The 60,948-nt window shown below is 41.6% G+C and overlaps 3 protein-coding genes and 1 gene segment (V, D, J or C); 1 reads left to right on the top strand and 3 right to left on the bottom strand.

The window, feature by feature from the left end:
• Positions 1-223: 223 nt before the first annotated feature.
• Positions 224-13,170, bottom strand: LOC146686863 (uncharacterized). 2 transcript variants are annotated; one of them, XM_085440250.1, is made up of 3 exons: positions 12,364-13,170; positions 3,181-3,861; positions 2,781-3,050 (listed from the first exon to the last, which is right to left on the bottom strand). In XM_085440250.1, exons 1-3 carry the CDS (start codon positions 12,533-12,535, stop codon positions 2,857-2,859), a joined length of 1,047 nt encoding a protein of 348 aa, XP_085296376.1. In that variant the 5' UTR covers positions 12,536-13,170; the 3' UTR covers positions 2,781-2,856. The 2 variants fall into 2 exon arrangements, with proteins under 2 accessions (XP_085296375.1, XP_085296376.1); XM_085440249.1 differs by having other exon boundaries at positions 224-3,861.
• A 13,475-nt stretch (positions 13,171-26,645) lies between these two features.
• Positions 26,646-39,292, bottom strand: LOC146686862 (uncharacterized). Its single transcript, XM_085440213.1, has 4 exons — positions 38,831-39,292; positions 35,936-36,304; positions 29,376-29,783; positions 26,646-27,586 (listed from the first exon to the last, which is right to left on the bottom strand). Exons 1-4 carry the CDS (start codon positions 39,000-39,002, stop codon positions 26,703-26,705), a joined length of 1,833 nt encoding a protein of 610 aa, XP_085296339.1. The 5' UTR covers positions 39,003-39,292; the 3' UTR covers positions 26,646-26,702.
• A 6,116-nt stretch (positions 39,293-45,408) lies between these two features.
• Positions 45,409-49,753, bottom strand: LOC146686861 (uncharacterized). 2 transcript variants are annotated; one of them, XM_085440240.1, is made up of 4 exons: positions 49,470-49,753; positions 47,924-48,331; positions 47,358-47,443; positions 46,666-46,730 (listed from the first exon to the last, which is right to left on the bottom strand). In XM_085440240.1, the coding sequence occupies exons 1-3, from the start codon at positions 49,639-49,641 to the stop codon at positions 47,403-47,405; spliced, it is 621 nt and encodes a 206-aa protein (XP_085296366.1). In that variant the 5' UTR covers positions 49,642-49,753; the 3' UTR covers positions 46,666-46,730; positions 47,358-47,402. The 2 variants fall into 2 exon arrangements, with proteins under 2 accessions (XP_085296365.1, XP_085296366.1); XM_085440239.1 differs by lacking the exon at positions 47,358-47,443 and having other exon boundaries at positions 45,409-46,730.
• Positions 49,754-58,475: 8,722 nt separating this feature from the next.
• Positions 58,476-58,884, top strand: LOC146686860 (T cell receptor alpha variable 19-like). The segment is given in 2 exon segments: positions 58,476-58,521; positions 58,607-58,884. Coding segments are annotated over 2 exon segments (324 nt in total).
• The last annotated feature ends 2,064 nt before the right edge of the window (positions 58,885-60,948 follow it).

Below are 60,948 nucleotides of genomic sequence, written 5' to 3'. Positions count from 1 at the left end.
GCGGGAGTTGAAAGTCCGTGTTGCTCGGCGACAGCCCCAAAACATCACTGCTCTCGAGAAGATCTGCATGGAGGAATGGGCCAAAATACCAGCTACTGTGTGTGCAAACCTGGTAAAGACCTATAGTAAACGTTTGACCTCTGTTATTGCCAACAAAGGTTATGTTACAAATAGGGCTGAACGATTATGGAAAATAATCTAATTGCGATTTTTTGCCCCAATATTGCGATTGCGATGCGATTATTTTTTAAGGTCTTTGTCTTCTGTATTATTAAACAAAGACAAGCAATACATCATATAGTATGGCCAATACTATATTACATTAATTTTAAACTGTTCTTTCCTGGAAGACAGACCTCTGTTATGATGACATGAGGTGATGCATGAATTGATGACTGACATTTTTATTTAACTTCTTCAATCACAACAGTATATTTGAACATACACAATAGTTTATTTTTAGCTTACAAACATCTGAGCATAAAGTGCTGACAAGGAACCCTGGTGTAAACATTAAAATGAAAGTCAGTACAATGTGCAGATTGCAGAAATATACATAAAAAAAATCAGTGGCTTTACCACACTCAGTTTTTCCACATCTGTGAACTACTAGACAGTCATTCAATTAAAAAATAATATTAAATAAATAAAACTAATAAATAAAAAATACACACATCTTACTGATCTCTGCAGTCAGTAACATTACACATAAAGTGCAAACATAATAGCAATTGTATAAACACACACACAAACACGCCTTTAAAGTTTAAAGGCGTGAAATTGGACGGTCTAGTTCTGATTAGCGTCACCGCTGTCTCGGTGGAGTTTAATAAACTCGGCCGTCTGCTTCTTGCTATCTAAAATATAACCAGACACTGGAGTAAATTCTCGACTGTCTCATACTTCTGTTTAATAAGTTTTCTGTTTGACGTTTAGTCAGCTGTGTGAAAACCAAGGAGGAACCCACCCGGGGGATTAATAAAGTTTTATTTTATCTAATCTAATAACTTTAATCTCAGCCAAACCGATTTACTCACGAACAAACAAAACACTGAAAAAAGCCCAACAATAACATTTTTAGGTTGTCTAAGTGACTTATATATTACGTTTAACCCGAGCAGCGAAACTCCGCGGTGATCTGAAAATGATGTGCCGGGAGTTGTGCCGCTCTCGGCCGCATCAGTAACCCTCGAGCTCCCGGCTAGCTGTCGAGCTGGTGGGTAGCAGACGCCTCTGAAAACGTCGAAGCACTTTTGCAAATATGGGATATCTTGATAAACCGAGCAGATATTTGATGTTTACACAACTACTTTCTCGCCTGAAAATATTTTAAAAGTTTATTTTGTGACCCAGAAAGATTAGTATGAGTAATTTTAAAACTTAGTAGCAGCCGCCATTGTTGGAAACTGGAGTTTGGCTGGGCCGCGCTATGAATTCTGGGATATGGTAGTAATTTGGACAGCCTTCGGCGCGTCGCTGTGACGTAATCGGTCTACAAATGCGGCCTCAGAAGGATGCAGCCCATGAATTTGGACATGTCCAGAGTATAATCGCAGCCTTTGCGGTTAGAAAATTGCACTTGATCATGTCGCGATATTATCGCAAATGCGATATATCGTTCAGCCCTAGTTACAAAGTATTGAGTTGTATTTTTGTTATTGACCAAATACTTATTTTCCACCCTGATTTACGAATAAATTCTTTACAAATCCTACCATGTGGATTCATGGATTTTTTTTTTCACATTCTGTCTCTCACAGTTGAAGTGTACCTCTGGTGCAAATTACTGACCTCTCATCATTTTAAGTGGGGGAACTTGCACAATCGGTGGCTGACTAAATACTTTTTTGCCCCACTGTATGTTGTCTGCCAACACTGCACTCAACACTGACGAAGAATGCAGTGGAACAGCAAAACAGCATCATCTGTAAACTTTGGAAACTTGTTATTTTGGACTGGAAAACAAAATCTTTTTTTATTTACTTTAAAGCTGAATTTTTGGTTCAAATACTACTAGAATTTAATTCATATTACTTAATATTTGTATTTATTTCATTTTTATTTGGACAGTCTTATTGAGTAAAATAGGACTAAATATTTAAGTATTGATGTTAAAAATACATTATTTTCAAATTCATGTCTCCTGGGTCATTGTTTTAATTTTCTGTGGGACGAGACGAGAGGGTGATACTCACAGGTGGGCAGACCTGAGCAGGTGAGGTACTAAAGCCTAGAACAGGAAGTCTTCCCACAGGAAGCGGAGACAAGATTTATTGAAATAATCGTTGACTAATCAAAGACAAATTGAAATCTCTGGAGCATCAGAAAATCAAAAACACAACAAAGAGCCGGGGGACTGCTGAGCCTCTAGAATCCTCTATCAAACCTTTTTTGAGACCTGGTGCTGCCATCAATTTCAAAAAAAAGATTTATCATATTTTCCCTGACGAATGAAAAAGCTTCAACATGATAGGTATCATCAGATTTAGTTCACACATTGCGACATGTAATACAGTCAAACGATCATTGTCTGAATAGGTTTTCAAGCCAAAAGCAAAAACATTTGAACCAGCATGAATTTGTACATTTGTGTCAAACTTGGCTCCAAATATTTGACCTTTTCTAAAAACATGTTAAGACTACAGCTTCTCACCTGTGTGAGCTCTCAGCAGGAGGAAACAGCTGATGTTCAACATTTACGTGGCCAGTCAAATGAGGATTTCAACTTTCCCCACGCTTTGCAGGAATGCAGCTATTTACCTGAATGAATTTCTGTGTGTTTTTTAAGTGATGTTGAATTTGAAAACTTTTTACTGGAGGTGTTACCAACATGTGACCTCTCAACTGTGTGAGTTCTTATGTGGAAAGACAAACTTTTATTGTGATAAAAACCTTTCCCGCATGTTTTGCAAGAGTACGGCTTCTCACCTGAGTGAAGTCGTGCGTGTTGTTTAAGTGACGATGACCTGGGAAACCTTTTACCGCATGTTTGACAAGAGTACGGCTTCTCACCTGTGTGCAGCCGTACATGGTCTTTAAATGACGATGACCTGGAAAACAATTTACCGCATGTTTGACAAGAGTACGGCTTCTCACCTGTGTGAAGCCTTGCGTGTTCTTTAAGTGACGATGACGCAGAAAACTGTTTACTACATGTTTGACAAGAGTACGGTTTCTCACCTGTGTGATATCTCATGTGGACGGTCAAATGACAAGTTCGACGAAACTTTTTCCCACATGTTTTACAGGAATATGGCTTCTCACCTGTGTGGATCTGTGTATGCCTTCTAAGTACTGATGGCCTAGAAAACATTTTACCACAAGTCTTACAGAGATTTTTGCACGAACGAGAGCTTTCTGCATTTTTACTGTTTGGATTTCTCGATGATCCTGGATCTGCACTCCTGCTTCTTCCCTGATCTTGGCTCTCAGCAAGAGGGGCGTTATTAGTGATGAGACGATCATTATCTGGTTCACTGTGCTCTCCTTCCTCAGCAGCAGTCACCATGAAGGTATCCGTCTCCTCCTTCAGTCCTTCAGAGCTTTCTGCATTTTTACTGTTTGGATTTCTCGATGATCCTGGATCTGCACTCCTGCTTCTTCCCTGATCTTGGCTCTCAGCAAGAGGGGCGTTATTAGTGATGAGACGATCATTATCTGGTTCACTGTGCTCTCCTTCCTCAGCAGCAGTCACCATGAAGGTATCCGTCTCCTCCTTCAGTCCCAGCTGCTCTCCCTCCTGACTGCTGCACAGTTCCTCCTGCTCCTCTTTAATCTGTGGAGCTTCTGGTTCCTCCTGGTCACAGAGCTGCAGCTCAAGGAGAACCTCCTCCTCCTTACAGACAGGCTGCTGTGGGACGTCTGGAGGGGAAAAAAAGACAACTAATGAGATTATGAGAGACAGAGAGACAGAGAGAGACAGAGAGAGTACATACAATACAAACATCACATTGGGGATGGTCAGGCTAGGTAGTGAGGAAAAAAAAAAAAAAACAAAAAACAAAAAAACAACAGTGAAATGTGTAACACAAAAGGATAATACAGGAATATCAGCACACCATAACACAATAAAACACAGACAAGCAACATGGGAGAGTATTCCAGTGTGTACAGCTGATCTGGGACAATCTTCGCCTGCGCCTCCAGCTGATCCGTCCACATTGGATGGGAGGCGTTGGATTCAGGGGAAGGAGGGTGATAGTGAGGGCGCATCAGTATCAGTGTACATGTTTCGTGCGTGTGCATGTGTATCCCGTGTTCAGCTGAGAGAAAGTGTCACCACGCCCGGTTAAGCAAAGGTCAACAGTCTCCAGTGGACGCAGGTGGCCTTGAAGGAGGGACAAAGAGTTCTGACAACAATCCTGTAATCATGGGAACAATTTGTTGTTCCAGTCAGCTTCGACCTTGGCGCCAGTGGGATAGCTGCATGAGTGAAGATGGTGAATGTTTGGGTTTAGTGCGAACAACTGCATCCAATTTTTACAGTTGGTCTAATGTCCGTCACTGGTCACCAATTATCTCAATTCCCGTTGTTCTTCTCCAAGATCTTATCAAAACACAGTCTGAGTACTCACAGCCCTGCCCATCGTCTATCATGTCAGCCAGCCTTATGGGATTTTGAACAGCAGTAGCAATAAAAAATAAAAAAATAAAAAAAAATAAAAAAAAATGCGGCCTGAACCTGAATTGGGATACAGCCATTGAGATGAGATGAGATAGCCTTTATTTGTCAGTTGCAGGTCTTTTGGCCACAACCGAGATGACAGACCTTGCCGACCGTACATACAATACAAACATCACATTGGGGAGACAGGTCAGGCCAGGTAGCGAGGAAAAAAAACATTGAAATGTGCAACACAAAAGGATAATACAGGAATGCACAGATATCAACACACCACTGCACAATAAACACAGACAAGCAACATGGGAAAGAGTTCCAGTGTGGACATCTGATCTGGAACCGCTACAATCTTTCGACTGCGCCTCCAGCTGACCCGATGTCCACATCATGGGGGAGGTAAGCGTTGGAGGTGGCGTTGGATCCGGGGTAGGGAGGGTGATGCGTCAGTGAGTGCTTATCAGTATCAGTACAGGGAGTGCAGAATTATTAGGCAAATGAGTATTTTGTCCACATCATCCTCTTCATGCATGTTGTCTTACTCCAAGCTGTATAGGCTCGAAAGCCTACTACCAATTAAGCATATTAGGTGATGTGCATCTCTGTAATGAGAAGGGGTGTGGTCTAATGACATCAACACATATATCAGGTGTGCATAATTATTAGGTAACGTCCTTTCCTTTGGCAAAATGGGTCAAAAGAAGGACTTGACAGGCTCAGAAAAGTCAAAAATAGTGAGATATCTTGCAGAGGGATGCAGCAGTCTCAAAATTGCAAAGCTTCTGAAGCGTGATCATCGAACAATCAAGCGTTTCATTCAAAATAGTCAACAGGGTCGCAAGAAGCGTGTGGAAAAACCAAGGCGCAAAATAACTGCCCATGAACTGAGAAAAGTCAAGCGTGCAGCTGCCAAGATGCCACTTGCCACCAGTTTGGCCATATTTCAGAGCTGCAACATCACTGGAGTGCCCAAAAGCACAAGGTGTGCAATACTCAGAGACATGGCCAAGGTAAGAAAGGCTGAAAGACGACCACCACTGAACAAGACACACAAGCTGAAACGTCAAGACTGGGCCAAGAAATATCTCAAGACTGGTTTTTCTAAGGTTTTATGGACTGATGAAATGAGAGTGAGTCTTGATGGGCCAGATGGATGGGCCCGTGGCTGGATTGGTAAAGGGCAGAGAGCTCCAGTCCCACTCAGACGCCAGCAAGGTGGAGGTGGAGTACTGGTTTGGGCTGGTATCATCAAAGATGGAGTCAAGCTCAACTCCCAGTCCTACTGCCAGTTTCTGGAAGACACCTTCTTCAAGCAGTGGTACAGGAAGAAGTCTGCATCCTTCAAGAAAAACATGATTTTCATGCAGGACAATGCTCCATCACACGCGTCCAAGTACTCCACAGCGTGGCTGGCAAGAAAGGGTATAAAAGAAGAAAACTAATGACATGGCCTCCTTGTTCACCTGATCTGAACCCCATTGAGAACCTGTGGTCCATCATCAAATGTGAGATTTACAAGGAGGGAAAACAGTACACCTCTCTGAACAGTGTCTGGGAGGCTGTGGTTGCTGCTGCACGCAATGTTGATGGTGAACAGATCAAAACACTGACAGAATCCATGGATGGCAGGCTTTTGAGTGTCCTTGCAAAGAAAGGTGGCTATATTGGTCGCTGATTTGTTTTTGTTTTTGAATGTCAGAAATGTATATTTGTGAATGTGGAGATGTTATATTGGTTTCACTGGTAAAAATAAATCATTGAAATGGGTATATATTTGTTTTTTGTTAAGTTGCCTAATAATTCTGCACAGTAATAGTCACCTGCACACACAGATATCCCCCTAAAATAGCTAAAACTAAAAACAAACTAAAAACTACTTCCAAAAACATTCAGCTTTGATATTAATGAGTTTTTTGGGTTCATTGAGAACATGGTTGTTGTTCAATAATAACATTATTCCTCAAAAATACAACTTGCCTAATAATTCTGCACTCCCTGTATATGTATGTGTGTGCGTGTCTATAGTTCAGCTGAGACAGTGTCCTTCGCCCTGCCAGGCTAAGTAAACAGTCTTCCAGCCAACCCAGGTGGCCTTGTAGGGAATGGGAAGGAACAGACTCAACACAGTCGTTATCAGGGAGTTGTTGTTCGGCTCCAGCCTTGAGCTGGCGCCGAAGGGGTAGCCAGGTTATGATGGTAATTGAGAATTTCAAGCTGTTTTTTAACACTCCGACACTGGTCTCTCAGTCTCCCGTTAATAGCTGCGAGCTTCTCCGTGATGTTATTAGCCGTCGATTCTGTGGTCTTGTCACTCTTTTTGCTCACAGAGCAGATTCTGAGACCTCACGACCGCAGCCAACTGATCCGAGGTGTAATCCAGCTCCACCCAGAGATGTTGTTCTGAGTTGATTCTTTCCTGATATAATCCAACATACATACGCTCAAAGGTGTTATTCTGAGCATTCACTGCAGCCGTTAGCGCCTCCAAGCTCTTAACCATGCTGCCTTCAGTGAGCCCTTTCTGAGAAGTCGCACCTGTCGTTCCAATCCCAGCGGGCAGCCTTGGTGGGGTTTGAACAGCCGGTTCCGCTCTCTTAATTCTCCGATAAGTCAGGGCCAAGCCAGCTCCGATCAGCAAGAACCCTGTTATCGTGGTTCCGAATAGGTAGATATCTTCAGCGTCCTCGATCGACAGTCCCGCCAGGCACACGATCCTCTGCCACCCGTCCATCGTGTATCCGGCAGGGAAAGTCCCTCCAGGGCACTCGGGTTCTCCCGAGCCCAGACTTCACGTTAAAGGGTGTCAATAGCATTCAGAGACCAGTTGATCAAATCCATAATTCTCTTTTAGGTTTTAGACACAGACTGTGAGAGAGTGTTCCAGGGAAAGTAATACAAAAAAAGACACGAGACTAGACAAGGACATAAGAACTAGCAGGAAAGATAAGGGAGAGGAGAAAAGTGCGTCCGCCTCCTCCGAGAGCCAAAGAAAGTGTGTGTCTGTTTTATACTGATGCACGAAGGCCCTGACACTGAGAGGGTGGATCTACCTGTATGTGACCAGGCTGCATCCTCAGTGCTCAAACATCTGAAGATGAAAACCTGTTTTATGTTTCCTACATCTAATCAAGCGCACGACACAAACACTCAGCAAGTACTGGTCTCTGTTTATGGATGGGATAAAGAAAGGCAAGGGAGTTGATGCCTTGTAACTAAGCAACAACCTATATGATGCACTTAGCAACGCTAAGTCACACTGAGTCTGAACTTTTACAAACCAAGCCACTGAGAACTGAGGACACAATCAGCAGAATGTCTGTGATGAAAATGACCATGAGCTGCCTGAAATGACACTGATGCGTTCATATTATTGGAGACCCACAGGAGGACTTCTATCGCTGTATCTGCATCTGCATCTTAATGCATTCATACATGAGGGTATTTTACATTACACTTTCTTTTAAAGCGATACTTTCACAGTTCTAACTTTATGCTGTTACTTGCATAAAGAAAACTCAAATCCAGGCTGATTTCAGCGCCTGCTGTTTGAATGGAGCACAGTGCAGTCCTGTCAGTGAAGTTGCCCCCCACCTTCTTCAAATCCAACAAAAGTGGTATCAAACGTTTGTGCTGCAAATTTTTTGTTTGTGCCGCTTTCATTTTAAAGATATTTATAAAATTCCATCCATCCATCCATTCGCTTCCACTTATCCTTTTAAGGGTCGCGGGGGCGCTGGAGCCTATCTGAAGAAATTTAAAGGGGCATGCCCGTAGGTGCGTATCAGTTTATAATTAGATATGGTGTTTTGAGCCAATAAGCTGGTTGTGGATCACTGACTACCATGTTTCTTAACATTACCTTACTCCATCTAGTGTGCTACCAGCAGGGTATATGCTAAAATGCTAATGGTTGTTAAAACATTAACCTAATAATATGTGAACTGTAGCTTTTAATTCAAATGCTAATATTAACAAAAGTGCTGTCATTTGTATGTGGGCTGTCATGAGCAAGTTGTATAAAATTAACGTGCACTTCAGTGATTCAGCAAATCTGAGCTCAACGGCTCCAAACAGCCTGCAGAACTGTGAATCTCAGGTAACTGTCAATGTTACCTGAAAGAGCCAAACTTCTGTAGCCATGGTCCCAAAGGGCTATTAAACACGTGTGGCATTGACACACATTTATCTCAGAGCCTGGATTTATCTACAAGGATTTTGATGATGAGCTATGAACATTGACTAAATTCATTTTTATGCCGATCAAATGAATTTTGAACTAGATCTTGTTAAGGATAAACTGGTACAACTCTGCCAAAAAAGCAAACATAGCGACCTGTGTTCGGTTTGTGATCACCAGGGGGCGCTATCACACACATTCTACTTCTGAGAAAAAAAAACAAGAGTTGAAGAAAACATGTGCTAGCTCTCTCATTTGCATTTTTAAGCTAGCTTCCATGAGCAACAGCAATCATCAACACTTCAATTCACTACGTCAAAACAGTGTATCAAAGTAAGTAATTTTATGTCCACTTAAAGATGTAGAACTAAAGTTATAACCAAATTATGGCAGTAATATATCACATTTGTCATTTTTGCTTGACAGATGCCAAAGAAATCAGTGGTGGACAAAACTGCAGTATTTGAAGTCCTTCGTGCTTCTAAAGAAGCAGTCATAAAAAAATGGAAGTTTCAACTCCAAGTGACATATAGAAAAATCTATGCAAACAACTTGGCGAAAAGATGACACCAAAAGCTCTTTACACTTTTGTTAAATTAAACAGACAATGTATGGGCTGCTCTGGATTACAGTGACGAATAGAGACTGACACAGACAGCAGTGACAATGATAATGACTTTGAACAAAGCAGCTCTCCTTTTCAAAACAAAGACTGCAAGACTGTGGAGCTCCCATTTGAACAGTGGATACATATGATTCCACATAAAGTCACATACAAAAAGAATACTTTCAAGAAAAGGGAAGCTGGCCAGCTGTACATTACATGTGAAAAGGAACCTGAAAATCACTGCCCAATGGTGCTGAAGTGTGTAATGGCAAACACGGATGAATCCATGCACACTGGCTTTTCTAAGAGAGCCATGCCCGGAAGTCTGAGGGCACAAGTAACAAAAGAACTTGGTGAAGGCAGACTGCAGCCCCATGTGTGGAGAGCATCAGAGGCAGCAAAGCTGATGGACTTTGGTGATCCAGAGCCAAGCCATCTACCAAATTTGACAACTCTGCGCAAAGACAAACACGAACAAAATCAACTAGAAGTTGCTCATAAAAACCCAATACTGTCTCTCCACTCATTAAAATACAGTTCCCCTCCCAGTGGAAGCATTTGGGACATTGGATTAGACAAGTTCTTCTGTCACTACTGGAGTCAAACTCAAATGCTGTACAAGACTGCAAAGCACCCATAGTCGCCTTTGATGCGACTGGCTCAGCTGTAAAAAAGCTTCTCAGGCCTAATGGTTTGTCTGGAAACATCTTCCTGTATCAAGGTGTGTTAACAGGAAGGGACAACTCTCACGTCCCAGTGGTGCAAATGTTGTCAGAGAGACATGATGTCCAGGCAATCACAAGATGGTTATCGGAATGGATTCGTGCTGGAGCACCAATCCCAAAGGAGGCCATCTGTGATTTCTCCTTAGCTTTACTTGGTGCTTTAGTTAAGGCTTTAACACATCATTCAGATTTGAAGCTACATTAATGAATGCTTTGGTGTCTTGCTTCGGAAAAAACTCCCCCTTATGTCAGAAGTGTCCAAAGCAAATCTGAAAAGAAAGATTGCAGATGAGACTATGTCTGTTTCTGATGACAAGGAAGAAGAAGACATTAGATAACTTCAGCTAATGTTGAAGCAGAGTTCAAGAACATTAAACATGGTCTGTTCAAGCATGAAAATCTCCCTATAAGGATAGATAAATTCACTGCACGACATCTTGGTTTCATTGAAGGAAACATGCAGATCTGTTCTGCAACACAAATACGAAAAGAAGCAGAGGTTGCCAGACAGGATGGTACAGTGAAGCGTCAGGATCCACACAAAGCCTTTGTGGAGCAGGAAGTGGATGATAACCCCTCTCAGGAGCCCAAAATTGACACAGACATGGACATTGAAGAAACAGCAGCTTTGGAAAACTGGAGAGGCCTTGCAGTTCCACCAAACCATACCTCTCCCCTTGTCCTGAATGGCTCCACTCAGATCCAGCTGTGAAAAAGAAAAAAGTAAAGCTATGGCTGTTAAAAAATGGAAATAATCAACAGCCAGTCAAACTTGGCAAAGGACAATACTGTGTCATGAACACCTGTGCCTTTGATGCCTTCTGTCAAAGTCTGTGCTGCGCTTTCTGTGACAGTCTTACTGCTCAAAACATGTTGAATAGTTCAGAGGAGAACAAAGTATTCCAGCTTGTGAAATCCCTTGCTTCAAAGGGTGTCACTCAACATGCCTATTCATTGAGGGCAGAGGTGCTGAGCTCAATATTCTGCCCTGTTCAGTTGAAGACTGCTGTTCATCGTGTTGATGCACAGTGCCATGTGTCCACAGTAATTCAAAAAACAATGACGGAAAATCCAAGTGTTCACTTCACAAGACAGTGTTCCTCCCAGTACTGCAAACTTTACACACCAAACACAAGGCAAATCCCTTTTGTTTCCATTGATCTGTCAGCTTCTGGCATAGCTCACCTTCAGTCTGCTGTTGAACAAGGGCTCAACCTTCCAGCATCGCCATGCCTAAGACCAATCGAAAGTCCTGACGCATCTCCAACAGCATTTAAAACAGATTCATCAGGAAAGCAACTTTGCACAGGGACTGTTTGTCACAGTTTCACCCTGAGAGAGCTTGTATGGATTGACACAGACCTTGGAAAAGGCTCTACAGAAACTCTGGAGCACAGTTTTCACAGTCCAAAAAGGTTTTTGCTTACTGAATTCCCATCCACTCTGCTACTTCAAGGAGAGAAATTCACACTGAAAGCAGTCATTACATTTCAGGAGGGCCCAACACCAGAAACACTCGGGCATTATATGACATTCTGTAACAGGACCCCGTACATCTGGGAGATGTATGATGACCTAAGGAAGGATGTAACCATAGCATCTGAAAACACCAGCGCATGTCCGCACGCTGTGCTCTACACAAAGGAATGATGGCAAGATTTCATGAAAGAAAGTCCTTTTCTAGTTTGTGAGTTAGATGATGGAAATAGCTGTTATTTTTCAGTTATTGTATTAGACTTGTGAGGCTCAGACACTTCCATGTATTTACCTTTTCTAACAGGAAACATAAACCACGTTGTTCTCGTAGTTTTGTATTTTGTTACCAGCAAATAAAGTTGTTTCTCCAACAGAATGCATTAATTATTTTAAATGCTATATTTAACCTAGTTTTTAAATAGGTTATAGCAGTTTGATTACTAGGTTTAAGAGTGTGATCATGAGAAAAAAATATCCAATGCTGGTTAATATCTCTCAATGTTTTTTACAGCAAAGGAAGTGGCTGGTTGAACTTTAGAAGCTTATAATAATATCTTTAAAACGACAGCAGCACAAACAAACATTTTTGCAGCACAAACGTTAGATACCACTTTTGCTGGATTTGAAGAAGGTGGGGGGCAACTTCACTCGTGCAGTCCTGTCCTCTGTTTGCTCTTTGTTAGCTCACATCAAAAAGTCCTCACAATCAGAAACGTCCCGCAGAGCTGTGATCAGGATCCTCCCTCAGAGGGACACTCACCTGTCATGTGCAGCTTGATTTGGGGTTTACAGGTGATATCCAGCAGTCTGCGCTGACGGTCGATCTCTTCCTCGTACTGGACGATCGTTTTTTCAAACTCCAAGAATATTTGTTCAGCAGCAGCAGTTAGTCGCTCGTTGATGAACTCTCTCAGATACTGAACTGAAGGCATCGTTGCTGCCGCAGCTCACACACTCAGCTCACACACTCAGCTCACACAACAACAACAGTCTCTGGAAAGCTAACGCAATTTGCGCCTTTCCTTTGTTTACTTCCGCCTGGTGTCACGTGATTAACGCACCTCCCCCTCTCTCTTATTAATGAATGTAAAGTATTACAGAGAGCTCGGGGAGTCTGTGCAAAGCCGCTAACACCACAGTGATGTGCTGACTCTTTCGGTCCCACACTCCCGGCTCTGTTCACACACGCGCCTTTCCTTTCTTTATTTCCGCTTGGTGTCACACGGTTGTTGCTCCGGCAGAGAGCATTTACCTTTAACTGTTCCGCTGTCGAAGATTTCTCTGTTTCAAATCAGTTTCCAGCTGAAATCAATTTTTTTCTACATCCACGGAAAACAAGAAAATCGCAGATATTCTCATTTGAATTTTAAGCTTTCTGTTTTGAAATGATCTGAATACGTTTCTTATATTGAACTTTAACATGATCCCTATAAAAAGAGTTACTGTTTGATCTGGTGAGCTCAGAACAAACAAACAAAAATGTGCTTTCTGAACAAAATATATAAAGTTTGATTAAAAACTTACAAAGTAATGCCAGAATAAGTTATTAATTATTATTATTGTTTGACTGGCCACAAATAAATTCTTATTATATTCAGTTGTTAAACATTTGGCATATTGTTTATTAAATTAGAACCTCTGGGGCCCGGGGCCCGTTCTTCGTACCTCGCTAAGTAGGTTAGCCGGATTAGATTGTTGACGATTTCGCGTGATCCTGGATCAGTCGGTTCCCCGAAGCTCATCCGGGACTTGCTGTCATAGCAACAGAGCCGTAAGCGTAAACCTGCTCGGGAGCAGGTTTACTTTATGTAAACAGGATTAGATCGCGGCCACGCAGGTATGTCCGCTTCATTTATACGAAAGCAACAGCGATATTCCACCACTGTTTCACCATAAATAAATAACATCAATGTAACTAAAGATAATGCAGCACTTGATCCTTTTATTGATGTCACACAGATACATACAGGTCATTTCCTAAAAAAGGGAAATGTACTATTAACATTCTATTACATGTATGTGATTATTACAGATGTAATTCATATTTCAGAGTAGTAATTGTAAATTACTTCGTGTAATCAAGATGAGAGACCACGGCTATAAAAGTGAAGGTGGATTTGGGAAGCCTGTCGCAGCCATGTCCTGTCCGTATACGCGAGCCACCCATTGCGGAAGGTGCAAGATTGATAAGGAGAGTCCTCAGAATTCAGCGTATATTACGGGATAGACAGGATCCTTTAGCTCAGCGCGACAGTGTGCTCATAGAGAGATATCGATTTTCCCGTGAGGGTATTATTCACTTAACCAACTTGTTGACGAGGGGGTGCAGGACCACCACCTGTCTTTTTTTGCTCTGCCCTTTTCTTGGTTGCTGTTATGAACAAACTAACAGAGTATTACAGGCCAGTATTACCTTGCCAAGAGACGAAAAGCAATCTAAGAGATAAATATTACCATTCTGTAGAATACTCCTGTATTCCACTTTTACTTGTTCCCATGTTCTTGTGGGTCCTGTTGTGGCTCTAATGTGAAAGGGGATATAATATAACATATTATAATATAATATAATGCCATATGATATTGGACAATATAGTGTCATATGATAGATCTACCCTACCGCCTACTGGTGTTGGCCAGAGGGGCCGATGGCGCGATATGGCAGCCTGGCTACAACCGTAGCTGCCTCCACCAGTGTGTGAATGTGGGAGTGAATGAATAGTGGTATCGTAAAGCGCTTTGGGTGCCTTGGAAAGCGCTATATAAATCCAATCCATTATTATTAGTATTATTATTAAATTACCTACGAGTTTGATTTGTCAGCAACTTTCTGCCAGCCCTCTCTCCTTGCTTCTGCAGCCTTTGCAGTGTTCTCTTGCGTTTTAATTAAACTCTGAAACTCCTGAAATCCCTCACTCAAGAGTTCTTGCTCTGCTGCCGGAAAATACCGAGCGCGCCCCTTCGACATTTTCGCCGACCAATCAGCGGGTTGCCGATCAATGTTTCTACTATCGATGCGTAGCCCCTTTTACGACACCCAGTGATGTCACATTACTGCGTCCAGCTGTACTAATCGTCAACAGCAGGCGTGTTCGGGGAACCGGATTAGCGAGCTCACGGTTAGCGCGATGATTTGATCTTGGATGTGTCATTTGATCTTGGATGTAGTAAGCGACGTACGAAGAACGGGCCCCCGTTCTTCGTACGTCGCTTACTACATCCAAGACCAAACCATCGCGCTAACCGTGAGCTCGCTAATCCGGTTCCCCGAACACACCTGCTGTTGACGATTACTACAGCTGGACGCAGGAATGTGAGATCACTGGGTGTCGTAAAAGGGGCTACCCATCGATAGTAGAAACATTGATCGGCAACCCTCTGATTGGTCGGCGAAAATGTCGAAGGGGCGCGCTCGGTATTTTTCGGCAGCAGAGCAAGAACTTTTGATTGAGGGATTTCAGGAGTTTCAGAGTTTAATTAAAACGCAAGGGAACACTGCAAAGGCTGCAAAAGCAAGGAGAGAGGGCTGGCAGGAAGTTGCTGACAAATTAAACTCGTAGGTAATTTAATAATAATAATAATAATGGATTGGGTTTATATAGCGCTTTCCAAGGCACCCAAAGCGCTTTACGATACCACTATTCATTCACTCCCACATTCACACACTGGTGGAGGCAGCTACGGTTGTAGCCAGGCTGCCATATCGCGCCATCGGCCCCTCTGGCCAACACCAGTAGGCGGTAGGGTAGATCTATCATATGACACTATATTGTCCAATATCATATGGCATTATATTATATTATAATATGTTATATTATATCCCCTTTCACATTAGAGCCACAACAGGACCCACAAGAACATGGGAACAAGTAAAAGTGGAATACAGGAGTATTCTACAGAATGGTAATATTTATCTCTTAGATTGCTTTGCGTCTCTTGGCAAGGTAATACTGGCCTGTAATACTCTGTTAGTTTGTTCATAACAGCAACCAAGAAAAGGGCAGAGCAAAAAAAGACAGGTGGTGGTCCTGCACCCCCTCGTCAACAAGTTGGTTAAGTAAATAATACCCTCACGGGAATATCGATATCTCTCTATGAGCACACTGTCGCGCTGAGCTAAAGGATCCTGTCTATCCCGCAATATACGCTGAATTCTGAAAACTCTCCTTATCAATCTTGCACCTTCCGCAATGGGTGGCTCGCGTATACGGACAGGATATGGCTGCGACAGACTTCCCAAATCCACCTTCGCTTTTATAGCCGTGGTCTCTCATCTTGATTACACGAAGTAATTTACTATTACTACTCTGAAATATGAATTACATCTGTAATAATCACATACATGTAATAGAATGTTAATAGTACATTTCCCTTTTTTAGGAAATGACCTGTATGTATCTGTGTGACATCAATAAAAGGATCAAGTGCTGCATTATCTTTAGTTACATTGATGTTATTTATTTATGGTGAAACAGTGGTGGAATATCGCTGTTGCTTTCGTATGAATGAAGCGGACATACCTGCGTGGCCGCGATCTAATCCTGTTTACATAAAGTAAACCTGCTCCCGAGCAGGTTTACGCTTACGGCTCTGTTGCTATGACAGCAAGTCCCGGATGATCTTCGGGGAACCGAACGATCCAGGATCACGCGAAATCGTCAACAATCTAATCCAGCTAACCTACTTAGCGAGGTACGAAGAACAGGCCCCTGGTGCTGGTCACCACCAGCTCCCTCACAGGGAAATCTTCAAAACTCCTCCGTAGGCCCACCCAGAAGATGGATAAACTCAGCATTTCATGAACACTGTGATGGAGATGTTTGTGTAATGTTATAAATACTCAGATACTCCTCAGAGGCTCCGGACATAAAGATATTATATTCAGTCCTGTAGAAAGTTATATATTTACAAATATATTATCATCTCTGGTTACTGTGGTATGAATGACTCTGAATTACTTTATGGTAAACAACACGCTACTGTCAAAAAACAGTGAAAGAATTCCAGATCACAAGTTTGTAGTTAAACATACAAGTGACGACCTTTGACCTTCCTCAGGTTTTATTTAATTGTGTCTGAGAAAATCTCATGTACTCTTCATGCAGCTGAGTACATTCAGTGCACATTCTTATCTCTCGCCTCAGTCTTGAATCCTCCTCACCTGATTCCTCACTGACCCCAACCAGCAAAGGCATAAGAGCTTGATCCACATAGCTGGAAATAAAGCGAATTTGTTCCTGGTGGGTGTTGGACTCTGCGCTCTGCAGATATGAGGAAACAGTGACAGGAAACAGAGCTCAGCAAGACAAAAACCTTTGGAGCAAAGGCAAGGCAAGGCAAGTTTATTTGTATAGCACAATTCAACAACAAGGTGATTCAAAGTGCTTTACAGAGACATTAGAAACAAGAACAAATAAAAAGCATGATTTAAAATTGAATAAAACAAGCAAATAAACTAACTAACTAATTAACAAACAAACAAACAAACAAACAACAGTATATAAAATCAAAACAGATAAAATCAGAACAGTAGATAAAATCAGTAGTTAAATGTAAGTTTTGAAATTTAAGCTTAAAGTGTGGATTTGGTGCTTTATTCAAATGCAGCTGAGAACAGGTGAGTCTTCAACCTGGATTTAAATAAACTGAGTGTTTCAGCTGATCTGAGGCTTTCTGGGAGTTTGTTCCAGATATAAGGAGCATAAAAGCTGAATGCAGCTTCTCCGTGTCTGGTTCTGACTCTGGGAACTGATAAAAGACCGGATCCAGATGACCTGAGGGATCTGGAAGGTTCATACTGGGTCAGGAGGTCATCGATGTATTTTGGTCCTAAACCATTCAGAGCTTTATAGACCAGCATCAGAACTTTAAAGTCTATCCTCTGACGGACAGGCAGCCAGTGTAAAGACCTCAGAGCTGGACTGATGTGGTCCACTTTTTTGGTCTTAGTGAGGACTCGAGCAGCAGAGCTCTGAATGAGCTGTAGTTGTCTGACTGATTTTTTGGGTAGACCTGTAAAGATGCTGTTACAGTAATCAAGCCTACTAAAGATGAATGCATGGACTAGTTTTTCCAGGTCCTGTTGAGACATCAGATCTTTTATCCTTGATATATTCTTGAGGTGATAGTAAGCTGACTTTGTTATTGTCTTAATGTGTTTTTCTAAGTTTAGGTCTGCATCCATCACTACACCCAAATTTCTCGCCTGGTTTGTGGTTTTTAGATGTATAGATTGAAGTTCTCTGGTGACCTGTAATCGTTTTTCTTTGGCGCCAAAGACTATTACCTCAGTTTTGTTTTTGTTTAGCTGGAGAAAATTGTGGCACAACCAGTCATTGATTTCCTCAATGCATTTACCAAGAGCCTGTACAGGGCCTCGGTCTCCTGGTGACATTGTGATATATATTTGTGTGTCATCTGCATAGCTGTGGTGGTTTATTTTGTTGTTCTTTATAATCTGTGCCAGTGGGAGCATGTAGATGTTAAACAGAAGGGGTCCCAAGATGGAACCTTGGGGAACTCCACATGTGATACTTGTCTGCTCAGATGTGAAGTTACCTATTGATACAAAGTATTTCCTGTTTTCTACGTATGTTTTGAACCAGTTTAGTACAGTTCCTGAAAGACCTGCCCAGTTCTCCAGTCGTTTGAGTAATATGTTGTGGTCAACTGTATCAAATGCTGCACTGAGATCCAGTAAAACTAGGACTGACATTTTTCCACTGTCTGTATTCAGACATATGTCATTAAACACTTTGGTCAGAGCGGTTTCAGTGCTGTGGTTCTGTCTAAAACCTGACTGGAAGGCATCGTAGCAATTATTCTGTTTTAAGAAGTAACTGAGCTGTTGAGAAACTGCTTTTTCAATGATCTTACTTAAAAACGGGAGATTTGAGATCGGCCTGTAGTTGTTCATTTGTGTCTTGTCAAGATTGTCCTTTTTCAGTATAGGTTTGATTACAGCAGTTTTTAGTGATTCTGGAAACACACCTGATAATAAAGAAAAGTTGACGATCTGTAACAGGTCTGACTCTAAAGTCTTTGAGACCTTTTTGAAAAAACTTGTTGGCAGGACATCTAAACAGCAGGAGGAGGAGTTCAGTTGACCTAAGATGTCCTCCAGGTCTTTGCTGTTAATAGGTTGAAACTGTTTCATGGTGTTTAAACAGATTTTTGGTGGACACAGTACATATCCTGGATCTGCTGTTGATGTACCAATTGCTTGTCTAATTTTTTGGATTTTTTCAGTGAAGAATTTGGCAAAGTCATTGCAGGCCATGGTCGAATGAAGTTCAGCTGCCACTGACACAGGAGGGTTTGTTAGCCTGTCAACTGTAGAAAATAAGACCCGAGCATTATGGCTGTTTTTAGTGATGATGTCAGAGAAGTAGGACCTCCTTGCATTCCTCAGTTGTAAATTATAATTGTGAAGTTTCTCTTTATAAATGTCATAATGAACCTGGAGGTTTGTTTTTCTCCATCTGCGCTCAGCTTTCCTACACCCTCTTTTTTCATTTTTCACCAGTGTGGAGTTTCTCCATGGAGACTTTTTCCTTCCAGAGATAACCTTCACCTTAATGGGAGCAATAGTGTCCATTACATTTAACATGTTAGCATTGAAGCTATTGACGAGCTCATTGACTGACCCTCTGGGCAGGTCAGGTGTTAATGGGAAGACCTGGTTAAAAATTGCACTACTGTGTTCAGTTATACACCGTTTTGTGATCACTGTTGTTGATATATTTATGTGGGCTGAGATTTTACTTTCAAAGAAAACACAGTAATGATCAGACAGGCCCACATCAGACACAGTAACCTTTGAAATGCTCAGGCTTTTGGAGATCAGTAGGTCAAGAGTGTGTCCTCTATTATGTGTGGCCTCTGTTACATGCTGAGTCAGCCCAAAGTTGCCCAGAGTGTTACTCAGGTCTTTAGTCCCTTTGTCCTGAGGGTTGTCCACATGAATGTTAAAATCCCCAGCAATAATTACACAGTCAAAATCAACACAGATCACAGACAGCAGTTCACTGAGGTCATTAAAAAAGTCTGTGCAGTATTTGGGAGGCCTGTAAACATTAAGAAACACAACTTTGGATGGGGCCTTCAGCTGTAAAGCCACATATTCAAAAGACTGAAAACTTCCAGGAGATAGCTGCTTACATTGAAATGATTCATTAAATAAGACAGCAACCCCTCCTCCTCTCCTGCTCGCCCTGACCTCACTGATAAAACTGTAGTTAGGAGGGGTCGTCTCGATGAGAACAGCTCCACTGTTACTTTGGTCCAACCAAGTTTCAGTTAAAAACATAAAATCAAGGCTGTGCTCAGTGATTAAATCATTAATTAAAAATGTTTTCCCAGCTAGAGATCTAATGTTTAATAAAGCCAACTTAAGTGTTTTAGAGGTATTACTTGTCCCCTCGTGTTTGGGAGCAGTCTGTGGCACACAAGGTATGTTTACTATGTTTAAAGATCTTTTAGAGTGCAGCTCTCTGTGTTTTGACCAGGCCACATGTCTCCTGTCACCTAAAAGTACAGAGATTTTAAAACCTTCTAGTAAACAGGGTCCCAGCTTCTCCTGGGAAAAGTCATCACTGCCATAATCCTCACAGCCCAGACCCTTCACACATCACGCATCAGACTGCGGAGACAGAGCATGAAGAGGAACTAAGGGGGGCGAGGCTGGGCAATGTGACTTCGATTGCTCTGTTGAGGGTGGGGCTCGATGGCGAACCTTTGGCCGCTCTGGTGGGGGGTTTATGGGGGACAAAAAGGGATTGGGACGGGGGGTAGATCTGAGCCCAGCATTGACCCGCTCCATCATCTCCTCAGTGAATTTCAGGTGTGGGGAGGAGGGAGAAAGGGAGGGGGAGGAGGGTGATGGCCTGTCAGGGGTTTGGGGGACTGGGGAAGGTCGTGGTCCCTTGTCCTGGTCGTTGGTGTTGTTGAGAGAGTTGGAGGCAAATAGGGACCCCTCTTCTTGCCTCAGATGTCTCTCCTTTCTGAGGCTCTTCCCGGGTGGGGGCAGATGGAGCTCCTCCTCAAGGTTTCTGCTGGGCTTTGTCTGTTCTTGGAGTACTGTTTGTTCCTCTTTATGAGATAACTCCTCGTTTATCTCAGCCTTGGCACCAAGCACGGATGGATGACGTATGGAATAAAACAAGTTGGAGGTGAACAGTTTCACCCCTGACTTGTTAAAATTAAATCCATTTGCTTTGAACAGATGCCTGCGTTCCCAAAAAATATTAAAGTTGTCGATAAAATGCACTGAGTGGTCAGCACATGCTGATATAAGCCATTTATTCAGTGTAAACAACCTGCTGAATCTCTCGTCTCCTCCTCTGACCGGCGGTACAGGTCCACTGATGAATACAGCTGCATTCAGAGAGTTTACAGTATTTAGTAATCCAGTAAAGTCCCGTTTCAGAACCTCCGACTGTTGTTTGGACACATCGTTTGACCCTGTATGCAGAACAATGTTTGTCACAGTTGGATATTCATCTGCAATTTGAAGAATTCTCTCCTTCAGGTTGTTGACCATATCGTTAGGAAAGCAGAGGACTTTAGTGTTCTTACCGCACATCCTTTGTACATCCTTTACGGCAGAGTCACCCACAATCAGAGTTTCAGGCCTAGCCGTTAGCTTTCCCTGTGGCCTTTCACTTTTCAACAGATTTTCAGACCTTATTTCGCTGCTTTTAGATGGATGGTTGTCCGATATAGATCCAGGGTCCTTTGATAGTGGAGCAAATCTGTTCTGCAGTTTCACATTCAGTTGTTTTGGAGGTTTGTTGTTAACCTTCCTATTCACGGTTGTCCAGTCCTGTTTCCTCCCGTATACAGGGGTAGAAGAGCTTCTCTGTCTCGTAGGAAGTGAAGGCCAGTCGGTTTCAGAGATTTCAGCTCGCTGTGCCCTGCCTGTGATACGTCCTCCGCCTTCCAGGAGACATGATTTATGTCTTGGTTTTGCACCAAGACAGTCTAAGGGGGGATTATCACTTGAGGATTTATAATAATGCACAGAGTCTACTTTCTTGGTCATGTTATCTGTGCTCCTTAGCTGTGTACTAGCTTGCTCATCGCCATTGTTTTGAATCAAAGGCAAGGTTGTTTCATTTCCACACAGTCCATTTACCTCCACGTTTACTTCTAAGCGATGAAAGACAACAGAATACTCCACAACATCCACTAGAGGGAGCCACACACTGTTAAACCTCTGATTCTTGTGTCATTGGACTGATGACAAAGACAACAGAGAAATGAAGCAGTAAAGATCAGAGACAGAGACAGAGCTGCTGTGGCAGCACAAAACTGTTTGATTGGCTGAGCTATTAAACTGGCCCCGCCCACTGAAGTAGAGCTCATCCAATGACATTATTTGTTGGTCATTGTGCTGCAGTGGAAGAACATTGTTCATGTGCTGTCTGTCTGGCTTTAATAACTCCAAAGACATGTTGCTGCACCTCTTTTTGCTTCTATCTCACATTATAGGTGAGTTTAAGAACAGGGATTAAAGTTTAGTTGAAGCTGCTGCATTAAGCAGATATACAGACTGCATTTCACTACTTTTCTTCTTTCTTTTTCCAGGACTAACAGCTGGAGACTCACTCACTCCTCAACAACCTGAAGTCACTGAAACAGAAGGAGAATCTGTCACACTCACATGTAGCTATGAGACGAGTTATACACATCCAGAGCTTCACTGGTACAGACATGATTCTGACCTTCAGGCTCCTCAGTTTATACTCTGGAAAGGAGCCAAAGACTACAGCACTGAGACAGCACTTTTAAGGATTTTTAACGATATTCTCTTAACTATGGATTCTGGCAGCCCTGCTGCCCTTTTACTGTTGGACTTGTCAGCAGCTTTTGACACGGTTGACCACGACATCCTGTTATCACGGCTAGAATCGCATGCTGGCCTAAAAGGATCTGCCCTTCAGTGGTTTCGCTCCTACTTGACAGAAAGGTTCTTTTATGTCAATATGGGCCCCCACAACTCCAAATTAGCTCCTCTTAAATACGGCGTTCCTCAAGGCTCTATTTTGGGTCCCGCCCTCTTCGCACTCTATTTGCTGCCATTGGGCTCCATCTTCTCGCGGTACAGCATTTCATTTCATTGCTTTGCGGATGATCTACAGATTTATCTACCTTTAAAATCAGGATCAGATCAACCGCAGCTCTTATTACGCTGCCTTGACGACGTTAAACAGTGGTTATCATTAAATTTTTTACAGCTAAATGAAAACAAAACTGAGGTTGTCATTTTTGGCAATTTCAATCATATCGACAGCACGTTGGGTACCCTCTCCTCGTATTGTAAAACACATGTAAAAAACCTCGGAGTTTACATTGATGGTTCTTTTAAATTGAATAAGCAGGTGAGTGCAGTAGTTCAGTCCTGTTTTTTTCAGCTAAGACAGCTAGCCAGGATAAAGCCATACCTTCCGGCTGACGTCTTCGAGCGTATCATCCACCTTTTTCTTACTTGCAGACTGGACTACTGCAATTCATTGTATTATGGCCTAGATCATGCCACCATCCATCGCCTTCAGATGGTTCAAAATGCTGCTGCTCGCCTGCTAACCGGTACTAAACGGAGAGAGCATATAACCCCAATTTTAGCCTCTTTACACTGGCTCCCTGTCCCCTACAGGATCCAATTTAAACTTTTACTTTTTGTTTTTAAGTCACTCAACGCCCGAGCCCCCCCCTACTTGTCTGAGCTCCTCTCTGCCTATGCTCCAGGAAAACCCACGAGATCTAGTTCAAAACTATTGTTGTCCATTCCACGGACTAACCTCAAATCTCGTGGTGATAGATCCTTCTCTGTGGCAGGTCCCAGACTTTGGAATAGTCTCCCCTTTAATATTAGATCTGCTCAAACTCTTGAGCAATTTAAATCTTTACTAAAGACACACTTTTACGCTCTGGCTTTTAACACATTATGACCCAAGCATTTTGGATTTATCTGAATTAGTTAGTATTGTTTCAATTCTTCTATTCTATTGTTTCTATTGTTATTATTGTACTGAATTAGTTAGTATTGTTTCAATTCTTCTATTCTATTGTTTCTATTGTTATTATTGTATTACACTGTAGTTTTTAATTTTATTGTTATTGTTAAGCACTTTGTGCAGCATCGGCTGTTGGAAATGTGCTATATAAATAAATCTGACCTTGACCTTGACCTACAGTGGTCGTCAATATATTCCCAATAATCGATATGGATCCCAAACATCACCAACAAAAACTAATCTGACCATAGCAGCCCTAACCCTGGCAGACACAGCTCTCTACTACTGTGCTCTAGAAACACAGTGATACAAAGTGTAGAAGAGGCTGTACAAAAACCTGAACACAGATATCTGACTACTCTTCAAAGAGGAGGGAAGTGGTATTCAAAGCACAGCTTCATATCAGATGGATTCTGCTAATTCCTGTTTTATCAGAGTCACTGTGGTTACAGCTGCTAATGAAACACTGTGGGAGGATTCACATGAGCAGCAAATCCACATCAACCACAAACCAACTGCAGGAACGTTCAAGCACAAAGAAATAAAAAAGCAAATTCACACAGCTGAAATTCAAAACCCACTGACTTTAAATACATATTTATGCATTTAATACTAAAATGTGAATTTATGTTCTTAGTACTAAGTTATGTGCAATTTAGATGGAACTGTTTAGAAACTTCAACTAAGGATCTGACTTAGCCACAAAATCTGTATTTCTACATGACTTAGGAGAGACTACTGACATTTTAAAGAAACCACTGATACAATAAGCAGGGGAGATTTATTTTAACCAGTGGTTTTCTGTTTTATTGCAGCAGTTATAAATGCATTCAGAAAAAAAAAAGTCAACTATTCTAATCTGTCCTTGGTTCTCTTTCCCTGTACTTGTAACCACCTTGGATCTTGAAACATGGCTGGATAATAGATGAGCTTAAAACAGTTATTCTCAAAGTATGTGGCGTGCGCCACTGGTGGGGTTCTGACAGGTGGGGCACCAGTTACCTGGCAGAAAAACAAATAAATAACTAACGTTCAACATTAGTTGCGCATGTTAAGCATCTGCTGAAAAGCTGCGGCCACGTGTGTAAGTTGACAGTTTCAATAAAGGAGTGTACTAAAAAGTGCGATCATGTGGTCAGGTCTGTTGTGCATCTTTTACAGTGGTGCCGAAACCCAGGACTGGGGCACGAGACCCAACCACATTTTATTTTATAAGACTGAACTTTCTTTTCCATGTCTGGCCACGTTCACGTTCTGTTTAACTTGTTGCTTTTTTGAAGAAGTGTAGCAAACTAATGAAGCAGTCCAGTGACAAAAGTTACAAATAGTTTGAAGTGAAAGTTGTTTGTTTGAAACAAAAATTGTTGAAGGATTTATTGGGAATGAGTTGAATGAGGCAGCTGTTGTCAGCTGTGATTGGTCCCCATGAAGGAGAAAAAGCATCTTTACTTCAGGCTGTGGCCTTATTTGTGCTTCTTGGCTAAGTGACCAGAGGCCTCCAAACATCTAGGTGGGTCCAGGAACAGGCTGAGGGAGTACGAACGACCAAAAACAGCCCGTGAGGATTTTTAATCAGCATCTGCTTTTTGAAAATCTTTGACACAGACAAGCGAAGAAACTGCACTCCTGTGCCGCTGTGTAAAAAAAGCAACCCAAAATCTCCCGAGTGCATGGTGGCCCTTTACCCATCTTTGGATTCTAAAGTCATGTCTAGATTTTAACAAAACCCCAATGCACAGCATCAGTATTAAAATGATGCAAAAAAAATATCAAAATAAAGAAAATTAAAGAAACTATAAACAAACAGTTGCCTCTGCAGGTATGGGTGCAAGTCTTTACTGCAAAGGGGATTCTGACCATCTGTAGCACAAAAAAGATAAAACAAAAAAATAAATAAATGTTTTTCATGCCTTTCTTCATCAGTATTGTTTTCTTCAGAAACCTCTCCAGAGTAGAGGAACATTTGAATTGGATGCAATGATCAGCTTCTCACAGTGAGCGAGCTTCACCACAGTAAACCACGAGGGCACCAGCTTGTAACAATAGGCATGTAACAAAATGACGGAGGTAAAGGGGAAAACTGTTTCTCTAACACAATCTGGATTTTACATCACTCAGGAAAGACTACTGAAAGAAACTACTGAATGAAATAAAGTAAGGACAGATGGGCTTTAATATAATCATAGATTGAATTTATTTAATGCAGGCAGAAGGCTAACAGCAATAATATATAAAAATCTATTCAACAGTTATAAAGGATACAATTTAAGTAAACTGTTATCTTCACTTATCCCTGTTCCAGCTTATTCTACTCTGCTTAAAACCCTCTTTGACCTTTTAAAGCGATGCTGAATGAAAGTTGAGCTCAAACCAGCCTTCCTCAGCTCTGGCAGGTCCCCATGACGCAGGAAAAACATCTTTGCCTCACACTGTGCTCTCAAGCAGAGAAACATATGTGCAGCTATAGGAACGAGGTCTTTGCTGCAGGCTGGAGGAGTCCAAGGGAAACAAATGTTCTACTTTATCACTGTCAAAATATTCTTTCATTAGTTACTGCTATGCAGATAAAACACAACAAAACAAAGACCCTCCCCAATGCTGGTACAGTTATAACCTGATGATAACAACGCATAACAACGTCTACATTCTTACAAAACTGAAAAGTAAAAAACAAACAAAAACAAAACAAAGTCAATGAACTAAATAACCAAAAATGATATGAACCAAATAAACTGAATAGCTACAAAATGTAAAAAACAAAATAAAAAAAAACCTTCAACATTTTCTATTTATTAAAAAACAAATAGCTCAAATGCACTTTTACATCACAAGACACCAACTCCAAATCAGCAAAAGCTATCAGCTATCAACGAATAGACAGCAAATATAAAACTTGATATTCAAATTGAGTTTCAACCACCCGGTAGATAAATATTCTCTTAACAGCTCTCCTGTGAACCTGTATAAATCCTTAGATCTTCTGTTACGCTAGGTCTCTCAGATGTCAGTCTCTCTAAATTCTTCAAGACTACGACTTCTTCTGTATGGGAACATTTTCCCACATGTTTTGCAATGATACGGTTTCTCACTTGTGTGCTTTTTTCATGTGTACCGATAAACAACTACTACTTATAAATTTTTTCCTGCATCGTTTACAACGATACGGTCTCTCACCTGTGTGCAGTCTCATGTGTATGGTCAAACTAGCCCTCTGTGTTAAACTTTTCCCACAGGTTTTACAAGAATACAGCTTCTCACCTGTATGGGCAGTCATATGTCTTTTAAGTGAATATGAAAAATAAAAACTTTTTCCACAAGTTTCACAAGAATACGGCTTCTCACCTGTGTGCATTCTTATGTGTTCAGATAAACTTCTTCTACGAATGAACATCTTCCTGCATATTTTACAATGATACGGCTTCTCACCTGTGTGTGCTTTCTTGTGCCTATTTAAATTACCCCCGTTTCTGAAACTTTTCCCACATGTTTTACAAGAATATGGTTTCTCACCTGTGTGGACATTCTTATGGTCTTTAAGTGATGATGACAAATGAAAACTTTTCCCACACATTTCACAAGAATACGGCTTCTCACCTGTGTGCGTTCTCATGTGTACAGTCAGATTACCCTTCACTGTGAAACTTTTCTCACATGTTTCACAAGAATACGGCTTATTACCTGTGTGGATTGTCAGATGTCGATTCATTTTGTACATTTCATTAAAGGATTTTCCACAAAAATCACACGTTAAATACTTTTTACCTGTGTCAGAGTTACACCGACTCTCTGAGTTACTATTTGTCCCTGAATCTAAATTCCAGCTTCCTTCATGATTTTGGCTCTCATTCATAGGACAGCTGTGATAAAGAAGCTGGTCAGTGTTTGCTTCTGGGTCATTGTGGTCTCCTTCCTCAGCAGCAGTCACCATAAAGGTATCAGTCTCCTCCTTCAGTCCAAGCTGCTCTCCCTCTGTGATGTGATAATAGAAAAACATGCCTGAGAAAATACATTGTCAAAATAACACTTTTACAGAGACTATAAGTGTCATCCACAAAGGCTGCTACTCCAGATATAAGCTCATCAACAGAGGAACATCAGCAGACGTGCAGCAGTAAAGGAAGAGAGAGGTTAAACGGCAAGGTAGAAAAGCTGCAGGCAGTGAACATATACTGAATGAATAAATGATCAGTATGACCTGGATCACCTGCTGAGAAAGAAAAAAGAAAGCAAGCAGAAGAGAACAAGAGCAATAGAATAAACAACATCACAATGATATATGGGAATATGACAGTAAATACTAAATATTAAACATTATTGTGCAGCACATAAGATCAACAGAACACAGTGTGCTTTGAGGTAGGAGCCAAAAAGGGTGTAGTTTGTGGGTGTGATCACCCGTGTGTACACCTGTGAGCATGGACGCGCTTGTTTTTTTAAAAGGTTCCTTCATGTAATGATCTGCTAGAGGGTGTGGGGGGGCCACAGCCCCGTCCTCCAGGGCATGAAGCAGGTATGGAGGAGATCAAAACTGTTTTTTTCTTTCACAGCAGGTGATTGATATATGCATTTTTTATTTCTTTTTTTTTTTTTCTGCTCATTCAGTTGGTTTTTGTCTTTTGCCCTTCTCCCCCGTCCCTCTTCTCAGCTGTTTCTCTTTCCCTCTTTCTTTCTCCCCTTCTTTCCCCCAGTCAAGTCTGTCCCGTATTCAGCAAGTGAAAATAAAATAAACAATAAAAGGTGAATCAAATGGACCATTACGGCAAGGCTGGGATGGTCAGTTTGGTAAAGTAAATCCGTTGGGCATCTTTCTTTGCCTTTAGACAACAATTCTGATGCAAAAGAGCCAAACGGGACAGGCCAAAAAAAAAAAAAAAAAAAAAAAAAAAAAAAAAAAAAAAGATCAGTATGACACGACAAACCAACTTTCTAACAGTAACAACAACATTAACAAAGATTACCTTCTGATGCATCATCTGACTGTTTGTGATCATACTCAGACTGAAAATGAAGCCATTTCCAGGCTCAAGGTGATATTGTACGGTGGATTAAATCTGCATGTACTTTTCCGCATTTATAATTCCTTCAGTTTTAACCCTTGTATGGTGTTCGGGTCTGTGAGACCCGTGTTCAGTTTTTTTCAAAAGAAAAATTAAACAATTAATTATTTTTTCACGTGTAAATGTGTTGTGTCTTTCCACTCACTCCACTTGATTATAACTGATTTATTTATAACATTTTATATAAAAGAAAAACGAGAAGCACATTAATTCATAAATGTGATCTAACAAAGGTAAAGGGAAAAAATTAACCATGTTTGCTGTTCATATGTCTTATAATTGGGATGAAGTAAACATCTGTTGAGTAATTTAACATAAAATTGTTTGATAGTGTTAATTTGGAAAGCCAAAACTCTAGCGGGTCCACCAGACCCATGAACACTGGCTGAGTAACAAAAATACGAACACCACACAAGGGTTAATATGAGCTCCAACACTGGCTGAAATGCAGCGCAAACCATGACAGCACCTCCACCGTGTTCAACAGAAGGCTGCAGACGCCGACTGTTAGACCTCTCTCCTGACCTCCTTCAAACATGTTGATCATGATTCAGATTCATAACTTACACAGTGCAGTCTGTTTGCTCTTTGTTAGCTCACATCTCCAAAAAGCCCTCACAATCAGAAACGTCCCGCAGAGCTGTGATCAGGATGCTTCATGAGTCCCATTCATGTGTGACTTCATTCAGACTTTTACATACCTGTAATGTGAAGCTGTATTTCGGGTTTCCAGCTGACATCCATGAGTCTGTGCTGATGGTCGTTCTCTTCCTCGTGCTGGATAGAATTATTAATAACTTCAAATATTTCTTTAGATTTGGACTGAAGAAACGCAAAAATATCAGAGCTGTGAGAGGGGACCTGGTCAGTGTTTGCTTCTGGTTCACTGTGCTCTCCTTCCTCAACAACAGTCACCATGAAGGTATCCGTCTCCTCCTTCAGTCCCAGCTGCTCTCCCTCCTGACTGCTGCACAGTTCCTCCTCTTCCTCTTTAATCTGTGGAGCTTCTGGTTCCTCCTGCTCCACACTGGAGCTCCTCTCCTGGTTCCAGAGCTGCTGCTCAGGGAGAACCTCCTCCTCCTCCTTACAGACGTGCTGCTGTGGGTCGTCTGGAGGAAAAAAAGGACACAAGAAGAAGAAAAGTGATGATGTTAGACGTTGGACTCATTTTTTAAAATCAGCTTCGCTCCTCAGAATCTCAAGAGGTTGTGAGCAGAGCCGATTATACCCAGAGTTACATAAAAGTAATGGCTGACTTTTGTATTTGTGCATTCACGACTGCTGAATTATTGCAGATGAGGCGGGTCCATAGTGGAAGTTAATGTCAGCTGCTCTGGAACATGAAAGCTCGTCCCCTGAGCAGTAAAAGCAGCTTAAAAACTATCAGCAGCTCCATTCAGAAGAGCTGCTGTTAACCAAAGTGCTTCTGCAGGTTTTCATGTGATCAGCGAGCTGATAGGGCTTTGGGAAGAAGTCAATTTTATTAAATTTTATTTATATAGCGCCAAATCACAACAAAAGTCGCCTCAAGGCGCTTCATAGATACAGAGAAAAACCCAACAATCATATGACCCCCTATGAGCAAGCACTTTGGCGACAGTGGGAAGGAAAAACTCCCTTTTAACAGGAAGAAACCTCCGGCAGAACCAGGCTCAGGGAGGGGCGGGGCCATCTGCTGTGATTGGTTGGGGTGAGAGAAGGAAGCCAGGATAAAGACATGCTGTGGAAGAGAGACAGAGGTTAATAACAGATATGATTCAATGCAGAGAGGTCTGTTAACACATAGTGAGTGAGAAAGGTGACTGGAAAGGAAACACTCAATGCATCATGGGAATCCTCGGCAGTCTACGTCTATTGCAGCATAACTAAGGGAGGATTCAGGGTCACCTGGTCCAGCCCTAACTATATGCTTTAGCAAAAAGGAAAGTTTGAAGCCTAATCTTGAAAGTAGAGATAGTGTCTGTCTCCCGAATCCAAACTGGAAGCTGGTTCCACAGAAGAGGGGAAGAAGTCAGTTGGCAGACATTTTTAACCAAATCATCATTTCCTGTAGATACACTGACGCCGACGATTCAATTCAATTTATGTAGCGCCAAATCACAACAAAAGTTGCCTCAAGGCGCTTTATATTGTACAGTACATCCTATAATAACAGATACAGAGAAAATCCCAACAATCATATGACCCCCTATGAGCAGCACTTTGGCGACAGTGATCTGGCAGAAACTGTTGATCGTTTCGTTTTCATTTGCTGAATTTTTTAACGCCTTAGAAGGACCCCCGGCTATTATGACAAGTTACTCTAAATATGTTACAAATTATCTTCACTACATAAAAACATAGTTGAGAATAACTACAATTTTTGTTTTTCCATTAAATCTTTGTTGTTTAAAACTATTTTTGGAGCCATGGGAGCGGCCATGTTTTTTCGTACACAATGCATTCTGGGACGATGACACGTATTGGTTGTCGGCGAGGGTGTTAATTAACTTGCCTACTAGTGACCTGGTTACGACTTGGTAAACCAGCACTATGCCGGTCATGGAGGCTAACGAGGGCTGCCCAAAGAACATCTGTATTAAGACATACGGCTTCAAAGTTTTGGTGCACTGTGTTGCATGGAGAATCTGTAAGAACAACAATATCGTAATTTCACTATATAATAAAAATTAAAATGTGTTAATGGTTTGATCATGCAGTTATGCGATACCATGGATAGCTGCTGCCATAAAATTGAGCTCTTTATGCTCTCAGTCACCGTTGCCATTGGCAAGCAGCAGCCGCATAGACTATGGTTGACTATTTTCATCCTCTCTCGGTTTGCACTGGTTCATACTGGAAAGGTTGAACAGAACCCATTTTCAGTGCGCTGCTAACTGTGAACTCAATGCTGTGCAACCGTATGACATCATTACCCAGAGTGCATTGAGAAGTTAATAACAATGGTAGCCTACTGGTAAAATCGGATTTATATAAAATGTGCTTAAAAGGAAAACATTTGGTGTATTTTAATACTAGGGCTGCCACGATTAGTCATTTAGTTATGATTACGTCGACTATCAAAATTGTAGACGACTGATTTAATAGTCGACGCGTCGTTTGAAGCTTTGCAAGATCCCAAAAGACGCAGGAATAAGTAGTAGGATTTAAGAGTGTAATATCGGACTGAAACAGAAGATGGCAGCACTGCATGTACAAGGATGCCAGCTGCTGTTAATCCACGAAGAAGAAGAAGAAGCAGTGTCCGGTATCGTAGCTGTGTCCAAATTGAGGAACCGCATCCTCCTGTGCCCGCATTTGTAGGCCAATTACGTTACAGCTACACAACGAAGACTGTCCAAATTTAAAGACTCCGACAAACGCGGCCGACAAATGCGTCCTTCATTTCCCCAGATTTGAAGGATGGGTTGGGTGTATCCCTCGTGGCCCAACCTGCCCCAGAATTCATAGCGCGGCCCAGCTCAGTTTCCAACAATGGCGGCAGCTAGTTAGTTTTAATGTTACTCTTATTATTCTTTCTGGGTCACAAAATAAACGTTTAACATATTTTCAGGCGAGAATGTAGCTGTGTAAACCTCAAATATCTGCTCAGTTTATCAGGACACCACATATTTTCAAAAGCGCTCCGACGTTTTCGGAGACGTCTGTTACCCACTAGCTCGATAGCGAGCCGGGGGCTAGGCTAACTAGAGCCGTGAGAACACCGGACTCCCGGCAAATCGTTTTAAACCCCTCAAGATTTTTTGCCACTCTGGTTCAACATGATATATGAGTCACTTAGAGAACTTAAAAATGATATTGTTTGGCTTTTTTCAGTATTTTATTTGTTCCTGAGTAAATCGGTTTGGCTGAGATTAAAGTTTTTACACAGCTGAATAAACGTCAAGCAGACAGCTGATTATCAGAAGTGTGAGATGCTCGAGAATTTACTCCGGTGTCCTGTTATATTTTAGATAGCAAGGATCAGACGGGTGAGTTTATTAAACTCCACCGAAACAATCTGCAAATATCATCAAAACTTAATAAACTATCATCTTGTCTTTGTTTTTAGTTAGTACATACCTAAACACTAGGGGTGCAACGATACTCGTATCGACATTGAACCGTTCGATACACTGCTTTCGGTTCGGTACGCATATGTATCGAACAATACAAAATTTTTCATTTATTTTATCAACTTTTCTCCTGACGATGCTGTCTGTGTTGAGAGCTCAGTGGATCTGCGTTCGACTACTCTGCCTAGGCTGCACTGTCGAGCGCAGATCCACTGAGCACAGCACAAGCTAGCAAGACAGAAACTAAGCTCGTTGCAACATGGCAACTGCCTCAACGCTACCCGAAATTGAACCTCCCCCACCCTCATTCAGATCTGGCGTTTGGAACTAATTTGGTTTTCATGTGACGTATGACCCTGAAGGTAAGCGCGTCATGGACTAAAGTAAAACAGTATGTTGGATGTGCCACGCAATGCTCAATTACATGGGTGGGAACTAGTGTGTTAGCGCAGTTAGCTTGTTAACGTGTTGGCCGTCCAGCCCCACGCACGGGGCGATCCACGGTAGCTCGTTAACGGAGATTTGTCGTGTTGTGACGTTAACGTCATTTTAACGAGATTAACGCTGACAGCACTAGTGGGAACACAACGAATATGACTGCACATTTACTCCGACATCATCCTAGTGCAAAGACAAGTGGAAGCAGACAAAAACAACAAGCACGCATGCTACAAACTTTACCCGAGTCATTTAGACAGCCGTTAGCACAGGATTCTCCTTATGGGGACCTGATATGTTTAATATGCTGCTGAGAATATAGCCCAGAAGAAGCGGATAGTATAGCTTTTATTTTGGAAAGAGACATTTCTCTGTAATAAACTCTCTTTTCCAAAGATGAGTGATTCCTCAATCAGATAGATTTTTTAAATTACTTTGTAGTTTCAGCAACATTAAATTAAAAACTGTACTTTTCAGTTAAAATATATATTTATAATTTTAATAAATGTTAATTAAAAAGGCATGAACATTTTTTTGTATTGAAAAAAATATCGAACCGTGACACCAAAGTATCGAACCGAACCGTGAATTTTGTGTATCGTTGCACCCCTACTAAACACTTAAAGCTGTAAGCTAATCACATATAAGAGCAGATTCATGTTGGTGCAATAAGCTGTACGTTTTACGTCCAATGGATGATAATCTGATTAGTCGACTAATCGCAAAAATAATCTGTGACTAGTCGACTATGAAAATAATCATTTGTGGCAGCCCTAAAGGGCACTCAAATGATTGAAGCTGGAAGCCAACGAGTCTCTGGCTGAATATCTGGAACAAGCAGCCAAACTCTGAAAACATCACACAGGTGTGCGGCCTGATACGAGTGAGGCAACCTTACTCTTGTGGAGAAATCAGTGCCAAGATCTGTACAAGACTCGCTGGATGGGGTGGTCGACTTGAGTGCTATGACAGACTCGTTATGGAGAGAGCACTTGCAACATCATGTCAGGAGACATGGAGAGAAACCAGAGCAAAAGATTAAACAATTAACCAAAAGGTTGCTTAAACATTAGATGGAAGAAAGGGACTCAGAGTTTAACATGAACAAAACAAAAGCTAAACAAATGGTGGCTGTATCAGCTGACTTAAAAACAGAGATACAACAATCTGTGGCTGCTGCATTGGCTACACGAGCACAGCCTGAGCGTGAACCAAAGCTACAGCAACAACAGCCAGGACCACGATTTGTCCCAATATGGAATGCTGGCAGAGGTGTCGGTTGGTGGCTTTTGGCATGAGAGATTTCAACACAAACCATGGAGTAGTGGCATTTTTGAGCTCAAGTGCATTCATTTAGACACCAGCCAGGAAGACAAAGATCTCCAGCACGCTTACACAGCTGCATATCACCTATGGCACACATTCAACATGGCTGAAGGAATGGCAATAATCGACAATCAACCACATGACTGTGCAAAGACAGCAGTTAAGGATATCAGATCTGCCTTTGCCTGGAATTGGGCACGCCACCCTTTTTCAGCTGAGAGTCATGGCTCTGGACTTTGAGATGCTAAATTCTCATTTCCGCTGTTTCACACTCTGCACCAGGTGACTTACAGCTGCAAAGTGCATCAAGTCACCACCAAAAGAAACAAGTCGTCTGTTGAACACAGTTAAGATTCTGGGACCACCAAACCTGAGACTCTCTGCCACTTTGCTGTACCAAGAAGTCCTGATGATATAAAAGTAGAACTGGTGATGAAGAGCAGCACTGCTGGAACCCATCATCCACCAGGAATGAGTCCAACTTATTGTTGCCAACATGGACCAAGTTCAGGGCAGCTGTACAGGGACTAACTGCCCTTTGACAACGGCAAAATAGCCAATAGTTCCAAAGCACCGTTCACAGGACACCCCAAGGACTGCAGTCGAATACCTTCTCCAAGTCCACAAAGCACTGTAGACTGTTGGGCAAACTCCCACACACTCTCGAACAGCCTCAAGAGGATAAAGAGCCAGCGTTCGATGACCAGGATGAAAACTGCACTGTACATCCTCCATCTGATGTTTGACTAATGGATGAATTCTCCTCTCCAGTACTCCAGCGTACACCTTCCCAGGTAGGCTTAGCAGTGTGATCCCCCACACAGCTGGAGCACACCCTCCCTTCTTAAAAGAGAGTACCACCAGCCCAGTCTGATAATCCAGTGGTCACACCCTGAGTTCTTTTCTGGATAGAAAATAGTAAAAATAAGCCCAAGATTCTCATTTTAATCAGCAAAGGAGCTGGTCAGATGAAATGAAACACATTTTATTCCAATTATAATTGGATGATGGGTTTAAGAGTTTCAGCTCCTTAACATGTGCCACCCTCTTTTTAAAGGGACCAAAAGTAATTGGACAGTTGACTCAAATACCATTTCATGGGCAATACTTTTGTTATGTCATGATCAATTAAGCAGATAAAAGGCCTGCAGTTGATCTGAGTTGTGGTGCTTGCATTTGGAAGATTTTGCTGTGAACATACAACATGCGGTCAAAGGAGCTCTCCATGCAGGTGAAACACGCCTGCAAGCTGCAAAACAGCAAAAACCCACCTGAGTGGCAGAAATGGGGATCAAACCAACCTTCTAGTTGGTAGGTGAGCTGCTCTACAAACTGAGCTACAGACATTTGACTATAGTTTCAGTCATGTGGTCAGTTTCTTTATGGATCAATGACCTGCTCCTCTGATCCTCCTGATAGGATCCTCCCTGAGACTGACTCACCTATTCTGTAGAGCTTTATTTCTGGTTTCCAGGTGACAGCCAACTGCCTTTGTTGATGGTTGATGTCTTCTTTGTACTGGAAAAAAATTCTAATGTCTTCCGTGTCTGTTGGTTTGGTACAAAAAAAGTTATCAGAGCTGAGAGATGGAAGCTGTTCACGGTCTGCTTCTGGTTCACTGTGCTCTCCTTCCTCAGCAACAGTCACCATGAAGGTATCCATCTCCTCTTTCAGTCCCAGCTGCTCCCCCTCCTGACTGCTGCACAGTTCCTCCTGTTCCTCTTTAATCTGTGGAGGTTCTGGTTCCTCCTGGTCACAGAGCTGCAGCTCAGGGAGAACCTCCTCCTCACAGACAGGCTGCAGTGGGACGTCTGGAGGGATGAAAATAATAAAACAGATGCGATGATTAAAAAAAATGTACAAATCAGTAAATATCCTCTGCAACCATAAGCTTGTACGAGTAAAAAAAATTGAAAAGGGGAATAAAGTCAACTACATGAAGATACTGTCACCTCTACAGGGAGTGCAGAATTATTAGGCAAATGAGTATTTTGTCCACATCATCCTCTTCATGCATGTTGTCTTACTCCAAGCTGTATAGGCTCGAAAGCCTACTACCAATTAAGCATATTAGGTGATGTGCATCTCTGTAATGAGAAGGGGTGTGGTCTAATGACATCAACACCCTATATCAGGTGTGCATAATTATTAGGCAACGTCCTTTCCTTTGGCAAAATGGGTCAAAAGAAGGACTTGACAGGCTCAGAAAAGTCAAAAATAGTGAGATATCTTGCAGAGGGATGCAGCAGTCTGAAAATTGCAAAGCTTCTGAAGCGTGATCATCGAACAATCGAGCGTTTCATTCAAAATAGTCAACAGGGTCGCAAGAAGCGTGTGGAAAAACCAAGGCGCAAAATAACTGCCCATGAACTGAGAAAAGTCAAGCGTGCAGCTGCCAAGATGCCACTTGCCACCAGTTTGGCCATATTTCAGAGCTGCAACATCACTGGAGTGCCCAAAAGCACAAGGTGTGCAATACTCAGAGACATGGCCAAGGTAAGAAAGGCTGAAAGACGACCACCACTGAACAAGACACACAAGCTGAAACGTCAAGACTGGGCCAAGAAATATCTCAAGGCTGGTTTTTCTAAGGTTTTATGGACTGATGAAATGAGAGTGAGTCTTGATGGGCCAGATGGATGGGCCCGTGGCTGGATTGGTAAAGGGCAGAGAGCTCCAGTCCCACTCAGACGCCAGCAAGGTGGAGGTGGAGTACTGGTTTGGGCTGGTATCATCAAAGATGAGCTTGTGGGGCCTTTTCGGGTTGAGGATGGAGTCAAGCTCAACTCCCAGTCCTACTGCCAGTTTCTGGAAGACACCTTCTTCAAGCAGTGGTACAGGAAGAAGTCTGCATCCTTCAAGAAAAACATGATTTTCATGCAGGACAATGCTCCATCACATGCGTCCAAGTACTCCACAGCGTGGCTGGCAAGAAAGGGTATAAAAGAAGGAAAACTAATGACATGGCCTCCTTGTTCACCTGATCTGAACCCCATTGAGAACCTGTGGTCCATCATCAAATGTGAGATTTACAAGGAGGGAAAACAGTACACCTCTCTGAACAGTGTCTGGGAGGCTGTGGTTGCTGCTGCACGCAATGTTGATGGTGAACAGATCAAAACACTGACAGAATCCATGGATGGCAGGCTTTTGAGTGTCCTTGCAAAGAAAGGTGGCTATATTGGTCGCTGATTTGTTTTTGTTTTTGAATGTCAGAAATGTATATTTGTGAATGTGGAGATGTTATATTGGTTTCACTGGTAAAAATAAATAATTGAAATGGGTATATATTTGTTTTTGTTAAGTTGCCTAATAATTATGCACAGTAATAGTCACCTGCACACACAGATATCCCCCTAAAATAGCTAAAACTAAAAACAAACTAAAAACTACTTCCAAAAACATTCAGCTTTGATACACTCAACAAAAATATAAACGCAACACCTTTGTTACTGCTCCCATTCCCCATGGGATGGACGTAGAGACCTAAAATTCATTCCAGATACACAATATAACCATCCCTCCCAAACAGTGGTCACAAATCAGTCCAAATGTGTGGTAGTGGGCACATCTGCCATATTGAGATGGACTCCATGCGACGATGTGTTGCACTGCATGAGGCAAATGGTGGTCACACCAGATACTGACCGGTTCTGGGTCCCCAGACCCCCAATAGCGCAAAAAACTGCACATTCCAGGGTGGCCTTTTGTTGTGGGCAGTCTGAGGTACACCTGTGCACTACTCATGATGTCAGATCAGCATCCTGATGTGGCACACCTGTGAGGTGGGATGGATTATCTCAATATGGCAGATGTGCCCACTACCACACATTTGGACTGATTTGTGACCACTGTTTGGGAGGGATGGTTATATTGTGTATCTGGAATGAATTTTAGGTCTCTACGTCCATCCCATGGGGAATGGGAGCAGTAACAAAGGTGTTGCGTTTATATTTTTGTTCAGTGTATTAATGAGTTTTTTGGGTTCATTGAGAACATGGTTGTTGTTCAATAATAAAATTATTCCTCAAAAATACAACTTGCCTAATAATTCTGCACTCCCTGTACATGTAACACATGTGCAGCCTCACACACGATCCATGCTCAGATTTCTCTTAGCTTGGTCTTATATATAAATCTGATTCCTCAGCTAAAAAACCATCAAGAGGAAAAAGTTCAGACTTCAAAGCTTTAAATGATTTCAGCGCCTGCTGTTTGAATGGAGCGCAGTCCTGTCCTCTGTTTGCTCTTTGTTAGCTCACATCTCCAAAAAGTCCTCACAATCAGAAACGTCCCGCAGAGCTGTGATCAGGATGCTCCCTCAGAGGGACACTCACCTGTCCTGTGCAGCTTGATTTGGGGTTTCCAGGTGATATCCAGCAGTCTGCGCTGACGGTCGATCTCTTCCTCGTACTGGACGATCGTTTTTTCAAACTCCAAGAATATTTGTTCAGCAGCAGCAGTTAGTCGCTCGTTGATGAACTCTCTCAGATACTGAACTGAAGGCATCGTTGCTGCCGCAGCTCACACACTCAGCACACACAACAACAACAGTCTCTGGAAAGCTAACGCAATTTGCGCCTTTCCTTTGTTTACTTCCGCCTGGTGTCACGTGATAAAGCTCCGACAGAGCGGGACTGTTAACGCACCTCCCCCTCTCTCTCTCTTATTAATGAATGTAAAGTATTACAGAGAGCTCGGTGAGTCAGTGCAAAGCCGCTAACACCACAGTGATGTGCTGACTCTTTCGGTCCCACACTCCCGGCTCTGTTCACACACGCGCCTTTCCTTTCTTTATTTCCGCTTGGTGTCACACGGTGTTGTTCCGGCAGAGAGCATTTACCTTTAACAGTTCCGCTGTCGAAGATTTCTCTGTTTCAAATCAGTTTCCAGCTGAAATCAATTTTTTTCTACATCCACGGAAAACAAGAAAATCGCAGATATTATAAATTTAATTTGAAGTTTTCTGTTTTGAAATTATCTGAATGATTTTCTTAGGTTGAACTTTAACATGATTCCTATCTTGAATCCACTGCCTCCTTAAACTGACACCGCAGAATAATATGACATTTTTAAATCTTATTTTTAAAAAAGGAGTTACTGTTTGGATTTGGTGAGTTCAGAACAAACAAACTGCTCCTCGGGTGTTGTCCCCGGCAGGTGCAGTTTCTGACCTCTCTGGAAGCTCAGGTGAGCCCGTCCAGCTGTTCTCCTCCTGTTCTGGAGGCTCAGGAGAGCTAGCTCAGCTACCTGCTAATCCACCACTACAACAAACACAGTTTGATTACATAGGAACTCACAAAGCATTTCCAGAATAAATTATGTGTTAATTATTATTACGATTTGGCCATGAATTATTTTTTATTATATTCAGATCTTAAATATTTGGCCTTTTGTCTAATAAATCAGAAGTTCTGGTGCTCATACTTTCATATAGATGAGATGATGTGTTCTTTTCAATTTTAGTTTTGCTTTTAATTCCCTGTTCGACTTATGCCATGTGTATTTTTCTCTAATCATAACCATAAGAGGTTCAAGGTTTAAGGTTCTTTATTTGTCACATGTATAATTATACAAGTATAACACACAGTGAAATGTAACCTGACACGCTCCTCGACATGTGCAAAAATAGTGGTGGTGGTGGTGGTGGGGGGGGGGGGGGGGGGGGGGTAGAGGAATTACATTATATATATAGTACATACATTAGGTGAATGTGCAGTAGTAGCAGCAAGCAGGTGAATTCTGTAAGAGATTCTGTTTTGGTGAAATTCTGTTCATGTCAAACTTAAGCCTCATATAATTCTTAAATTTCAAGTATTAATCAGCTCAGTGATGGAGAACATTTGGCTCGTTGTCCTTGCACACAGTGCAAAGTGCTCCATCCTCCCTCCTCACAGTGATTCAAATGCTGCTCACAGTCTGTGAACCAGGAGGAAGAGGAAGTGAGAGAAGTGAGACTCAAAGAGGAGACAGAGGGCGACATCATCCAGTAGGCGGGGCTCTCCTTCTGCACTGTGTTCAACCATTGTGTCAATAATAAGTGCTGCTGTGAAGAGAACAATTCTCAGACTGAATGTTGAACATCAGCTAGTTTTATTGCAGATGGTAAACTATTCAAAATATGAGGACATTTGAAAGAAAACGAGGACTCACCAAGTAATGTTTTGGATTTTGGTAGTTTGCAGGCTCCCTGAGCTGACTTTTAGAATCATATTGGTCACTAACTCTGGGACAAGGCCAGTGATGCATTTGAAAGCCAGTTTTAAAAAAGAGAGAAATCTGTCTTGGCATCTAAAAAAACCATCTTTAGAACAACACAGAGCAAATAAACTCATTTCCATTGTTAATTCAGTAACTTGGCAAAAAACAAAGGAAATATTCAGTTCAGGGACTTTAAATATCACAAATGTTTTTAACTAACTTCCTTTTTTCTTTTATTTGTTTTTTTTTTAGGTTTTCTGTACATATAAAGTATCTGTCTATATATCATCATTTAGTGAAAATAGATAATTTAAGATTCATCACATAAGTCATCATTTCACTGTAAACTTTGGAAGCCTTGACATGACTGGAAAGACTGAAGCAGTTCAAATACGATTTTGTCATTGGACTGATGACAAAGACAACATGAAGCAGTAAAGATCAGAGACAGAGACAGAGCTGCTGTGGAAGCACAGAACTGTTTGATTGGCTGAGCTATTACACTGGCCCCGCCCACTGAAGTTGAGCTCATCCAATGACATTATTTGTTGGTCATTGTGCTGCAGTGGAAGAACATTGTTCATGTGCTGTCTGTCTGGCTTTAATAACTCCAAAGACATGTTGCTGCACCTCTTTTTGCTTCTATCTCACATTATAGGTGAGTTTAAGAACAGGGATTAAAGTTTAGTTGAAGCTGCTGCATTAAGCAGATATACAGACTGCATTTCACTACTTTTCTTCTTTCTTTTTCCAGGACTAACAGCTGGAGACTCAATCACTCCTCAACAACCTGAAGTCACTAAAACAGAAGGAGAATCTGTCAAACTCACATGTAGCTATGAGACAGATGCAGGTGGTGCTTTTCTTAACTGGTACAGACATGATTCTGACCTTCAGGCTCCTCAGTTTATACTCTGGAAACAAGGAAAAGGATGGACAGCTGAATATATTCCTGATAAACGTTATGACTCAGAAACCTCACCTACATCAACTAATCTGACCATAGCAGCCCTAACCCTGGCAGACACAGCTCTCTACTACTGTGCTCTAGAAACACAGTGATACAAAGTGTAGAAGAGGCTGTACAAAAACCTGAACACAGATATCTGACTACTCTTCAAAGAGGAGGGAAGTGGTATTCAAAGCACAGCTTCATATCAGATGGATTCTGCTAATTCCTGTTTTATCAGAGTCACTGTGGTTACAGCTGCTAATGAAACACTGTGGGAGGATTCACATGAGCAGCAAATCCACATCAACCACAAACCAACTGCAGGAACGTTCAGACACAATAAAAACTGTCAAACATCAAAAGCTGCTCATTTACACTATTTTATATTTAGTGGATGAGGACATGCAGAAATGCAGCAGAAGCTAAATAAACAGAGTAACAGAGGTTTATCTCTTTAAGGTAAAATCTCTCACATGAAGCTAAAAGTCTTTAGGTCATTTTTTTTTCATATTTTTTATTCCTTTGCGTAATTTCTCTTTTATAAAATAAAAGACTAAGAACTCTTTCTTCTCATATTTAAATAAAATTCCCATTTTCAAGCTAGTAGCTGAGAATCACCTCATTCATTTCATTATGTCAAATCTTTTGCATTTTCATAGATTCAACCAACCAATGTGAATATTTGTCTGTTTTTTGACAGAATCGAGTAAATAATAGTCTAAATATAAAACTGTTAGGGTCCTTGGGTTTCTGACTCTTTGTTTTGTCTTTATGCTTTTTTGAGTCTTGTTCATTCATTATTGTTTTCTCTGTGTGACTTGTTCGTAGCTTAGTTATCGGTATTTCTAGTTTTGATTGTCTGGTGTTAGATTGTCCAGCGTGGAGCCTGGGGCTCACTTCGGCCACTTCGGGGGTGGGGTGCCCTCAGCCTCTCGGCCTGGGGCTCGGTCGCTCTGGCACAGCTGGCTGGGACTCTCCTCAGCTCTTTCTGGGACAGTGGCGCGGCTGCCCCTCTGTTGGTCTTCCTTGGTCTCTTGTGTTCTGGGGGCCTCTGGATGTCTGGAGTTTTGATCTCCTCCATACCTGCTTCATGCCCTGGAGGACGGGGCTGTGCCCCCCCCCCCCCCCCCCCACACCCTCTAGCAGATCATTACATGAAGGAACTTTTTAAAAACAAGCGCACTCATACTACATAGTTGTATTTTAGATCACTGAGGAGAGGCTACTGGCATTTTAAAGAAACCGAAACAGTCAAATAAAATAAAGACAAGAGTTTTACTTTAACAACAAGTTAAATGCTTTATTTACAGCTTGCAGAAGCTAACAGCAATATTCTGTGAAATTATGTTCAAAATAATAAATGCATGAAGACAAAAATGAATCTTCCATTATTATCATCCAACTCTACTCCACCTTATCCTCCTCTACTCATGACTGCCTGGGATCATGTGACGCATGGCTGTACGATGAGCTCAAAGGAAGCTGTCCTAAATAAAGCTAACAATAAACTGATTTAAATTAACTTCATAATCGAAAATGAGCCAAATAAACTAAACAACTGTCTATGTTTTGTTTTTTTTAACAACAAAATCTAATCAGAATAAAGCTTCACTGAACATCACCGAGAAGCCTGATGTAGATAGATAACAGATCAGACTGATCAGTGTTACACGTAATAAACTCAAACACAAAAGGAGTTTGAACTCTGAAAACTGAAACATGTACACATTTTTGGATGTTTTGCCCAAAGCTGGATTCCCTAATAATATTTAACTGTCAAGACTAGGACTTCTGACCCATGTGATTTTCAGTGTGGCGTAAAACAGCGGTCCCCAACCCCGGGCCTCACACTGGTACCGGGCTGCGAGAGTTGAGGCTCAGGTGTGAAATGTATGGCTTTCAGGGTTTTTATCGGTTTTCAGCGTTATTTTGTTATCGTTTTTATCGTTTTTCTTGGGTCTTTTCACGTGTGTTATGAATAAATCTTTTTTTCGGTACCGGTACTAGTTGTATTTTGTTGTATTTATCCGCGACACCTTAAAGGCCGGTCCGTGAAAATATTGTCGGGCATAAACCGGTCCGTGGTGCAAAAAAGGTTGGAGACCGCTGGCGTAAAATATTTCTACACAATATGAATATTTTTCCACATGCTTTACATTCATGTTTGTCACCTGTCTGAGTTCTTGTGTGTACTGACAACTAACTCCTACATTGAATGTTTTTCCGTGGGTTTCACAATGATATGGTTTCTCTCCTGTGTGCGTTCTCATGTGGACAGTCAAAGTACTGTTGTGAGTAAAATGTTTCTCACATTCTTTACAAGAGCAAGACTTCTTTCATGTGCGGATTCTGTGAAATTTATTCATTTGGAACCTTTTCACATTTTAAAGACTTTTTACTTGCACCAGAGTCACACTGACTCTTTGATAGAAGAGTCTTTTACATTTTTGCTGTGATGTCAGTTTATGTGAAGTCTCTTCTTTGACTTTGACTCTGAATTTTTAGATGATCCCAAATCTTTATTCTTTCTTTCCTGATCTTTTCTCTCAGCTACGGCAGAGCTGTGAGAGAGGAGCTACTCCTATTATGGTCTATGATCTCTTTCCTAATAAGCAGCAGTCACCATAAAGGTATCAGTCTCTTCAAATGCAAGTTGCTCGCCGTCCCGACTGCTGCAGAGTTCCTCATCTTCCTCTTTAATCTGTGGAGCTTCTGGTTCCTCCTGCTCCAGACTGGAGCTCCTCTCCTGGTTCCAGAGCTTCTGCTCAGGGAGAACCTCCTCCTGCTCCTTCATACAGATGTGCTGCTGTGGGACGCCTGGAGGAACAAAAGGAAACAAGAAGAGTAGAGTAACACACAGAGGTAAAGACAGAAATAACCTCACAGACTGACCTGAAACTGTTTCTGACTCCACCCACTGATGTTGAACTCAACCAATGAGATGATTTCTGTCTGCACAAGTCAAAGCACAACCAACCTGATGTTGGACTGCAGTGGACTCTCCACTTCTGAGAGTCCATATTCATGGAGCCATAGTGCCAGATATTTAATCTCAAACATCTTAAGGGCCGAGCTCAAGTGGCTGTATAATGACAGCATTCAGGTGGGAGGAGTCTGAGGAACAGACATAGACCCCTGTGTAACAGTTTTCAACAAAGTTCAGGTGTACACAAACCAAAATGATGGAGGTAAAGGGGTAAAAATGTTTCTCTAACACACAATCTGAAAGAAACTATTGAATGAAATAAGTAATGACAGGTGGGCTTTACTTTAATAACAGATTCAATTTATTTAATGCATGCAGAAGGCTAACAGCAATAATCTATAAAAATCTATTCAAACATTATAAAGGTAAAATTGAAGTAAACCCTTATCTTCATTTATCCCTATTCCATCTTATTCTACTCTGCTTAAAACCCTCTTTGACCTTTTAAAGCGATGCTGAATGAAAGTTGAGCTCAAACCAGCCTTCCTCAGCTCTGGCAGGTCCCCATGACGCAGGAAAAACATCTTTGCCTCACACTGTGCTCTCAAGCAGAGAAACATATGTGCAGCTATAGGAACGAGGTCTTTGCTGAAGGCTGGAGGAGTCCAAGGGAAACAATCATCTCCTTGAAACTTTCTACTTTATTATTGTCATTAGTTACTGCTATGCAGATAAAACACAACAAAACAAAGTCAGTCTAAATGAACTAAATAACCAAAGATATTATGAACCAAATAAAGTGAATAGCTTCAAATATAAAAAACAAAATAAATAAAAAACGTCAACATTTTCTATTTATTAAAAAACAAATACCTCGAATGCAGTTTTACATCACAAGACACCAACCAGCAACAGTCATTGGTTATCCACTAATAGACAGCAAATACAAAACTTAATATACAAATTGAGTTTCAATCCCCCTGTAAATAAAGACTGTATATCAATAAATAAAACCAAAACTAAAATTCATTTTTTAAGAGTCACCATATTTTCACTGAAGAATTAGATGAGAACAGATTAGATGAAACTCTGCTTTATACATAATAATCATGCAAAAAATGATGCTTGTCGGAACACAGTCTAAAGATATTTGAACTCTGAAAGCTCTCCTGTGAACACGTATAATCTGCCAATCTTCTTTCACGCTTGGCTTCTCTCCACATGTTTCAAGACTACAATTTCTGAAAATGATACGCTTGATACAACGGTGTGAGTTCTTCTATGTCCAAACAGACACTTCTGGATGTGAACATTCTTCCGCATTTTGTACAACATTATGGTTTCTCACCTGTGTGAGTTTTCATGTGACGCCACAAATGACTGTTATATGTGAACATTTTCCCGCATGTTTTGCAATGATACGGTTTCTCACCAGTGTGCGTTCTTATGTGCCCGAACAGCTGACTTCTGTATGTGAACATTTTCCCGCATGTTTTACAACAATATGGTTTCTCACCTGTGTGTGTTCTTATGTGCACTGATAAATGACTGCTACATGTGAATATTTTCCTGCACGTTTTACAATGATACGGCTTTTCACCTGTGTGCGTTCTCATGTGTATAGTCAAACTACCCCTCTGTGTGAAACTTTTCCCACATGTTTTACAAGAATATGGTTTCTCACCTGTATGGGTAGTCTTATGGCTTTTAAGAGATGATGACACATAAAAACCTTTCCCACATGTTTCACAAGAATACGGCTTCTCACCTGTGTGGATTCTGTGATGTTGATTCATGTTGTACTTATTCTTAAAGGATTTTCCACAAAAATCACACGTTAAGGACTTTTTACCTGTGTCAGAGTTACACCGACTCTCTGAGTTACTATTTGTCCCTGAATCTAAATTCCAGCTTCCTTCATGATTTTGGCTCTCATTCATAGGACAGTTGTGATAAAGAAGCTGGTTAGTGTTTGCTTCTGGGTCATTGTGGTCTTCTTCCTCAGCAGCAGTCACCACAAAGGTATCAGTCTCCCCCTTCAGTCCAAGCTGCTCTCCCTCTGGTTCCTCCTGCTCCACACTGGAGCTCCTTTTCTGCTTCCAGAGCTGCTGTTCAGGGAGAACCTCCTCCTCCTCACAGACAGGCTGCTGTGGGACGTCTGGAAGGACAAAAGGACACGAGAAAATGAAAAGTGATGTGATAATAGAAAAACATCCCCGAGAAAACACATTGTCAAAATAAGACTTTTACAGAGAAAATAAGTGTCATCCACAAAGGCTGCCACTCCAGAAATCAACAGAGGAAGAGAGAGGTTAAATGGCAAGGTAGAAAAGCTGCAGGCAGTGAACATATACTGAATGAATAAATGATCAGTATGACACGACAAACCAACTTTCTAACAGTAACAAAATAAAAAGATTGTGTTTGTGTCGTTTTTATGGCATTCATGCAGGTTTTTGTCTTTTAGTCGATTCTTTAAAGAACTTTCAGTTTGAATACATTTCCAGTACATTTAAATAAATGTTTATATTTTGCATGTGTATTTTAAAAATGTCAGTTGGTAAAAATTTACAGACGAGTGAGATAAATAAAAGTGTAATACTGTCCAAAAGTCTAAAGCTATCCTTCATTTATGTTTTGCCTGGAAAATGAGGAAATGATGTAGCAAGTTAATGAAACGGCAGATTTATTGAAATGTGTGCAAAACCAAATGCATTATACAGTATACAAAGCAAAGGTTTGTACAATTTTAAATATTTGGTATTGATTGATGTGGTTTGGCTACCTTTAATCTTCACCACAGACTGAACAGTTTGGCAGCTTTTGTCATTTATTCAGGTAGTGTTGAAAAAAAAGAGTTCTCCAGGGTTCCTGAAAAAGATTTAGAGATATTCTTTGGATATTGACTGAATTTTGTTTTGTTGCCTGTCAAAACCCTACACTTCTTGAACAATGTTGAGGTCTGAGTTCCAGGGAGACTGATCCATGACTCATAGAAAAAACACACAGTAAAGCACCATCTAGATGACCTTCCGATGCATCATCTGACTGTTTGTGATCATGCTCAGACTGAAAATGAAGCCATTTCCAGTCTCAAGGTGATATTGTACGGTGGATTAAATCTGCATGTACTTTTCTGCATTTATAATTCCTTCAGTTTTAATATGAGCTCCAACACTGGCTGAAATGCAGCGCAAACCAGGGCAGCGCCTCCACCGTGTTCAACAGAAGGCTGCAGACGCCGACTGTTAGACCTCTCTCCTGACCTCCTTCAAACATGTTGATCATGATTCAGATTCATAACTTACATGAGTCCCATTCATGTGTGACTTCATTCAGACTTTTACATACCTGTAATGTGAAGCTGTATTTCGGGTTTCCAGCTGATATCCATGAGTCTGTGCTGATGGTCGTTCTCTTCCTCGTACAGGATAGAATTATTAATAACTTCAAATATTTCTTTAGATTTGGACTGAAGAAACGTAAAAGTGTCAGAGCTGTGAGAGGGGAGCTGGTCAGTGTTTGCTTCTGGTTCACTGTGCTCTCCTTCCTCAGCAGCAGTCACCATGAAGGTATCCGTCTCCTCCTTCAGTCCCAGCTGCTCTCCCTCCTGACTGCTGCACAGTTCCTCCTGTTCCTCTTTAATCTGTGGAGCTTCTGGTTCCTCCTGCTCCACACTGGAGCTCCTCTCCTGGTTCCAGAGCTGCTGCTCAGGGAGAACCTCCTCCTCCTCCTTACAGACGTGCTGCTGTGGGTCGTCTGGAGGGAAAAAAAGGACACAAGAAGAAGAAAAGTGATGATGTTAGACGTTGGACTCATTTTTTAAAATCAGCTTCGCTCCTCAGAATCTCAAGAGGTTGTGAGCAGAGCCGATTATACCCAGAGTTACATAAAAGTAATGGCTGACTTTTGTATTTGTGCATTCACGACTGCTGAATTATTGCAGATGAGGCGGGTCCATAGTGGAAGTTAATGTCAGCTGCTCTGGAACATGAAAGCTCGTCCCCTGAGCAGTAAAAGCAGCTTAAAAACTATCAGCAGCTCCATTCAGAAGAGCTGCTGTTAACCAAAGTGCTTCTGCAGGTTTGAAGTCAGCTGGCAGACATTTTTAACCAAATCATCATTTTGCAACATTTCCTGTAGATACACTGACACTGACAGAGATCTGGAGAAACTGTTGATTGTTTCTGTTTCTGTTGCTGAAGTCTTTAACTCCTTAACACCTGGTGTATCATATTTGTGAGTCTTTGTGAGTTTTTGAGACTTACATCATCAGTGGGTTTCTCTCCACTGAAAATCCTAAATTAATTAAAAATAAATAAATAATAAAAATGCAACCAATGAACTGAAAAAAACCAGCTGTAACAAATATGACACAAATTAAAGTTCATATATGCATTTTTATTGTCAGAAGCTTCACACTAGCCAGCGCTGCAGTTCCATTTTAAGACACTGATAAGCTCTAAACTCATAATTTCATACGTGTGTCATGTTCTCAGTTTATCTCTGACATAGACAGCACATGCTCACAGCCTGATGGCAACAAATGACACCAGCCAGCTTCTCCAATAGACTCTGAGCCCTGTTTTTACATCTATCAGTTTTAAAGTTCAAGCTGTCTGAAGGTAAACAGATAAGAAGCATCTGTGCTGCATCTCACTGAGCAGCTGCTCGGATTAAACTGTCATTAAAGACAAACTCAGAGTCCATCAGCTCAGAGTTATTTACACACACACACACACACACACACACACACACACACACACACACACACACACACACACACACACACACACACACCGGCTCGGTGAAAATGATGCATTCAGGTTTTTCTACCTCACAATCAGAAACGTCCCGCAGAGCTGTGATCAGGATCCTCCCTCAGAGGGACACTCACCTGTCCTGTGCAGCTTGATTTGGGGTTTCCAGGTGATATCCAGCAGTCTGCGCTGACGGTCGATCTCTTCCTCGTACTGGACGATCGTTTTTTCAAACTCCAAGAATATTTGTTCAGCAGCAGCAGTTAGTCGCTCGTTGATGAACTCTCTCAGATACTGAACTGAAGGCATCGTTGCTGCCGCGGCTCACACACTCAGCTCACACACTCAGCTCACACACTTCGTGCTCAGACACACGGGAGGAAAGCTAACGGTTCTTCCGCCTTTTCTTTGTTTACTTCCGCCTGGTGTCACAATGTGAAGTTCCGTCAGTTGAAGGCAGATATTAGTGGTTGGAAAACAGGGAAATAGTGCATTAGCGCCATCTGCTGGTGGGAAGTGTGAACGAGCGCGTCACTGAGAAAAAGAACTGATTCTGTTTAACAGGACCTGAAAGTTTCGCTGTCAGTGACTTCAATGAGGTTTGGGGTCAGTCTGCAGCTCTCAGCCGCATGTTTCTGACAGCCTGGTGTAAGATGATGCTTGGTTTCCTCACCGCTGTCACATGTCCTTGTGTCCTGTTTCCTGTTATGAACCATGTGCTGTTTAAACCAGAGCATCCAAATCAAAGTGCTGATGTCCTCTCTCTCCTGCTTTCCTCTGAGTCCTGTAACACCGTCATCCTTCTTTTTCCTCCGCCCACTGCTTTTCCAACGTTTCCACCATTTCTGCTTTATCATGCTCTTTATTTCTGCCTCGCTCATGTCGATGCTGAAGTATTTACTACACATCCATAAGACTCACAGCACCGATCAACCTAACCAAGTCCACAGTCACATCCAACGCATAAACACATAAAACATCAAAGTTGCCTCAAAGAGCAAAGACCCTGCAATATTATAAAGAAACCAACAATCTGACGACCCAGTGCCCACTCGCCCAAATCCATGTCGTGATCATTATCTACCCAAGACACCGCTCCAGTCCAACCACCCACCAGAAACCCAAAGAAACAAGTTCTGTTTGTGACCATTTATATTTTCTTTCATTGCTCTTCTCGTGGGAGTTCAGTGATGGCTCGTTGTGCACACAGTGCAAAGTGCTCCATCCTCCCTCCTCACAGTGATTCAAATGCTGCTAACAGTCTGTGAACCAGGAGGAAGAGGAAGTGAGAGAAGTGAGACTCAAAGAGGAGACAGAGGGCGACATCATCCAGTAGGCGGGGCTCTCCTTCTGCACTGTGTTCAACCATTGTGTCAATAATAAGTGCTGCTGTGAAGAGAACAATTCTCAGACTGAATGTTGAACATCAGCTAGTTTCTCCTGTTGATTTAAACCTTGTTGTACAGATGGAACATTGGCTGTGGATTATTCTTGCTGCTCTTTTCTTTGGTGAGATACAAACATCAACATGTTTCCTCTGCTTAAATAAATGTGTGAGTCTGATTAATGGTGAGTTTTTAATCATGTTTATTGATCCATGTCTTCCTCTGCATGTTCTGTTCTTCCTCAGAGTGTAAAGGAGAAGACAAAGTGATCCAGGAACAAGGAGATGTCATTGCTGCTGAAGGAGACACAGTTACACTTGGATGTAGATATGAAACAACAGACAATTTCCCCAGATTGTTCTGGTACAAACAAAAAGTAAGAAGCTTTCCAGAGTTTATACTACGACGCTTCTCTGGATCAACAGAACATGAAGACTCTGAGAGGAGCAGATTTACGGCTACGCTACAAGAAAAGTCAGTTCCTCTGAAGATCCAGAAGCTTCAGCTGTCTGACTCTGCTGTGTACTACTGTGCTCTGCAGCCCACAGTGACAGGAAACAGCAAAACTCTGTACAAAAACCTTTGGAGCAAAGACAACAGAATACTCCACAACATCCACTAGAGGGAGCCACACACTGTTAAACCTCTGTGTGGATATCTCTAAAAGTTGATTCTCTTCATCTGTTCGTAGCGTTTTGTGGGAGAAACGTTTCATCATCATCATCATCAGGTGACTTCTTCAGTCTCAGCTGACTGCAGGTTTTAATCTTATAAACAGTCTGTGTGGATACAGACTGGATTCATTTCACTTATGAAGCAAAATATAAGAAATAACATTGATGTTGATGGAAACTCACATCAACCACCCCTAATTATTATCATTATTTAAAGACAATTATGGCAACTAATTGAACTGATCTATTTACATCATAATGTCTTCCTAAATGTAAGAAAATTACAATAATAGTAAATAATATATTAAATTCAATTTAAATATTCGAAATTGTTGTCAATAAAGAAAACTGATACCTTCATGGTGTCTGCTGCTTTCTTCTCCCACTGAAACGCTACAGATGAACAGAATCAACCTTGTGGGATTTCCTTACCTGAATATTCGCCCGTGCATCAACACGTCTTTAAGAAAGAAGCTGTTGTGTTGTCCTGTCAGACTGTAACGATGAGCGAGTGGACTGAGCACTCGGGCTGGGCTGTTAGACCACCACAGGCCACACATAGCCCACTGTGATCTTAAGTGGGTCAGACCGGTGAAACTTTCTCTCAGTGCAAAGAAGTTACATATTTAACTCTTTTTCTACATGATGTTTGCTGGACGTTGACACTGTTTTTACACAGTCATTTACAGTAAGTAAAGGTTTAATCCTTTAACAGCTGAAATGATTTAAGGCTGCCATTGGTCATTAGGCAGGATCATGATTTTGTTGCTTGAGCTGCCGTTACTTATCCATGGCGTTATATATGTGTGGGGAAATAAACACCCCCTGCTTCCACCGTACTCGGTCTCACTGTAAATCCATTGGCAAAAGGCCGCCTTGACAAAGGCTCCCACGTACAGACATACGTCAGTTAATAACTGACATTTGAAATGATCTCGTAGGCCTAATGTGACGTGTCTGTGCGTTTCTACAAATCGAGACAACTAATCTGAGAGAAATAAGTCAAAACTTTCTGTTCATGTGAGGCTCACTGCTCACATCACACTTTTATTATTAGTGTTTCATGTGCATCGGTATACTGAACAAAACTTCTGTAAGCAAATGTGACGTGTGGAAGATTTTTACAAAGTCCAAGCTGCACTGCAAGACTGCAGGCAGCAAGAGTTAGTCGTTAGCAATTCATCAGCCTTTTTAAAAGAAGCAACAACAAGTCCTGCAGCAGCTTTGGAAGGAAAACATGGATGATGTAAGATTTTCATGTTTTAATCATTTTTATTCAAAAGAGCAAATTTTCTTTGTTGCACATAATGGAAAAGTTTTCAAAAGAGTTGAAACCTTCAACATCCCAACTAGCATTTGTTGGGATGATGAAGCAACCAGCAACTCTGGTTATAAAGTGTGTGAAGCACAGGAGGAGGAGTGACTGAGAGCAGAGAGGAGGAGCAGAGATTCAGGGAGGAGCTGAGCTGTTACTGAACTATAGAAGAGAGAAAAACCTCCACATTCAACAGAGTTCAACACAAAACAAACTTTATGTTCCTCAACATGCTGTCATTACATCACTGTGTGTTTCCTCTGATTCTTCTCACTCTCACAGGTCTGCTCACCTACACAGGAAACTATGTTCAATTCAAATGATTCATTAACGTCAATTATTGATTGAAAACGTTCTCTCTTCCTTCAGGTGTCACATGTGATCAGCTCACTCCAGTCAAAGAAGAAGAGTCCAGTGTAGAAGGCAGCACAGTTACTCTGACCTACACTTACAAAGTGTCAACTGGTGATTATTTCTTCTGGTATCGACAACATCCAGGAAAACCTCCAGAGTTCCTGATCTCACACTCACCTTCAGGATCAGTAGGAGTAGAAAAAGTTCCTGGACTGAAGATTCATGTGAAGGGAACAGAAATCAAGATGAGCATCTCCTCTGCTGCAGTGTCTGACTCTGCTGTGTACTACTGTGCTCTGCAGCCCACAGTGACAGGAAACAGCAAAACTCTGTACAAAAACCTTTGGAGCAAAGACAACAGAATACTCCACAACATCCACTAGAGGGAGCCACACACTGTTAAACCTCTGATTCTTGTGTCATTGGACTGATGACAAAGACAACAGAGAAATGAAGCAGTAAAGATCAGAGACAGAGACAGAGCTGCTGTGGAAGCACAAAACTATTTGATTGGCTGAGCTATTAAACTGGCCCCGCCCACTGAACCTGAGCTCATCCAATGACATTATTTGTTGGTCATTGTGCTGCAGTGGAAGAACATTGTTCATGTGCTGTCTGTCTGGCTTTAATAACTCCAAAGACATGTTGCTGCACCTCTTTTTGCTTCTATCTCACATTATAGGTGAGTTTAAGAACAGGGATTAAAGTTTAGTTGAAGCTGCTGCATTAAGCAGATATACAGACTGCATTTCACTACTTTTCTTCTTTCTTTTTCCAGGACTAACAGCTGGAGACTCAATCACTCCTCAACAACCTGAAGTCACTGAAACAGAAGGAAAATCTGTCAAACTCACATGTAGCTATGAGACAGATGCAGGTGGTGCTTTCCTTAACTGGTACAGACATGATTCTGACCTCCAGGCCCCTCAGTTTATACTCTTCAAAGGAGTAGAATCACTGAGCGGTTGTGATTATGTTCCTGATAATCGATATGACTCAGAAACATCTTCTACATCAACTAATCTGACCATAGCAGCCCTAACCCTGGCAGACACAGCTCTCTACTACTGTGCTCTAGAAACACAGTGATACAAAGTGTAGAAGAGGCTGTACAAAAACCTGAACACAGATATCTGACTACTCTTCAAAGAGGAGGGAAGTGGTATTCAAAGCACAGCTTCATATCAGATGGATTCTGCTAATTCCTGTTTTATCAGAGTCACTGTGGTTACAGCTGCTAATGAAACACTGTGGGAGGATTCACATGAGCAGCAAATCCACATCAACCACAAACCAACTGCAGGAACGTTCAGACATGAAGAAAAATATAACGATGAACTCTCAAATTAACTAGTTTTATTCAGTATTTTACTCTAAAGTCCACAGGTGTTAGTTCCCCATCAGATATGTGCTGGGGTTTTTTTTCAAAACATAAATTACAAAAACTTTACATAAACAAGTTTTATGAATACAAGAAATCATAAAATGCTTGGAAACATTATAGGATTATGAAACAAATCAAATGGATTAAAATGTGTTGGTTTCTTTAGTGAAATTCTTTTCATATAATATTATTGTTTCCTAAGATTTGTCGGCGAGTGATGAAGATGTTCAAAGGAGTTAAAAACAAAGGTTGAAAGCCACTGGAGGTTTCTGAGTTTGTGCTGAAAGCTGTAACATGTATTGAGGTTTGGTTTTGGTGTTTGTAACATGCAGAGATATGAGAGGAGGAAGAGGCTGAAGGAGGAGGAAGAGGCTGAAGGAGGAGCAACACTGTCACAGAGCAGAAAAGGACTCCCACTGTCAGATACATTCAATATGTGAAGCATACAGAACAGATAGTGTGTGGAAGATGCTGTCACTGCATTACTGGCTCATGTTTCCTTTGTTTGTGATCACACTAACAGGTCGGTTAAAGCAGGAAGAAGAAATGTCTTTAAAGGATCTGTTTGCTAGAAATCACTGGAACAGGCGCTCACAGTTTAACATCGTCTTTAACAACATTTATCTCTTCCTTTAGGTGTCAGCTGTGATCAACTCACTGCAGTCAAGGATGAAGAGTCCACTGTAGAAGGAAACACTCTCACTCTGTCCTACAGATTATCCAGAGAAGCAAGAAGTGACGATTATTTCTTCTGGTATCGACAATATCCAGGAAACCCACCAGAGTTCCTGATCTCTCATTTGGCATCAGGAAACATATTGAAACAAGAATTTCCCACAGTGTCAGTTAAAGTGCATGACGATCAAAAACAAATGGACCTTCAGATCTCCTCTGCTGCAGTGTCTGACTCTGCTGTGTACTACTGTGCTGTGAGGCCCACAGTGACAGGAAACAGCAAAACTCTGAACAAAAACCTTTGGAGCAAAGACAACAGAATACTCCACAACATCCACTAGAGGGAGCCACACACTGTTGACTTCTCTGTTTTCTGCATTCCTTGTGATGATTGTAGCATCCCCAATTGAAAAGATGATCTCAAATCTATTGAACAGCCATGTCTTCTCCTCTTCCTGAGCTTCACTGTGTCTTTTTTAGCTCTCCGAGGCTTACCCGTAGAGGCGGCGGCTTAGCCTCGGTCTCTAAATGTAAATACAAAGTCCGACAGCTAACCTCTCCTTTCTACCTCAGCTACGAGGCTCAACTTTTGGAGATGACCGCCCCTCGAACTACTCTGTTTGTTCTGGTTTACCGGCCACCTAAATATAATAAGACTTTTATTCATTAATTTGCTGACCTTCTTAGTTCTGTTATTTTTAAATATGACTGTGTGATTATTATTGGTTATTTTAACATTCATATCTGCTGTAAGGACGATCCGTTAGCTAAAGACTTCCTTGCATTAACTGATTCTTTTAATCTTGCCCAGTGAGTCAACCAATCAACCCACACTAAGGGCCATACTCTCGATCTGTTTTTTCACATGGTTTGGACATTTGCATTAGGGATATAAGCAATGTTGGGATTTCCTGTTATCTTTGATGTTAATTTATGTAATTCTGAACTTCTGAACCATCCCATGGTTGATGACTTTGCCAGCACCTTTTTTTTTCACATGCTCCTCCATCCTCAATACTTTTGCCCCTATTAAAATGAAGCAACCTAGATCCTTTTCCCAATGTTGGCTAAATGATTCTACTCGTGCCTCGCGACGTGCGTGCCGCAACGATGAGAGAAGAAGGAAGAAAGCGGCATGCCTCAAGGATCTGTCCTTGGTCCCCTGCTCTTCTCACTGTATATGCTTCCCTTAGGCGCAATCTTTGAGAAGTACAACATTGCACATCATTGTTATGCCAATGATATTCAGATCTATTTCGAATTAACTGATGATCCTGCCATGTCTTGTACCGTTTTCGTGAGCGTATGCACGAGGTCAAAGATTGGCTCTCTGGTAACTCTCTTATCTTAAATGACAGGAAAACCGAAATCATCGTGTTCGACAGTAATATCCCTTGCGGCCAACTCCGTGACGCCTTTGGTCGCTTTGCCAGTTACCTCTCCGACACTGTTTGTGACCTGTGTGATTTTGGATAGCTCATTTAAATTCGACAAACAAGTGTCTTCTGTTGTTAAATCCTGCTTCCACCAATTTCGTCTTATTAGCAAAGCCAGACATTATGTCCCGCATAGAGACCTGGAAAAGCTCATCCTCGCCTTCGTGACATCTAGGTTGGATTACTGCAACTCCCTTTTATTATTTTTTATTTGGTCTGAACTCTACTCTTCTCCATAGACTGCAAATTGTTCAGAATGCGGCGGCTCGTATCCTTACTGGTACGGTGTGTCTCCATTACCCCCGTCCTTGCTGACCTGCATTGGCTTCCTGTTAAGTACCCTATTTAATTCAAAATCCTGCTGCTCACCTTTAGAACTATTAAAAATAAAGCGCCAAGTTACCTCATAGAACGACTTAGATCGGGGTGGCCAGCTCCAGGTCTCAACAGCCGGTGTCCTGCAGGTTTTAGATCTCACCCTGGGTCTCCACACCTGAATCAAATGATTGGTTCATTACAAGGCCTCTGGAGAACTTCAAGACATGTTGAGGAGGTAATTTAGCCATTATATCAGCTGTGATGGATCAAGGACACATCTAAAACCTGCAGGACACTGGCCCTCGAGGCCCGGAGTTGGCCACCCCTGGCTTAGACCATACACCCCTGCTAGGGTACTAAGATCATCTTCCCAGTCATTTTGGTACAGCCGAGACTGCACGTTTGCCTTGGCTGCCATGAAATAAAATACACTATAATACAATTGTCTTTGACTTTGCACAGCATATAACAGTGAACATTGCAAACCTTTGCACTGCCGACTAAGCGTGACAAACTTATCGTGGTGCGTTAGCACCCTCTGGTGGGTGAAAACCCTTACACTTACGGTCAGCTGCTTTATGCTCTGTGAAATAACAAATACACATGTACACAACAAAACTTTGATACCAACCTTGTTCCCGCATCAACCTGGCGCTAAGGAACCATTTGTGACACCTTAACTGCCATCTGTTTCCTGTTTCTTAACCGCTGAGAACGCCACATTCAAGCTCGCGCTGTTGCTCTATCGTTTGTGTAAACTGACTTACGACACCGTGTAGGTCTATACCTTTTCAAAGTAAAAGCATCAACTGTTTCCAAGCTGAATAGTAAGCACTTATGAACCAATTTTTGATAAAGTAAATATTAATAGGTTATTTACAGCGATAATTACACAGATTTAAATAAATAATTTCACAGAAACTTCATGTCAGTCAGTAAACACAGAAACAGTGACAGACAATCAGATTTATAGATTTATGTTAACTCCTAAATTAGATTGTTCAGATAAGGATCTACCAAGACTGTCCTTTCTCTTCACTTCTTCATTTTCTTCTTCTTCTTCTTCCTCAGTAAAGTACAGTATAATGAGTAAAGTATAATACCTTGATGCTTTTTTGCCTTGGTGAATAAAAATGTAAGTAAAAAACAATAAAATGAAATAGCTTGTTAAATTCATTGCAGCAAAATGAAGCAGTGTTAAGTGTTTCAGTGCAACTGATTATAAAGTGTAAATACAACGCATGTTTATCATCAGAAAACTCTTGTTCTCATAAAGAACTGCTATCAGGAAATTTCAGTGAGGTTTTATTACAGACACAGCTCAGCTGGAGGCAGAACAACAGAAGAACTCCAGAATAAACCAATTTCATCCATTATTTTACTCCAACCACAGAGCCAGCCTTCATGGTCATTCTCTTCATGTCTTGCAGGAATACAAGACATTATATCAGCAGGGGGAATAACACAGGGCTGTGAATGAGTCCTGTCACTGTGATCAGGCTCCTCCTTCTAATCCACCAACTTAGTGTTGATGAAGACTAAACAGAGAGATCACAGCTTCTTTATACTTGCTGTAGCTCACAGTTACTCTACACTGCAGATATGACGCCTCTGTTCATCTCAGTGCTGCTGGCTGCTATGTGCCTCGGTATGAACACAACTCTGTTTCTTTGATATCAACATTGACGTGATTCTTTAACAGCACACTGATACTGTTTGTTGGTGTTTTACAGAATGCAGAGCACAAAAAGACAACGTGCTGCAAGCAAAAGGAGAAGAGACTGCTGCTGCAGGAGGCACAGTGACACTTGACTGTCTCTATAACAGCAGTGGAACAAGTAATTATCTCTTCTGGTACAAACAGGATGGAAACAACAGCCCCAAATTCATCCTGAGCCGCTTTAGCAGGGATGATGGAAACACAGCAGCCGAGTGGAGACAGATTTTCATCCACACTGGATTCCAGCATCAGATCAGTTCCTCTGAAGATCCAGAAGCTTCAGCTGTCTGACTCTGCTGTGTACTACTGTGCTCTGCAGCCCACAGTGACAGGAAACAGCAAAACTCTGCACAAAAACCTTTGGAGCAAAGACAACAGAATACTCCACAACATCCACTAGAGGGAGCCACACACTGTTAAACCTCTCTAGCTTATTAGGATACAGACTACATTCATTTTCATGGATTTACCAACAAAACATTGTTTCTTTATGTTTTTATAAATAAAAGCACATTAAATATAATAAGAATCATCTGAAGTCCCTCAAGAGAAGAAAAGTTCAGAAAGAAAAATACCCTCAGACCACAAATTACATTTTAAATGATTAATACACTACGAGATAAGATAAGATAACCTTTATTAGTCACACGTGGGAAATTTGTTTTGTTACAGCAGAAAGTGCAAAGTTACATCGCAAAATTTAGAAAAACTCTGGAATAACATAAAAATAAGATACTCTACACAATAGAATAGAATAAGATGAAATACTATATACAATCGAATAAAATAGAATAAAATAGAATACAAATGCTATATACAACTGAGTATAATACAACGATGCCAGAAAAGAGTATTGCACTTAGTGTTATTACACATGTGTGGATGTGAGTGTTGGTCAGTTGAAGTCTTTGTTGTGGAGTCTGACAGCAGTGGGGAGAAAAGACCTGCGAAATCTCTCCGTCCCACACTCTGGGTGCAGCAGCCCCTGAAGGAGCTGCTCAGTGCTGTCACAGTCTGCTGCATGGGGTGGGAGATGTTGTCCAACAGGGATGACAGCTTAGCCGCCGTTCTCCTGTCACTCACCACCTCCACTGGGTCCAGAGGGCATCCTAGAACAGAGCTGGCCCTCTGGATCAGCCTGTTCAGTCTCTTCCTGTCCCCAGCAGAGATGCTGCCGCCCCAGCAGACCACACCGTAAAAGATGTCATAGAAGGTCTTCAGGAGTGGGTCCTTCACTCCAAACGACCTGAGTCTCCACAGCAGGTACAGCCTGCTCTGCCCTTTGCTGAGGGCGTCTGAATTATGAGCAATGTTCCCTCTAAGCTGCACGTGTGCGCAATTGCTGGCTTGGTCTCTGCGGACAGAAAATCTGCGTTGCGCACAAAAAAAAAAAATCTAACCTGAATTGAAATTAAAATTAAAACTTTAACAATTCTGTTCTGCAGTGTTAGTCAGTGAGTGACTGGCTGCTCCCGTATGGGATCAGAACGATGCCACCTTATCCCACAGTCCAGCCAATGATGCGATTCACATTCGTATATATGCAGCTAATCAACGTGGTTGACAGGCTATGACGCGTCCTTATCTGCCGACATGTGTTTTAGCGAGCAAAGCGGCTGATGTGGAGTGAAGCCACGTTAATGACAGCGTGCACAACCTTTGTAGATGTGAGCAGGACAGACGGAACAACTGACAGGAAAAGTGTGGACTTTATACCAGTTTTTAAACTGTGTTGATCGGCCGCGTAAAACCAGAGTTATGATAAAATATCTGCAATGTTTGTTTTTCTTCCTGAATACTGTCGTTGTTTATATTTACTGCGGGAAGAAACGGTAAAAACGGCGTTTTAGAAGGAAAACGCTCGAAAGCCTGTGAGCAAAGACAACACCAAAAAAACCCCGCCCTTTCCCATTGATCGAAAAATGTACCATGTGGACCAATCAAAAAATGACGCAAGATTACTAATTACTAATTACTAGTAATCAGATTACTTTTTTCAAGTAACGAGTAATATAAGGGATTACTATTGCAAAACAGGTAATTAGATTACTGTTACTTTCCCGTAGGAACGCTGCGTTACTGCGTTACTAAAACCGTGATTTTTTTGCGAGAGTGTCTCATGACAGTGACGTAAGCGAGTGCGACGTTCGTGACAGCAGCTGTGTGCAGATCAACAATGGATCATATATCGAGTGCGGGAGAGAGTATGAGCGTGCAGTGTTTAAAGCGTGGAAGTACTGACCTTACTTTGAGTTTGATTCCATAAATCAAAATAAAGTGACAAAAACATTAGTGTCCGTTTTTCACTGCATGGGAAGAAAACGTCTTTTTACAGCGGAACCCCCCCGCTAAACT

Source organism: Copadichromis virginalis, linkage group LG18 (assembly GCF_057382275.1).
Source record: "Copadichromis virginalis isolate Kocher_CV1m ecotype Utaka linkage group LG18, C_Virginalis_male_GT1.1, whole genome shotgun sequence".
Lineage (NCBI taxonomy): Eukaryota > Metazoa > Chordata > Actinopteri > Cichliformes > Cichlidae > Copadichromis > Copadichromis virginalis.
Note: the sequence above shows the minus strand (reverse complement) of the source record. Positions and strands in the feature narration are given on the sequence as shown.

Bases quoted from the DNA above. Each gene is read 5' to 3' on its own strand.
- LOC146686863 (XM_085440249.1), bottom strand. From the start codon at position 12,535: ATGCCTTCAGTTCAGTATCTGAGAGAGTTCATCAACGAGCGACTAACT. The intron at 3,862-12,363 runs GTGAGTGTCCCT...TTTCCCCTCCAG, and splicing joins AATCAAGCTGCACATGACAG to ACGTCCCACAGCAGCCTGTC.
- LOC146686862 (XM_085440213.1), bottom strand. From the start codon at position 39,002: ATGCCTTCAGTTCAGTATCTGAGAGAGTTCATCAACGAGCGACTAACT. The intron at 36,305-38,830 runs GTGAGTGTCCCT...TCATCCCTCCAG, and splicing joins AATCAAGCTGCACAGGACAG to ACGTCCCACTGCAGCCTGTC. The intron at 27,587-29,375 runs GTATGTAAAAGT...ATCACATCACAG, and splicing joins AATACAGCTTCACATTACAG to AGGGAGAGCAGCTTGGACTG.
- LOC146686861 (XM_085440239.1), bottom strand. From the start codon at position 49,641: ATGCCTTCAGTTCAGTATCTGAGAGAGTTCATCAACGAGCGACTAACT. The intron at 48,332-49,469 runs GTGAGTGTCCCT...TTTTCCCTCCAG, and splicing joins AATCAAGCTGCACAGGACAG to ACGACCCACAGCAGCACGTC. The intron at 46,731-47,923 runs GTATGTAAAAGT...TTGTCCTTCCAG, and splicing joins AATACAGCTTCACATTACAG to ACGTCCCACAGCAGCCTGTC.